The sequence below is a fragment of the Drosophila ananassae genome, chromosome 2R, assembly GCF_017639315.1.
Source record: "Drosophila ananassae strain 14024-0371.13 chromosome 2R, ASM1763931v2, whole genome shotgun sequence".
Lineage (NCBI taxonomy): Eukaryota > Metazoa > Arthropoda > Insecta > Diptera > Drosophilidae > Drosophila > Drosophila ananassae.
In genome coordinates this window covers 4,027,137-4,085,778 of record NC_057928.1, presented here as the reverse complement: position 1 = coordinate 4,085,778, position 58,642 = coordinate 4,027,137, and the positions used below count along the sequence as shown (strand labels likewise).

The following is a 58,642-nucleotide window of genomic DNA, read 5'->3' as shown; positions in this document are numbered from 1 at the left end:
GTATAATTCTCAGAACATAACTCGATCGGTACCGTTGATAATTACTGAGTGCATTTTCGAAATATGTTATTTTTCCTGCGGCAGCCGTTATCATCGGTTTGCTCTCAAGGAGATATTTTGTTCTCTTCTAGAAGAGAATGATTGCCTGTTCTTTTTTTTGCGGTTTCGAATCGGCCACTACCAGTATTGTTGCGTACATTTTATATTGGACATCAAAGAAATTTAAAAAAAATTTCCCTTTTCCCCTTTTATAATATCAAGTAATAAGAAACAAATGAGTCGTTCAATAATAAAAATTATTTTATTTACAAGAAATATAATCACAATATTTAGTTCATTCAGAGTTCATCCGGAAATTTTTAAATCAGAGTTTATGTTTGTAATGTATCATCTAGTTCTTCGTCCTTTACTACCGATTGTGCAGTGGCTCGCTTTGATACTTTTGTCACAACATCGTTTAATGAGTCTCTTGCTCCAGACTCCAAAATTTCAGAAATTTTTAATAATGTTATGTTGTCGGTTCTTAATCTTAAAATGGAAATTAGTGCCAATTCTGAATTCGATTTTACATAACCATTTTTTTCCTTAGTTCCATTTACTAACATGGGTATTAAATATTTCAAAACTTCAAGATTAATTTGATCTGCAGTCAAGTTCTTCGAAAGATGAATACAGCTTTTTGCTACTAATTGTTTTACATCATTACTATTGTGATTCATTGCTCTCGCTAAAGCAACTATAATATTAACTGGATTTTCAGAACATGCTTTAAGACTATGTTCTAATAAATAAGCTGCTGCTCTAATAGCATTACAAGCAATTGGCACTTTTTCTGATGCAATATTCACCAAAATATTTGAAGTTATTTTTGGATAAAGCGTTGAAGTAAGTATGTGGTTAGGGCATTCTTTAAGGGCTACAAACAAAATAACCGTATGGCCATGTTTTACTAGTAAATCATTTACGCTATCTGCTAAAATTGAATTATTCAGAAAATCTTCTATTTGCAAAGTTGGTAAATATTTCAACATGGCTCCTAAGCAACCTCCGACCGCATTGCGAGTGACGTCCTCGGGATGCCCAATCATACTAAACAAAGTAGCAAAAATTTGTTTTTTTATTGGTTCGGACATTTTATCTCCAGAAGGGCTCACAATACTACGAAGGGCGTGCAACATTGTTTCCCTAACTGAAGAGTCATCTGAGTTTTTAATTCCATTATGGATTTCATTAAATAAGGGATCAGCTCTTGCGTGTATTGCTACCAATTCAGACAAAGCTTTTCCAGCTTTCATTCGTACATTTCTGTTTTGATCATTCAAAGCTTTCAGAAAAGTGGTCTGAAGTTGAGGTAAAAACTGTTTTAAAATAACCCCTACTTTATGAAGCAAAATTGCTAATGTTTCCAATACAGCGGCTTTAACTGCTGCGTTAAAGCGATCTCCCAATATTCGAATCAATGGACCAGTTATATGAACAACAGAAGGCTGTAGAGATTGCGAATTGGTTAAAAAAATAACTTCGCCAAGACCTTGAGCGGCATTTTCTTTTTCTTCTGGCAACCCATTTAATATAGCTTCTCTAAAAATTGGCAACAAAGGCGTGATTCCTTTGGGCAGACAAAAACCTGGAAGCTCTGTTTCTTTTAATTCGCTAGCTGCAAATCTTACTGCTTGTCTAACATCAGTGACATGAGAAATTTGTTGAGTCGTACTGAGTCCTTTAACTACAGCATTAAGACCTTCCCACGACTTTTGTAAAATATCTCTGTCTTCCTCAACCATTAATTTAAGTAAGCATCTAAAAAGTTGAGGAATATACTGTGAATAATCTCCGGGTGAATGTATACAAAACGCAGATAGCAAACTTGCTGTAGACTTTCGAGTACATAGATCGGATGAATTTGATGATATTAACAGAGTATCCATTATGGTACGAATTCCAGTTTCATCAGATACTGATAATATGACAGTTTGACAATAATCAATTTCTTGCTGCTCATTAGGAGTTCCATAAGATTCCGATAGCGCTTCTAATAATGCAGATAAAATTTTTGGCAAAAACTTTGTTAATGCATCTCCAGCAACAGATACAAGGATAGATAAAGCCTTTGTATTAACGGGGGGACACGTTAACTGGGGTACAAGATACGGTAACACTACCCTTGATTTTATTGACATTACTTGTCTTAGGCCATCTAACGTATTTTCTGCAACCAAGGGGTCTGGATCCGATAGTCCCTCTAGCATATAAGGCAAAATATCATCTAATGCTCTGGATCCTACCGTATTATGTAAAGATTCAAATGTTTTTGCAGCTGCTTCTCTCACTTCAGGTAAGGGGTCTTGTAAAGCTTTTCGAACAGTAGGAACTAAGCTATGAACAAATGTGAGAACCATTTCTTTAGATGTAGAAGCCATTATTTCAGATAAGCCAATACAGACTCCTTGGCGTTGATCTGGGTGATCTGAGTTTAATCCATTTTCAAGAATAGGAATGATTTCTGGCAAAACTCGTTCTCCGAGTTTTCTAACTAAATCCCCTAATGTGCGAGCTGCAACCTGTCTTTTGTCATAACTTGTACTTGCTAAACACCCTAAAAGTAAGCCAAAAAGGGTTGGAAGAATTTCACGCAGGGTTCTGGGAGTATTTGTTACGACTACTTTCCACACATGTAATGCAGCTTGACGAACCATTAACGAAACATCACTTCGGCCCATGTAAAGCCCAGACAATACTCTATTTCTGCGTTCATCTCCCAAAAAGCGAATAATAGCTGTATGAGAATGTTCAGTGCCGAAATTATCGTCTTCACTAGCTGTTTCTGTTGTCATTTTTCCAGAAACTCCAGATATACGATATAATAAATCTCCTAAGAGCTGAACTGAACTATATCGTATTCGCCAATTATCATCAAACAATCCTTTTTCAAGCTCAGGAAGAAGAAGCGCTACAGCAGTTTCTGCATACAAATGAACAATCCTTTGTCCTGCTTTTAGTGCAGTATCTCGAACATATTCACTTTCATCTGCCAATGCTTTTAAAATTGGATTGATTATTTGTCCAATATAAGGTGTAAATTCGTCTGGAAAAGCCCCTGGCATATATATAAACATCATTATGTATCCATCCTTTACATGCGGAGCAATGTCTACTCTTTCTGCTGTCGAAATAATTTCGGGCATCAGTTTATGCATTTTTTCTACGCCAAGCCCACCGACCACTTCAGAAAGTCCTTGAGCTGCTCCACTACGGTCCACACTACTTGACTCGGACGTTAAAGTTTCCATTAACCATGGCAATAAATTTTCAAACGAGCTTTCCCCCATACCTTTTACCATGGCACCAAGGGCACGAGCAGATACAGCCCGCACTTCAGGAACCGGATCTAATAAAGATGCTTTAAGGCCAGGAATTATACTTGGTAAATATGGGGACAAGTCCTTTGGATCCGTCAGCGAATACATATTTCCTATTATCTGAGCGGCCATTTTTCTTGTTTCTGTTGACCGATCCATAAAAGCTCGTTGAACCACTGGCATAATAAGGGCCAGTGAGGCGGCATCAATAAAATGAACAAATTTTGTTTTTAATAGGCTTTGTAGACAATAAGATGTATTTTTGGAGGGATCTTCTAGTGCATCCAATAATATAGGAACAATTTCTTGGATTTCAGGATTTTTTATGACAGAACCTATAACTTTAAGAGCTTCTGCGCCAGATTCTTGTACCTTTGTGTGAGAGTCACCAAGAACTTCTATGAGCTTTGGAACTATACTTGGTAAACATGACGAAAGTTGTTTTGGTGCACAGAATGCCATTGCTCCTAGTAACTCAACTGAAGCTGTTTTTGTTCTCCATGAATCTTCATCAAGAGCTTCTAAAAGTGACGGAAGTACAAGTTTAACGCCGTGTGCCGATAACTTTCCCATAACTACTTTAGCAGTGTCATCAGCTGCTTGTCTCACATATTGGGAGGAATCTCCGAAACATTGTAACAAATGTGGCAGCACGTGAACTATATACGGTTCAAATAAACGACCAAGTGTATTACATAATACTTCAAATGCAAACAATGCTCCTTCTCGAGATCTGTAATTTTTTTTTTCTTGAATATAAGTAGTTAATTTAGACATTATATCTAATTGTTTTAGGGATAATATGCCTAGTCCTTTAACAATTCCAGCTATGCCATAAGCAGCTCCACGTCTCTCACCATATTTCTCGGATTTCGCCAATGAATGCAAGAGTTTTTTAATCATTGCAGGGGCTTCATCTTTCACAGAAGGCATAAGATGAGGTAAGCAGTTTGATACAGCTTCTTGGACTTGTTGGGAAGGAGTAGATAGCGCTGTTAATAACCTTTTAACAATTGGTTCAATTCTTTGATCATCTTTTTGTAAATGTCGAGCTAAAGAACCCATAAGGATAACGACTGCTTGACGAATGTTATCAAAACTTTGGGATTTTGGAGCTTTGTCAAGAAAATCTTCAAAAACAGGTAAAAGGTTCACTATGGTCTTATTACCATGTATATCAACTATTTTCAATGCAGCTGCTAACATTTCTTTATGGACAACATCTTCACGATCGCCAAGTCCCTGTGACACCATAAAATGCATTATAACATTAATGTCATCAATGGATACGATGGGTGCGATTTGCGAAAAGGTTATAGCGACACCTCTTCGTGGTTTCCATTGATCTTTAGCTGGTTCAATTTCACGATCGAATTGATCTAATACCGGTGGTATTAGTGCTAATTTATCATTGTAAATTGTGAATAATTTTGTTATTACGATTTTAGTTAAATTTTCATCGTTTAATATTAGTGGCATTAAAGATTCTGCAGCAGCTTTTTGAATACATAGTTCTGAGTGCGTAATATCACCAATAATATCTTCAACTGTTGGAAGAGGTAAGTTTGACTGATCCCATATAACGGTAGCAAGTTCCCGGTTCACTTCAGATATGTCAAATTTCGCTATCCAAAACCTTTTTATTACATGCTGTTGAAGTAGACTATGCAATCGCACAAAATTGATAATACATTTTTTCATTATTTTTATTGCTTTTAAAGCAATATTTCTAAAAGAGTCTTTAGAAAATTGTAAAGCATCTAAAAATATATTAACAATGTCACTATCCGAGTTTGTCCAGGAGTCGGAGTTTTCTAAAGTCTTGGAAACTGCTAAAATGGCAGAGGCTAATGGAATCTCTATCCTACTATTTTTTTTGAATAGATACATCAAAATTTCAAACATACCCAATCTTGGTAAAAATGTTGGATCACAAATACTAATATGCTCAATTTGAGTGTGAGTGTCTATTAATTGTATACATTTTAAAATAAGTTCATTATATAAGTCACTATTCAAATATGATAAGGCTCTTCGAAGAAACTCAAACGCATAGGAAAATGAGGGCGCATCCAAAATATTAATCTTTACGTGGTTTTCAAGATCAAATATTATGCTTTCAATTGATTTCTGAATATTCGAATTAGTTATTTCATCACTTGTTATGGATTTTAGATTTTGCAGCTCAATAGTAGTTAGCGCAATCCTTCGACCAAGTTCGGGATTAAATGGAAAACACAAAGTATGAAAGAATACATATAGATCTGTAAGAACATCCTGGCATAGTGGACTAATGCTTGCTTGCAAAATATCATTTAATAAAGTGTGTAAATGAATAGAAATATTTTTTCCATTTCCAGTACATGCAGCTTTTAGCAAGCTTATTCTGGCAATCAAATTTTCATGCATTTGCTGAACACGATTTTTTATTCTTAATTCTTTCTCTGTTTGGTTTCTTATTTGTTCTTCTTGCTTTTGAGTAAGTTTAACTGTTTTCGACTTCCCTTCTTTTTCCCGTTTTTCGTCAATTTCTCGACGAAGCGCAATTTCTTCTAACTGTTCTTTGTAGCTGTAAACTTTATTTTCTCTTTTCAATCGAACTGTTTCATATTGTGAGTCGATATGAGGTATTACACTTTTATCAAATAATTCACCAGAGGGTGTCATAAAAGTTAAATATTCTTCTTTGGAAATAAGATAATTTTCAGAAAGGCTTAGGTAGCTTTTTATATGCATTACAATTAATGGAACTATACAATTAGGACTTATACGGACCAATGTTGATATGACATTTTCAAAGGGAGCACATGCTTTAAACTTATTTATGTATTCATTAACAATAAAATCTTTTTGGGTCAATATAAAGTTCTCCGGTACTAGCTTAAAATTACGTTGGATGGTTGTTTCCCAAAAATATGGATCGTTGGATGTAATCGCTGGATGGTGTGATACTAGCAAGAGCTCCAGTGCTACTTCAACAGATTCTTCATATGTTATATTCTCCACATGGGCTAACACTTTTAAAGCATCAACAAACGCTTGTACTGGAGTCGAAAATTGATCCGTGCAAAGGTCGCCTTCGCTTTGAATGTTGCATATATTAATACGTTTTTGCAATTCGCATAATGCCAATCTTTCGTATTGGGTTCCTTTAGAATTCCTCATAATTTCTTTCACTTCTTCAACCGTACAACTTCGAACTTTTGATGAATTGCTGCACAAATTATAAACTAAGGTTCGAAATAAAGGTTCTAAACTACCTTTTAAATTATCTGGGTAATATAAAAGTAATAGTTTTGCCATTAATGATAAATTACATAATGTCTCAATTGGAGCTAGAGTAGCAAACTTTTCATTAAAGAAGTTTTGTTTGTTCAAATCAAATACTGTTGCCCAAAAACAGCTGTAATTTTCTGACGGTTTTTCCAATATAAGAATAATACATGTGACACATACGACTTCGGAGAAGTGGCTTAATTGCAAAGAATTCTGCAGTGCTTTACTATATAGTGAAATAAGATCTGGTACAATGTTGTAATGATTAGTTATTGTAGCGTTTTTGATTGATATTAAAAACCATTCAATATAGCTTTGTTTAACTGTTTGACTGATGTTTTTCTGATGTATTCCAGATTTAAAAATATTTAAAATAACACTCGGTAACTCATTCCTGAAGTTTTGAGTCCATAAACCAAACATTTCAAGTGTGCAGCATAGTACTTTTTCTTGTGTCTCACTTTCAAGGGCTTTCCAAAAAAAGTTTACTGCTTCATGTAACATTTCAGGCAGTTGTCCTTGGTCTATTTTATTAAAGCTTAAACAGCCTGCTCCCTAAAAAAAAAGTATACATAAGATTACTTTAGTTTTTAAAAGTACAGAAAAACAGAGTATATACAGAAATTATAGTCTTCTCATTGTAATAAATTCTTTTAGAACAAAAAATGAATTGTTGTGCCAGTCAGACTATACCATATAAAGTCGGCCGATCTTTATGTAATTTTGTATATCGGATCAACTGAAAAAAAATATATAATACTTAAAAAGATCTCAACTTAAAAACGAACAAAATTTGATATTTCCGATCAATCAGTTATATTACTGCTATAGGATTTAGTCGTCCGGTCAGGGTCGTTCCGACTTCTTAGCTGCGTACAACCGAAAGAAGGATGTGTAAAAAGATTGAAAGTCGATTGCTTTAAAATTGATACTGTCGTTCGCGTAGAAACAAACAGACGGACATGCTTATATGAACTAAGGAGGTAACTTCGATCAAGGATATGTGTTCATTGAAGCAAAGAAGGGCACAGAGTGACAATATGGGAGATACACAAAAAAACAAGAAAGGAAAGCTAAATTAGGGCGGAGCCGAAGTTTATATACCCTTGCAGTTAGGGTTGCAGCTTATATTATTATATATATATATCGGATCGTATATAGCTGGACGACCATATATAGCGATTATGAGAATTTAACCATCGAATCAATTTTCTAATAATAATGTTAGAAACAGCCCCAAATATCTTAAAAAATAGGAACGTTGTGCCATTTTCGATCATTCAGTTATATGGCAGCTACAGGATATAGTCGGCCGATTTTTATAAAATTTGGCAGATCGGAATAGATTGCCCTAAATGAAAATCCCATCCGTAGAAAGTCCCATCATTCTAGCTTAAAAAACAAAAGTCAGTATGTCAATTCCGATCGCTCTATGACAGCTTTAGAAAATAGTCGGCCGATCCTTATGAAATTTTTTACATTAGATATTTTGGCCAAATACGATATGCAAACTTAAAAAACATCAAAGATATGGCATTTCCGATCAATCAATTATAGGGCAGCTATAGGATATAGTCGACCGATCCCGGCCGACTTATGTATATACTATCTGCACGGAAAAAAAGATGTGTGCAAAGTTTCAACTCGATGGCTTTGAAAATGAGACTAGTTTGCGTAAAAGACAGACAGACGGACATATTCATATCGTCTCAGGAGGTGATCCTGATCAAGAATATATATACTTTAAAGGGTCGGAGATATATCCTTCACTGTGTTGCACACTTTTGACCACAATTATAATACCCTCTGCAAGGGTATAAAAATAAACTGCGGATCGATTTTGATAATTATTTTTTACACTGTTAAAATTGATCAATGGTAGATTTTTGAAATCAACATTTTCATTTCATATGGACATTGTAATTGGTATTTGTTTTTCATTGTTAGTGTTTAAGTGGAATGACTGTCAATTTTTCATTTCAATTGTTTTAGTTCACACAATAGCCCATAATTTACTGAATATGTCCTAAAAATATCAAAGTGACCCGTCAATTAGATTTTTAGATATCTTAGCCAGTTAAAAAAAGTAGATTGAGAGTTAAGAACACCTTGCCGGCCGTATAAATACATTTTTTCGCAGCGCCATGTAACGGAATATTACATTGAAAAAACCTTTCATTCCTTTATTTTTTCGAAACCAATTTTTTTCAACACGGCATGAACTTTATTACAGGAACTGCTTTATAGGGTCAGAGATTATTCCTTCAATGCTTAAGAAACACATATTGCTTCTCTGACGAAGCTTTAGGAACTGTCAAGGCATTCCATGCCACAGAGAGTGATTGTGAAAATGCTTTCACTAAAGAAGAGAGAACTAAATTATTAAAAGAGAACTAAATTATTCAGTAGTACATAACTAGACATATCTTAAATATATTCTTAATCAGGACGAGTTGATCAATTTTTAACGAGTTTGACTGACCAACTACAGAATGAAGCACTCGGAAAAATAGCATGTTGTCTGTCTGTCTGTTTCTATACATTTTACTGTAATTCTCCAAAGCCTACTGCCACCAATGCATCGTTGAAAGTCGGACGCACCACCTCTAAGCTCTTTAAAATTTGGAAAAAGTGCACAGTCGGCTAAGACCGAAGTTAACTTTTCTTTCTAAATTTTTCTTCTTATTCGGAATTTTCTTTTTATTACTAACCAAATTAAAATTAAACTAAGCAACAAAAATTGTTTCCACTAGAAAAGTGTTGAGGTGATGCAGATCGATTTAACAATACAGTTTTAATAGTCATCAATCCAATCTATCATATGATTTTAGCACCAAAAAATTTATTTTTTACTACTGTGGGTCATTAATTCACTATTTAGAGAAAAATGATACTTTCACATTTTTATTAGATTTGATTTAAATTTAAAGAAGATAAAATTGAATAAATTTACCTTCCGAACAAATATATTACATAAAAAATATAATATATAATATAAGCCCAATAAATTAATACGTTGAAACGGGTATAAAAATATATATATATTATGTGATATTTTACCTGTAAAATGTTCAGCCTATACTCAACCACACTTATTTTTCCATCAGATCCATTTAAAACAGAAAAAATATTTTCCAATAATCCTTTTATTATAAGCCAATCTGAACACTTCAATGACATTAGTTTTAGTGATTCCAACGACTCGCGACGTGCAATATCGCTGACACTATATAAATTTTTTATAAGGACATTTCCCATTTTCTCAGCATAACGACTACAATCAAAATTGACCATGTCAAAAATTAGTCCTATACTTTCAAGTACATTTTCTGGACTTCGTAAAATGGATCTTTGCAATGGGGGTAATATAATGGTATCAAATTCTGTTTGAGTGAATGATTCTAATAATGGGCGGCATGCTTTAATAAAGCACTTATCCGGTTTGTTTTTGCTTGATATCATGCTCTTTACAAAATATTCCGTAATCTTTGTTTTATAGGATTTAAGCATTGTTGGCTGGTTGCATTTAGAGTCGAATTGAACCATTAGTATTAAAATGAGAGTGGTATTAGACGTAGCTTCCATTTCAAATATTGCGTGCAAGGTTTCTTCAAATATTGTTTTATTTTCCCATATTTCAAATAAAATTTTTGCTGCTGCATCTGCCATTCTTTGGTAAGTTGATAACACCGTTATCTGATAAAATAATGACTGATATTCAATTATTCTTTTTCTTTCTGTTTTATAGATATTAGAATTGTTATTCGCTTCTTTTTGTAATAAAGAAATCCATCCCAGTGCAATAACGGATGATTTACAAGATCTTTGTGGAGAGACTGATGCAAACTCTTTAAATAAAAGAGCTTTAAAAACATGTAACATATGTTCTATTGTTAAGTCGTGATGATTTCTGGCCAAGTCAACAATAAGTTCGCGAACAGATCGTTGAGATGAAACATCCTTGTACTTTGTTAATGTAGTTGCAATGACTTTACATATTCCTTTTATTATTGTCGAATTAATTCCTAAAAGTAATTATAAAAGTTTAGTTAGGCTAATTAAAGATCATACCCTAGTTTTTCTTAGCCTATATTATAATGTTTTTAATGAAATTTATTTTAATTACAAAACTGAATTTCTGACATAAATTTAAAATTTACCTCGAAAAAAAATACATATAAAACCGTATCCCTACTCCTTGCGCAGTGCCATATTTGGGTGAGATTATATTATATATATTGGGTAATGTTAATATACTCTATTTTCCTATCTTGTTCCTTGCAAACGTCGTTGCAATTGTTTAACTTTTTGCACTTATATTTTAATACCTGAAGCTCTCTTGTAGGTCTCTCAATCTCATTTCTTTATCAACTCTTTCTAATACTGCTTTTGGTACATTGGTGGGAAATCCATTAGTTAAAAGCTAAATATATTACTATGAATTTCCTCGTTTTCTTCTCGTTAAAATCGTGAAAAAAGCCTTGATTTCAGCCTACAATGGCAGCATTTTCTACTGGCTATGTGAAAGTGTTGCACAAGCTATATGTGCATGGCCTCACAGCATCAGTATCGGATGCCCTTTCTCGAAGAGTTGACCTCCACTATAGTGGATGTCGTGATGTCCCGGAAGAAATGCGATCTTTCATTCTTTCAAGGAATGTGATGGAGATAGCTATAGTGATGTTAGTGATGGTAAGTTGATTAATAAAAGTCTACTATTGTAAGAGGGAAGGTTTCATCTTTCATCCCAATAAAGAGCGAAAATTAGGAAGTCAATCCTCTAAGAGCGAAAATTAGGAAGTTATTTCTGTTCAGATTCTATGAGATCTCTGTGTATTGACTTTAGTTATATAAGGATAAAATTATTTTGACCACCTTTTAATTAAACCAAGTACACTCATTTCTTTATTACCCATATGGATACCCATGGTGGATAAATGGTCGGAAAATTAATACATATAAATATAATTCATCCGTTCATCCGCAAGTATTTATTGTATTAAAGATGTGTGCAAAATTTTATTTAGATCCGAGCATTACTTTTTGAGCTACGTTACGCACCGACTTGAAAAAGTTGTTTTGAGAAAAACGCGTCTAAAGTTTTAAAAGCAATGGAAAGTATATGGAGAGAAAGAAACTAGAAAATCGGTATCTCAGCAAGTTCCTAAGATAATGTTCTATTATATAAAATAATTTCTGAAAAAAAATTTTTTTTGAAGCCTTAAACCATCCTGCCCCCTTAAGTTATTTACTAAACACCAATATTGAAATTTATCCAAATCGGACTGAAGTCTAGATTGGGCGCTAGCAAATCTTTACTGAAGACAACGCTTAACATCATCAGCGTACATAAGTACAAATTAATCAGTTAAGGGAAGGGGCAGCAATGCAAAAAGTAAGGGTCCAATATGGCTTCCTTGGGGTACATCAGATGTGACGCGCACTAATCGCGAGGTAACAGCGAGGTAACATCTTTAAAGAAGACGTGGAGGCATTAATTTTTCAAAAAGCTTTGGAATTGCTGACAATTTAGAATGCAGAGGAATAATGGAATAATGAAATGAAAGATTAGGAAAGATTCCTTCCACATAAGGTTAAAGATCAAAGTCTCCAGTGATAGATTAATGAGTTTGTAGAGCGGTTTGCACAGTGCCTCATCTCAGTTCTTCAGAACATAGGAGGAAAATATACATGTTTACGCTTAGTTTTTACAAAGTTATAAAAATGCTTCGGATCCTGAGTAATCTGACGGTTAAATCCATCAGCAGCGAATATATCAACGTTCATGACTTCTTACCAAGGCCTTATTTCCAAGGCATGTAAGCGTCGAAAAATATATTCAATGTGTAATAAATGTAAATGTAAGGCAATGTTTATATCTTTACCTGCCAGTAGATTGGACCAGTCAAAATCCAAAATGAATTTGTTCAGTTTCGTAAAATCAGCCTTAGGAACGAAACGAACTTAATGAGATTTAAGTGGAGACTAAAGGTCCAATTAAAGTATTGGTTTCGATTAAAACCTCAAAAGTGGGAATGATATGGATCCTTCGGATTATAAAGGGGCAATGTTATGGAAAGCGGAATTCCATCCGGATTTGAAACGAAACACAAGTCCAACAGCCGACCTAAAGAATTTTTAACGTGGTTATTCCCACGGAAGTCATGGTGAGTGTTAAGCAATAAAGTCGGTGAATTGTCAACATTAGACCACTTGAGTTCTGGGATGTTAATGTCACCAACTGGTCACAATCAGAAAGAAGATTTAAAATGAATCGAATGGCGGAAAAATGTTGCTAGTATGTAGGCGGTTCGGACGAAGGTGGTATGTAGCAACAGGTAACTTATAAAGATTGACTGGACAAAATGATTTTAATGCAAAGAAATTCAATGTCACCAAACTCTTGTGATTGTACCTCTTTCGAAACGAATTTAGAGTCTACAGAAATTAATACTACTCCTCTCCTTCGCAGAGTTCTATCACATCCAAAAGTGGTGTACATACTAGGAAAAACTTCGGAGCTTAAGATCTCCGGCTTTAACCAAGTTTCTGTAAATACAATAATGTGAGATTCAAAGAAAGAACTATCAGAATTCAGTTTGGGAAGTTTACTACGTAACCCTCTACTATTCTGAGAGGTAAGTGTTAGTGAAGACATTAGTTTTTTGAAACTGAGCAAGATGAGGTGGAAGGTTGGTCAGTGGCCGTAACCTGTGGGAGTTTTACACCCACAGGTTTGGTAATTTTTTTTTTCACCGTACTTGGCTGATGTTCTTGGACGAAAATATTCTCTGGCCAAAAGCTCTATTAACAAATCGTCTTGAACATCGTCACAGGCACAAGTATTTTGAAAGATGACGTGTGCCTGGTGTATGAGTATTTAAAATTTGTAATATCCACTACCTTTATGTCGGCTTTTGTTTTGGCTTTGATGTAAGCCGAGATATCAATCTCAGAAGTATCATGGGTAAGCCGGAAAACAAATATATGTTTCGATGGTGGGATCACCTGTAAGGGTAGTTACTAAAACTGCAGCATTGATATGAACCGGGGGTCCGGACGGTTGATTACCCTGTTGGGTGATTTTTAGGGGGGTTTGAACTAATGGGTCTGGTGGTATCACTTGGAGCGGTGCCACTGAGGACATATCGGACAATTGCTCGTATATACTGAGAAATTTGGAAGCGGCTTCATAATTGTCGGCTGTGTAGGCTGAAGATTATGTGCCACAAGCCCATCACTAACAGCGGATTTCTTAAACTTTGAAGACTCATTTAGTAGGTGAAGACTACTAATATGTCAATCAAGCGCACAGAGTTGGCCATCGATTTTGCAAAAAGCGCTAACCAACTATTTAAATCAGACAACAACAACCGTCATAGCAAAAGTAGAGACCAGACCTATGTGAAATGATTTTTTTTTTTTGATTGAGCCCATGTAAAATATCGTGGAACATCAGAATACAGCAGTGTTTTTGCAAAGTTGCAATTCATACTGGAATGCTAGTCGAAGAAATGCCCCTGATGTAAATGCTCGATGAACTTTTTGGCGTTGTTGGTCAATTCCTTCAAGTCGATTAACTATGAATCTGCGTGATTCTCTTCGTTGCAGTTGTCTTTCTTGATTACGTTCATCTCGTGGCTCTTGCGATTCTGATTCACGCAACTGCGTCATGCTCACACGCGCATTTGCATTATCTTCTTCGATTTGTTCGCCTGGTCTTCGTGCTCTTATATCTCGCGCGGTTGTGGATTTGACCGTTCGACGACTCAAATTGGCCCCTTTGCCTTTTCTTGGCATTGCGACAGTAATACGTACAACCATCACTGCTAAGATTGTACACAATACAAAATGGCTAAAAAATGTATAGTGAGTAAGATAGGGGACCGGAATGACAGCGGGGATAACAACTGACTCGACTGATATTGTAGTTGATAAATTATCGAGCGGCGAAGGCGGGAGACCAAATTTCAAATTGAACAAGAATGGAAAGCTAACTTCGGGCGGAGCCGAAGTTGATATACCCTTGCAGTTCAGTCGCAGTCCGCTAGGTGGCGCCACGCATCTTATATTATTAGATATATAGCAGAACGTATATAGTCGGCCGATCTTTATGAAATTTAGCATATCGAATTATTTTGCCCAAACAGTGATCTGTACCAAGTCACATCTTTCTAACTTAAAAAACACCAAATTTATGCCAATTTCGATCGTTCTATGACAGCTATAGGATATAGTCGGCCGATCCTTATGAAATTTTGTACATAAGATATTTTGGTCAAATATAACATGTGTGGAAAGTCCCAACCCTCTAACTTAAAAAACACCAAAGTTATGGCATTTCCGATCAATCAGTTATATGGCAGCTATAGGATATAGTCGACCGATCCCGGCCGTTCCGACTTATATACTACCTGCAAAGGATTCTTTCCTTTCTGGGTGTGTGCAAAGTTTCAACTCGATAGCTCCAAAACTGAGAGACTAGTTTGCGTAGAAACCGACAGACAGACAGACAGACGGACAGACGGACATGCTCATATCGACTCAGGAGGTGATCCTGATCAAGAATATATATACTTTATAGGAGATGTCTCCTTCACTGCGTTGCACACTTTTGACCAAAATTATAATACCCTCTGCAAGGGTATAAAAATAGATGTTGTCCGATCCTCAGCCCTACCGAATATGCCCACAAAATTTAACGAAAATCGGTCGAGCCATTTCGGAGGAGTAGAGCTACTAACACCGTGATAATAGAATTTTATATATCAGATTAAATTTTTTTTATTTATGAATAAAAAGAAATGTAAGAAAGCACCGGATAATTATTTAATAAGAATCCTATTAAAAACGCAGTAAGCACAAAAAACACGTCCGTTCGCTTTAAGAAAAAGAGATAGATTTTTAAAAATCTTTATTATTTATTGCTATTATTACAAAATTATCATAGATAATCGTATCTTTAAAAAAAAATATAACATTTAAAAAAGGGAAAATGAAAAAAGAATAATTTAAAAAAAATTACAAAAAAAAACTATTAAAACTATATTAAAAAAATATTATTTATTCCTTACTTATTTTATCTTGTAAAATGTTAACAAAATCAATGTTTTTTCCGTTCATCTGAATAGGTTTGGCTGGAAAATTTTTAGTTTTCAATTAAACTTGGCGGTGTAGTGACATATTTTTTTTTTTTTTTTTTTTTATTAAACTTTGCTTTTATTTATTGGATCTTCTCTTAATTTTGAGACTAACAATAAGTTTTCAAATCTTAACATTAACATTTAACTAACAGTAGACTAAGACTGCATTCTGGTTGCACGTTCCTCAAGACGGTCGCTGGGTGGGTAGGTCATTCCGACGAAGTCGTGATTGGATACTCAACCTTGTTAGACCTCTCGCCAGGTGGTTAGGGTGCGACAATAGCTTGCTAAAGTACTTTTCCTTCTGTTCTGCGATTACATCTTTGACTGGAAGAATGTTTAAGTCGCGATGTATGTTTTCGTTGCGAACGTACCAAGGTGCCCCGGTGATTGTTCTCAAGATCTTCGACTGAGCTCGCTGGACTATGTCAATATTGCTATTGCTGGCATTCCCCCATAACTGGGAGCCGTACATCCATATAGGTTTAAGTACCGAGTTATACAGCAGGACTTTATATTCAAGGCAAAGGGGAGACCGAGCGTTGATAAGCCAATGAAGGCTGCTGGCTTTTAGCTTTAGGTGGGTTCTTTTAGCTTCTATGTGCCGACGCCATGTGAGTCTTCTATCGAGGTGTACTCCTAGATATGTTACCTCGTTTGCTTGCGGGAGTAGGGTGTTGTTTAGCGTAAGGGGCGGGCAGTTTTGCCTATTCAAGGTGAACGTAACGTGCTTGCATTTTTGTTCGTTTACTTTAATTCGCCAGTCTGATAGCCATTTTTCAACATCCACCAGATGAAGAGCTAGCTGCGCAGTTGCTTGCATCGGGCATTTTGAGCGGCTAAGAATAGCTGTATCATCAGCAAACGTAGATGTTGTTAATCGTGTGCTTGTCGGGATGTCTGCTGTGTAGAGAACATATAATGTTGGTCCGAGTACGCTTCCTTGAGGAACTCCAGCTCCAACAGTGAATTCGTCAGATATATCAGTGTTGCACCTCACAGCAAATTTTCTGTCGTAGAGGTAAGACTCTAAAAGCTTGTGGGTATTACAAGGGAGCATTGTCTTGATTTTGTACATTAGACCTTCTAGCCAGACTCTATCAAATGCTTGAGAGACATCTAGAAATATTGCGGTACAGTACTCGCGTTTTTCGAATGCATTCCGAATTTCCGCTGTTATCCGGTTGACCTGCTCAATTGTACCGTGCTTTTCACGAAACCCAAACTGATGTGACGGGATTCCTTCCTGGATCCTTAGGTATGTGTTTATTCGAGTCAGAATGCATTTCTCAAAGAGTTTAGATAAGCATGAAAGTAGGCTTATAGGTCTATACGACGTGGGAATTGTGTGGTCTTTTCCCGGCTTTGCTATCATTATTATAATTGACTTTTTCCATCTCGCTGGAAAGTGGCCAAGTTTTGCGATGGCATTGAAGAGCTGGGTGATAGTGCAGACGGCGCAATATGGAAGCTCAATGATCATTTTGGGAGTTATGAGGTCGCAGCCTGGTGATTTTTTCGGATTTAGTTGGTTTTTGATGATATTAGCGATTTCGTTTGGGCGAAACTTGATTGGTTCATGTTGAAGCTGAGGCTCATATGGTAAAGTCGGCAGAGTAAAGGCACTAGTGGCCGGATTTGGTTGGAAGATATTTTTGAGGTGATTGGCAAACGTGCTGGCTCTGTCTGCATCGCTGCGCGCCCAGCCGCCTGTGGGATTTCTAATAGGCATCACTGTTTCTTTCGGTGAGCTTAGAGTTGGGTGAGCTCTCCATAGTGAGTGTTTTGTACTAGAAGTTGACAATTGCTCTATATAGCGGCGGTGGACATAAGCTTCTTCTTGCTGTAGGGCTTTAGTAAGTTGACGTGAGGCATGTCTAAAGCTTTGCTTAGTAGATGGCGATCTGTGGAATTGCCACTCGCGACGTGAACGCCGCTTTTCGAGGACGAGCTGTTCGATTTGTAGATTTGTCTTTTTATTGCTTTGTGTATTTATAGTTTGCGATGTTGAGGCTCGAGCTGCAGAGACGAGTACAGACTCAAGTGAATTAACAAAGCTGTCTACGTTGGCTTCATCGTGGAGATGAGGACTTAGCTCAATGTGTGAGCTGATATATTTTCTGTACTTAACCCAATTGGTTTTCTGTGAGGTCAATTTTAATGGTTTTTCCAATGTTCCTGGATGTCGCAGTAGAATAAACAGGACAGGCGAGTGATCAGATGAAAGATCCGATAGGCAATTGGCGCTTATCAGATTTTTAGGGATGTTTTTGGTAATCGCAAAGTCTATTAAATCTGGTAGTTTCCTTGGGTCTGCCGGCCAGTATGTTGGTGTGCCAGAAGAAACATAGTCGAGCTTGTTCTTGGCTTTGATAATTGCATTATAGAGCTGCTTCCCTTTTGGAGTCACGAGACGGGATCCCCAGTGTGTGTGCTTGGCATTGTAGTCTCCTGCTGCTATGAAGTGGTCTCCAAGTGTGTTGAAAAACTGCATAAACTCATCTTCAGCTATATTGAAGCGAGGGGGGCAGTATACGGCGGCTAGTGTAAGTTGGTTGCCAGTATTTAGTTGTATATTTATAGATGTGGCCTGTAGGTAGTTTTTAGCAAATTTGTTTTGATAATGGTGCTTTATGCGGCTTCTGATTAGAATTCCAGTCCCACCATGTGCTTTACCATCTGGATGATTTGTTCCGTAGAATGAATATCCTCGTAGTTGAAAATTGTATTTGTTTGTGAGGTGTGTTTCCGAAAGCAGCATTACATCGATGTGATTGTCGAGTAGGAATTGAGCTAACTCAAGTTTATGTTGCGAAACGCCGTTAGCGTTCCACGTAGATATCCGTAGGAAAGCCATTATTTGGATTGTTGTGAAACCAGCATTTGAATCAATAGATTTTGGTTTCGCATTAAATCTTGCATAGTTGTGCGCATAAACGACATAAATTCCGTCAGGCTTTGTTGTAGGCTGCATATCATAGCTTCAAAGTTGCTTTTTGGCTGCTCTGTTGGTTGATGTTGCTGAGCCGTGTTCGGTTCTTGATATGCTGATTGCAGAAATGAGCTTCTTGAGGCAGGTGTCGCCGGTCCTGATTTTAAGGCGCTTGCGTATGTCACATTTTTGTCAACGTTAATGGGTCCTAGTGAGGATCTGGCTGCAGTCGAGAAGAAGACTTCAGGGTTTGATCTGGACGCCGTGAACTGTCCATTTTGGGTGCGGGCAGCTATTCCTTTCTGGTGGATGCGACTTTTCAGCTCCTTATAGACTGGGCATCCTCTATAATTAGCAGTGTGATTGCCACCGCAGTTGCCGCACTTTTTCGAGTTGCTGTCATCTTTGCTCGCTGGGCAGTGTGCGGAGTCATGAAGCTCTCCGCAAACTACACACACCGGGCGCAGTTTACAGTATGACCTTGTATGGCCATATTCCTGGCAGTTCGCACATTGTACCGGGCCATTGCGTTTGTGCGGTTCCTCAACTGTAATTCTGCGGTGCAGCAGGTACTGAAGATTGTATATTGGGTGCACTTCGTATTTCTTCAGGAGCTTGGTTTCTGGTTCAAGCTCAACCTTAAAGAGTGGCTGCGGCTTTCTATCCCTGTTAAGGATATTAAAGACTGTCTTGGCGCTAAAACCCTTCTCCTGTAGCGCCTTTTTTATCTCTGCAGGCGTTACTTCGGGCTCTATGCCCTTAAGTACGACTTGCAGGCCCTTGCTGCTTTTTAGCTGGTACGTGTAAAAGTTCTTTTTATTCTCGGTAAGATATTTTGATAATACTCTATAGTTATCTTCAGACTTCATTTGAACTTTTGTTTCTTGAATGTTGCCCTTTACAAGGGGTATTATGTGGAAGTTATCCTTACCAATAAGCTCAATAATTTTGTTGACAAGAACATTGGAACTTTTTTCGCGTATATAGATAGGCGGAGGTTTTGGCTTCCTTTTCCCAACTTCAGTGGATTCGACCGCCTCAACCTCATCGGCGTCTGCCAAGATTTTAAATCGGTTTGAGTTAATGGGCGTTTCTTTTGCTACTAGGCTAGCATTGCCACGGGTTATTTTGCGTTTGGAATTCAGGGGGCTCAGCTTCCTTTTGATTTGGATATAGCGGTCCATGCCAGTCTGCACAGCCGGCTTAATATAGTCATTGTTTTTGTTTTTGTTTTGGTTTTCGGGCAGCGCGGACGTATTACTATTTGCGCTGCTAGCTGATGACGTCGTTAAACGCGCTGTCGATACAGTTGCGGTTGTTGTTGTTGTTACTGTTGACGTTGTCAAAGAAATTGAGGTGCTAGTTACTGCACTCTTTGGCTGCAGAGACATCGATGGTATCGAGGGGGAGCAGGAACGCGCTCTCTCGCTCTCTACGTTTAAGAATTCGGTCAAGTTGGGGGTAATTGACCGAGCTTGATCGGAGCTTGCATGGTTTTCGGTTGCTTTAAAAGAGAAGTACGCGTTGTTTCTTTGTACTGAGAGCCGTCTCTCGTCTAGCTCACGTTGACGTTGTGTGCGAACGTCGTTTGAACTCATTGCAGTCGAGGTTGATTTAGTTTGAGTTTTAAGTGTTGTGTTTTATATTAATTAATTAATTAATTAATCAATATAAACATTAGCGATTTCATCGCAAAAAGCGTCTTTTCGCGTTATTGTAGATTTCTTAGAGCAGTCACTGCACTTTTATGATTTTATTGAATATTTTTTCCCGGAGCACAATAAAAAACACGTCTGCATGCGACGACTGCAATCGAACTCTCGAACAATCGAACATATTTTTGATGCCAATTTTTATTTTCATATATTTTCTTTAAATTAATTGAAAAATGGCACGCGGAGAACAACTATCCGAGTATAAAAGAGGCCAAATTGAAGCCTACCGTGAAAGTGGTCTTAGGCCATGGCAAAATCGCTCAAAAAATTGGACGAAGCCAAAATTTTGTGAGTAATTTTTTTAGAAACAAACCAGAACATGGCAAAAATATGAAAGGTGGAGTCAAACACACCACCTCTGCATCAGACTGGTCGCATATTGTGCCAGCTGCGTCCGATTCGCATCTTTCAGCACCCAAAATTAAAAAAATTTGGGTTATAAAGCCAGTGTGTCAACAGTTAAAAAGAGTGATTTCGTCGGCTGATCATCTAAAACGAATAAAACTTAAAAAAACAACCGTTAAATATTTTTTTTTAGTGCAGACTAAAACTACAGTTCCTAGAAACTGAACGAAGGAAAAAAAAGAAGTGATAATAGGATTTTTGGGACACCTTTTTGCAAACAAAATTTAAATTGTGAAATTTGTTAAAAAATTTTTTTTTTAAATAGTTGTTAGCAACGAAAAAATCCTTCGTTCAAGCTCTAGAGAATCGTATCTCGAAGGCCTGGGCAAAATTTGTTCAAGATCGGTTAAGTAGATTCCGAGAAATCATGACAACCGACTTCAAAAACACAGTTATGAGAAAAACGCGTTTAAATTTGCGCTTTGCCTATACCTGACCTCGAGCGTCCACCTTTTTAAGGCAGTATCTCCGAAGCTTTCACTGGAAAATTAAGGAGAATATTCTCGAGATTCTGTAGAAATTTATAAGACAATAAAAAAAAAAAAAATCGATTTTTTTGAAGCTTCCAAGCCCATCTTTATTTATTGAATGTAACAATTATCTGTTATTTTAAATTAATTTTATATAAAAGTAAGGCTAAATTTTTATAATAGAGATTCAAATCTGATAACTAAATCATATATGTAGCTGTCATAGGAAATACATGATTATGTGTTTTATTACACTTCAATTAAATCTTATGCTTTTAAAACTCTTCCCCCATCCAATCCCCAAGCATTATTTATAATGCCGTTAAATTATGCACGTAAAGCTTCACGACTGCTCTTTGCGCACAAGGACATAAGCTGGACGAGCAAATGGCAGAATGTGGTTTTATCTGACGAAAAAAATTTAATTTGGACGGCCGTGATGGATACAATTATTATTATTTCGATATTCGAAAGGAAGAGCATTTCCTGAGCCGTCGCCATAGCTGTAAGGGAGGCGTAATGGTTTGGGGGTCGGTATCAGTCTTTGGCACTTGCGACCTGCAATTTATTATTTCCCAAATGAACGTGGAAACCTACAAATCTACATATAACACAGGCTGCGTTTCCTCATTATTTAGGTTGAACCTATTCAGATAAACGAAAAATAATTGATTTTGTTAACCTTTCAGAAGAAAAAATAATTAAGGAATAAATATGTTTTTGAAAAACCTTCTTTATATTTTAATTTTAATATGATTTAAGAATTAAAGTCGGAGTAAATCGGAAAACTGGTTTAGGAAATATAGATATATGTATTTCTATCTCTGAGATCATGAACCTATTCAGTTGAGCAATTCAGTTTTTGGTTTTTAAATTTGGAAGCTTTGTGAAAAGCGAAAAGCATAACCTACAAAACGATGCTATTTATGACAAGTTTGGTTATTGCGTTAAACACAATAAAACACACGAAAAATTATACATGTGTAAAAATGGAGTAAATAACGCCAAAAATTGCTTCGTTTTACTTTGTAAAAGGTAAATCTGCTAGAGAAACATTCCTTGAGATTAATGGTGTGTTAGGGGGTGGTATTCTATCACTTCGAACCACGAAGAAATGGTTTCGACAATTCAAAGCCAGTGAAATCGACACCATGGATAAGCCAGCCGGTGGAAGACCTTTGACTACGAATACCGATCAAATCATGGAAAACATCGAGCTAAACCGGCATGTGACATCTCGTGCCATTTCCGAGGAGATAGGAGTTAGTCACCAAACCGTTTTAAACCATCTGCAAAAGGCTGGATACAGAAAAAAGCTGAATGTTTGGGTGCCGCACGATTTGACGCAAAAAACCTGTTTGAAAATGATAAACAGAAGATAACTTCGGACGAAGCTAAAATTTTTGTCATCCTGATCAAGAATATATAAACCTTAAAAAGTCTCCGAAGATTCCTTAAAAGTATTATTATTAAAATATTTCCACATAATATTTTCCACTTAAAATAACTTTCAAAGTATAGGTTTCGGTCACTTTGAAGACGACGTTGATACTAAGTTGGAGCAAGCGCGCAAGCTAAATATAATCGAACCCACAGAGTCCCGGTACCGAGAAAAGTACCCTTTTGGGTTTCCCAACTGATCTTTTTATCTGGATTTCAAGCTACTTTTTTGGGAGAACACAAAGTGTCTTGTCTGGAGTCTTCAATAAGGAGTGCGTCGAGATCACATAGAATCTTTACAAAAAAAACTTCCTGACTTTCGCTCTTAGGGGACTTAATTGGGATGCAAATCATAGTAGACTTTTATTAAGCAACCTACCATCATTAAGGACGTAGGACGATAAAAGTATTTATTATGTTAATTTTATAATTCATTATCTATAAATGTTTTATTGAGGTATTAACTTTTAATCATTGGTTATTACGAACAGTAGTAATCGATTAGTAGTCGATTGCGATACCGATAGTCATAGTTAGTATTTTGCGTAACAGTTTGGTATTGTACACTGAGAAAAAGATATGGAACTCTAGAAAGTTAAATATGACGCGCTCGTGTTGAGTTGGTCGTCAAAAATTTGGATTCCACGGAACAAGCCTGAGCGCGTAAAATACCGACAGGAATGAGAGTGGATTTACAGTCCAGTAGACTGACGACTTTGGCGAATAGCGTTATTGTCTTTGCATTCGGCGATCACTTGTAAAGCGTTATTCTCGTCCGCTTACCCATTTGCATTGAGCGCGGAGCAAGAAATCCCTCTGACGCCGAATGATCTGCTCAAGAGAGCAACTTTCCCGCCAGATACCCCAGACTTAAATGAAAACCCTATTAAGGAAAGCGCTCAACGTCTTCAACCCTTCAACCGCATAGCAAAGATGTTAAAAAACTGTGGGTTTTGGAGTACTTGTTCACGCTGACACGGAGAGAGACGTATTGCCGCAGAGGGAAGCCGATTGGTCAAGGAGACATCGTCTGCGTTTGTGACCCAGCTTTACCACGTCGAGATTGGCAGAAAAGCACCTTTGCTGGAGTGGATGGTGACATCAGACGGGACAGTGATCGAACCATGCATGGGGATCGGACCCGATGGATAATGCGACCCGCTTCAAAGTTGTCGGTTTTGGATTTAAGTGAAGATGTTCTTTACGGAGGTGAGGATGTCGCCGGTCGATTGCAATACCGTTAGTTCTAGTTAGTACATGGTATCACAGTTTGGTATTGGGCCCTGATGAAATGACTTTGCATTTGATACTTTGAGCATTCGTCGTATTGTGAAATAATACTACTTTTATAAACTCTTTTTTTTTTAAAGATCATATCGTGAACCAAAGTTCCGTGAACCAAAGTCCTGTGAATCAAACCAAACGATTGCATTCAATGGCTTTCCACAAATCGTTAAAAAAAAAAAGTCCTCAAAGCTTTCAATTTCAAGTATAAACAACACTGGTAAAATGTAATAATCTGAAATTAATGAAATCTCCAATCTACAACATATAGAAACATTGGAATTGTATAGATATAAATTTGAAAATTTCAAGTTTCAGTTTGTGATCAAAAAATATGGTAAAAAGAAAGGAAAGCTAACTTCGGGCGGAGACGAAGTTGATATACCCTTGCAGTTAAGGTTGTGCCATTTCCGATCGTTCAGTTATATGGCGGCTATAGGCTATAGTCTGCCAATCCTTATGAAATTTATCAGATTTTAACGGATTAGATTGCCCAAAAAGGAATTCGTAGAAAGTCCCATCATTCTAGCTAAAAAAAACACCACAGTTATGAAATTTCCGATCAATCAGTTTTATGGCAGCTATAGGATTTAGCCGACCGATCCTGGCTGTTCCGACTTATATATTGCCTGCAAACAAAAGAAGGATGTGAGCAAAGCTTCAACTCGATAACTTTAGAACTGATAGACTAGTTTACGTAGAAACAGACAGACGGACATGCTCATATCGACTCAGGAGGTCATCCTGATCAAGAATATATATACTTTTTAGGGTCGCTGTCGGGGTCTCTTTCGCTGCGTTGCACACTTTTGATAAAAATTATAATACCCTCTGCAATGGTAACAATATAAAATAAATATGTCTTTGTATATCCAAGGAAATTTTTTGTATACGCAATCAGAGGCCCTTCTGAATACAATATATAGTAAAATTTTTTTATAGGTGCACCGCGAAAACTGAGCAAGTTATATACCTATGTATCATATACCTATGTATATGAACATATATTTTTGTTCTAGACTTTCTTTTAGAGAAACAGTAGTGAAAGCAGTAATGAAATAATTTGATTTTGTCGGCTTGTTTTAAATGTGGTTTAGATTACTCCAAGATGTGTCCCACTTATTGAAAGGCTTTTCAACGTTTCGTTGGGGAAAAAACAGTAAGTTCCACGAGGATGTAAGGATTGTACAAGGATGTAAGGATTGTAAAATCGGAGGTAGCATTTTTACACAAAAACTAGCCCATTCTTGCCCGTAAAAATGGTAAAAAAAAAAATTTTTTTTTAAAAAGCGTTCGTTCATCCGCAAGTATTTATTGTATAAAAAATGTGTGAAAAATTTTATTTAGATCCAAGCATTACTTTTTGAGTTACGTTAAGCACCGACTTTAAAAAGTTGTTTTGATAAAAACGCGTCTAAAGTTTTAAAAGCAATTGAAAGTACATACATATATGGAGAGAAAGAAACTAGAAAATCGGTATCTCAGCGAGCTTTAGTCCGATCGACATGAAACTTTCACAGGATATTCCTAAGATAATGTTCTATTATATAAAAAAAATTTTGAAAATTTTTTTTTTTAAGTTTCAAACCATCCTCCCCTTTTAAACCCATGGTTCAATGATTAATATTAAGCCTATTAATCGAAAGGTCGTGGGTTCGATTCCCAGTAGAAAAATCTATGTATATGTATTATGAGTTGATTTTTGTTTAATTTAATTTTTTTTTTTAAATATCGTAGACAGCTTGGAGACTTTCATGTCGGTCCAATATACAAAATCCCTGTGAAGGGTGAGTAATTACTAAATATAGTTTGCAATATTAATAGTGTAATGTTACTTAACATATTAATTTAGTTTACTTTTGGTACACTATAAATTAACAGAAATTAGCAAATTAGGAGATTATAAGGGGAATTTTTTCTTTCATTTTGGGTCATGAATGAGAGCTGATTATGCTTTCTTTTCGGGGCTAATTCAGCTCTGAAATCAGGACTGATTTCGAGAAAATTTTTACTCCTGAATCCTGTTTGGAGAGTACATATGTACATACATACATATGTATGTATGTATGTATGTCGATAGTCAACGATTATAGACATTTTTGGAGTACCTTAAATTTTCTAGTCAGATTATTCAAACTTCTTGTTATTAATGTTTAAAAGCAAGAATCTATTGCGGCTTTGGAGTTAACTTTTTATGTATATACATATATATGTACATATTTGCGTGCATGTGTGCACATGTAAGACTTACCCGGATTTTGTAAAACCGCAGACACATTCTGGAAGAGAATGCGCCTTTCCTCAACAGAAACATTCAATGCCCTGCCAGGTAAATCCCGCAAAGCATTTGATAACTAAAAATAATCCAAAAATATTATTTGTTATTTATGTTTAGTTATCAATTTTAACCTGTTCATTCGCCATATTGAGTGCAACGTGAAAATATGTCAAAATGCTATCTAAAGAGGTTAATTGTAGAGGTTGTAATCGATAACAGTAAGCCAATATATAGAATATTTTGGAACAATAAAATGAAGTTAAAATGTAAAATATCCATGTGGGATGGTTGTTACCGTATGGGAAATCCCAGGAATAGTCCACAGCAAATTAATTTTAATATTTTTTTGTCTTTTGTTTTTGTCAAAAATGTAAGAAAAGATATCCCATTTTTTCAATTCTTAAATTTTCAATGACTGTAATTAAACAGAAAATTATAAATATTTTTGGTGTTCTTATTATTAATTTATTCTATACAATTTTTAAGTGTTTTTAAGTTAAACTATAAGAAAATAGAAAATAAGGGTGAATCGTCAAGCCATGTGTTATAGCGGGCGTCACATAATGTATTTTATTTGTATCTGTTTATAGGTTTATAACACTTTTAATATGGTTTATACCACCTTTTTCAAGACTCCTTTTCTCTTTAAAATTCATGTATTTAATATTTATATGATATTATTAATACATATAATACTACATATTATATGTATTCAGAATTAAAATTCTACAATTTCTATTGTTTTGCGTTATGCTATATTTAGCGTATATTAATAACTCATCGATCCCTTTGAATTAAGTAATTTGACAAAAACTACATAAAAAAAATTTCTTGTAGAAAATCTCACTTATATAGATTTAGCTTTAGAAATCCAAATTTATTTAAGTTGTTTGGCGGCTTTAAGATATAATTCACCAATCCTGCTCTAACTTATATTATGCGTGCAAAAAAAGATCTTCGCAGAGCTAAAAATCGATAGCCCAAAATCTGAGGGAAAAGTAAAAAACAAACTGAAAAAGAAACATTTTTATTTTGTGTCAAAAAGTGGTCCTTTTAAGAATAAATGTATTTCATAGGGTCTAAGATGTCTCATACGCAGCGATGTCTCAAACCAGCGAAAATGACCAACAGAGTGACTCTGATAAATTCAGAGTGAAATTAGGGCAGATATTTCACGCAGTATAGGTAGTAAGCTGGGCAGTGTCCCAGCTGGTGTGCCAGGCCGCAAGCATCCTCTACCGATTATCCAGCTTTAGCATCTTGACAGGAACAGCTCCTCTCGGAGACGGCACTGTTCGTCGTGGTCTTTTTTTTTTAAAGGGTTCATCTATGAGATGCTATGAGAAGGGTGATAGAATAGCCACTCCCTACCCAGATAGCTGCTAATCTGTTAATAGGCTGTAGCTTGTCATTAACACAGCCTTGTCGTTTTGCGCCGAAGCGCAGCTCATAAGCAGTCTTGTGTTCTGCTCCGAGCCTCTCGTGCTTAATAGAATCCGGTTTGTGCCCCAGATTGAGGCCATCGCCTAGTTTTGTGTATATTTCAGGTGCTCTCCGAAGAAGAGATGGCATCAATAATCACCACAAGGTATTTAAAAACTCGATGGGCGTCATAGCCATGCCTCCAGCACCGCATTCGATTTTTGGGGGGCTATATTGATCCTTGCTACCTGAAGCCACTCTCCGACTATTCCGATAACTCTGTTAGCGTCCCTTTCAGTCTTTTGGTGCTTATCTGCAGCCACTTGTGATCCTTGTGAAACGAACCGATCCGTAATCGAAACTGTGTTGGTTGAATGGCAGCCCACTTAAATACTTTCCCTGTTGTATCCAGTAGACAGATTGGCCTGAATGGCTCCTCTATTGATTTTCCTGGTTTGAGGAGCTGTTCGAATGTGCCCTTTTTTTTGCAGGTAAGCCTTTCGCTATTGCTTGATGGGACGTAGCCTGGGACGCGTAAAGTTCCTTACCTGGAGCGTCTTGGCTCGGTAGCCTCGTGGGTTTTGGCTTCTCTTCCTTATAAACGAGCAATGTATCGCCTCATGGTCGTTAGTGTTGAAGCGGTTTCGTATGCGCCAGACGCTAGCGAGGGAGCCTGTCTCGATTCTGCAAAATGTAAGACTCATTCAGTATCAGAAGATCGTTCAGCCAATCTTGTGCCCACGCAGTAAAGTTTCTGGCTACAAGGACATCAGTACGAAATTGAATATCGCTCTCCAGGTGGTTCATAGTGCGTTCGAATGCACTGTTGATTAGGCTCGGTCCAATGTGGCAGCTGTAGTGTTTGCAGTTGTTTATGGTCAATGATCATTTTGTTGAAATAAATACAGAAACACTTGTCTTCAGTTTAAGTGTAATATGATAAGCCACCTGAGCGCACAAGGCTTCTTATGCCGCCAGCTACAGCCAAATATAAACGTATGAATGACATAAACATGTGCATGCTTAACACCCCTTCACTTATAAGTAGCCAACATATATAAGCAAAAAAATATATAACTCGACGCCCTGCCGCTGCCCTCTGCAGCAACGCAGCCTTTTTATGGAAGGTTTAGTAAAAGTAAAATTTTACCAAAAGAACACTTACGAAAAACCCAGAGCAGCGACACGACATGTCGTCCTCTTAAAATAAAGGAATTAATAAACAAATTCAAAAGAGGATATTTTCTTTATACGACGATCCTGCCAGGAGGACATACTCATTACATGGCGATCGTGATGGGACTCTTCGGATTACATTAAAGGATCAAATGACTAAAGGATAAAAAAATCAACCAAAAACAAAACCAGAAGAGGCTAGAAAAACAAAATAAACAAAAGAATAACACACATTAAGACACATACAAAAACAACCAGATAAGCCAATTAGAATATTGATAATTTGTTTAGCTGCAGCGGCATTTAATCTTATCTTTTGTCCCCCCAGATCCGCATGCACCTTGTTGTCATTTGTAGCGCATGCGCTTTTGGGAGCTTTGGAAGAGCTTCTGGGCCAAAGCTGTTCCTCTTTTTGCATATTTTTGAGTTGTTATTTGACGGCCGCTATTTTGTTATATTGCACGGAATTAGCTCTCAATATGAAAAAACTGGTAGCGCTACATTTTGGTGACCCCGACGTGATCGCGCCCGAAGTTCAGACAGTTTAATATCTCCATAAACTGAAAAAACTGCGTGAAACAAAAAACAAAAGAAAAAACATTTCTTGGTTTTCGATTCGCATCACTCGCGTTGGAAATTTACGGGAGTCTGGATGTGGAACTATGGGATCTGCTGCCGCAAGCCGGGAAAGGATGCTGCGGAGGAGAGCAGAGGTGAGCTGCCAGGAGATGGATGCGCTGCAGTGGAGAAGCGTTTGCATGAGCGGTTCATCACGCTTCAAAAAGATTTGGAGGAGCTTAATTTCAGCGAGATCGGGAGTGAGCTGTATTGGAGATTCTCGCAGTTGGCGACTGATGTGCAGGTGGACATTCAGGTGAAGGTTGCCAAGCGCTCCATGAGAATGGCTGCCCACTCCACACTTCTCGACGGTGCCGGTGTCTCACCCATGCCATACAAGCCAACCCCCTCCTTGCCGCCGTTGCCGGTGCCAACATTCAGCGGCGGCTATGCTGACTTCTACGCCTTTTTTTAAGACCACGATTGACAGCCATCCTCACCTAACAGAAATGGAAAAGCTCCGGTGGCTCATTTCATGCCTAAGGGAGTCAGCCTTGGAGACGGTGAGAGCGCTGGAAATTACTGACGCGAACTACAATCGTTTTATTAATCGGCGTTTAATTTTCCAGTCTCACATCAACGAGATCCTGCAGCTTCGTGTGGTCGAACCACGGTCTGTTGCTATTTTGCGGGAGCTATCGGATCGGTTCAATGGGCATATGCGGGCTCTCATGAGTTCCGGATCAGCTGCCGAGATCCAAGGATGCTTGGTCATCCAGATTGTCCCTTAGAAGTTGGATCCTGCCACAAAAGCCAAGTGGGAGACATTCTCGCTGGAAACAACGACAGCCTGCGGTCTTGGGAGTCCATGGCACGATTCTTGGAGCAAAGGTGCCGGACTCTTGAATGCTAACCAAATGGGCGGAGATCGATCTTCGAATAGCCGATCTTCGTACATGATTATTAACGCCCGTCCAGGTCTATGCGCCCTGTGTAGTGTTTTGGCGCACGCGCTTCGGAATCCAAAATTAAAACATTGTCTGCTCTACTGATTTTTATAAGATTATTTTAAACGATATATTTCTATGAGAAGATTATCTTAAACAATATATAATATTAGTTATTTGTAGACTTGATAGCTTTTGTAGTCGTCTGTGTGGTTGCCTCCGCAGTTGCTGTATTTTTGGGATGCTGATGGGGTCATCCTTGTTTGCAGGACTAGACTAGTTGGGTAATCTCTCCACTGATTTCTCCCACTGTCACTAAAGTGACATTTTTGAAATGTTAGAAACCAGAAACTCTTTTATCCGGCTCTTATACTTGAATCTTAACAGTAAATTGCATCCATTTAGTTTAGTCAAAGTTCAACATATTATCAAAAATCAATTAAGGGGTTATATACCTTTTTTTTTTGAAGAAAAAAAGATATTTGGATATATTTTTATGTATGTAGCAATTATTTCATTTCACGAAAGTTTTTATTTTTTGATAGTACACTTTATTAATAATGTTTGTGCAAAATTTCGTGGAAAAATATCAAATAGTTTTTAAGGGGTGGCTGTTTCCCTTAAAGGCCTTTTTTTGGCAGAGCCTTGCGGTGATTGTTCCCCAGGTCGAACCAGTCAACTGAAACCATAAAAGTAAATAAATTTCATTAGTTTAGTATGATTCTTTGTGCTTGAACGATCGTTTTTATTAATTTTTTTTGTACACACGGGAACGTTTTATGTGATATATACCCAGTGGTATTGTTATACAAAAATGCTCCAAATGCGCGCCTTGGTACTGTCCTCGTTGCTTATTTATGAGGGTCATCTGGAGTCTACAATAGACGTTTGATTCTGAAGCAGCTGTAGGAGGAAGTCCTTATTACCCTTAACCTTTGTAATAGTTTTGGCCATATCCTCTGCGTACGTGGAATCGAATACACTGAACAATAACTAAATCCAATAATATTAAACGGTGATCTGCGTTGCCGAGAGTAATGCATTAGGTTATTTCCTTCCTCAAGGTCTGCATACAGATGTTTAAAATGGTTCGGAATTAAACTGCATGCAATTGGGTTAACAATTGATAGTACCTGCAAATCATTCCAGTATGGATCCAAGTCGTAGTATACTATCATTGTCCATTCTGAAATTACCATTCTCGTGGCTCCCAGACGTTTTTTCTGAACTCCATTACATTAATTGGCGTTACCATGGCCAGTGGAAATAGCACCATTAGTTCTAAAAATACAGGTATGGATGAGCGGCTTCCCTTTTTGCGTTGTACAGGGGGGTTATCTGATTGTTCGGCCTCGAGAGTGACATCCAATGGGCGCTTGTTGCTGATCTCTTCTGAAAACAGTGAAGATAGTCGACTCATTGGTATCTTGAATACTCCGTTTTGATGTCCACTACTGGAACGAGGTTGTCCGGTCTAACTCATTACGGGCACATTTTCTTTTTTTATAAGGACTAGAAATCTCTCTTTAATATTTGTGCCGATTCTAGAGCTCTCCACACGATCATTGCTTCCATCTTTTTATTAAGGGTTTTCCGCACGGGATAATGTTGGTATCAGGAGGTTCTCCAATAAGAAAGTGTCGTGGCGTTAAAGCTGATACTTTAGTTGGGTCTGATGACGTGGGAGTGATAGGACGTGAATTAAGGAAAACAAAACAGTGCTATATAAGCTTTGTTAGGTCGTTCGCCTCAAATCTTATAATGAATCCATTTGGGGTCGCACTAATTAACTCCCGAGTTAAAGATCGGGCGAGCCAGCGTGACTCTTTCGACTGGTAGATTTTCCATTATTTGACTAATTTATTTGGGCTTGACTCTGGTACACCGCACGCAGTTTTTTAATATGCTTCTTGCCATTGTTTTTTCATTGATGATCCAATATTGTTGACCGCAATGCATGTTGGTCTCATGTAGCTCTCTTAGGATAATTTTTCCATTTTTCAATTGTTCATAAAATTGGTTACAATAATGCGATTCAAGTCAAATATGCGCCGTTTTGTTCGATGACTCGTTCCCAACGAGATGCCAACTTCATAATGCCCCTCTCATATAAGTTCGCTTCCCTATTGGCCAAAAACTCGGAGAGCCAATTTTCACAGGACTCTCTTGTGGCCAACTTCACACTACCAAGCGCGTTCGCCATGGACAGAAACAGGAGGTAATCACTTGGTGCGAGATCCGGACTATACGGTGGATGCAAAAGAACCTCCCATCCGAGCTCCCGGAGCTTCTGGCGCGTCACTAAAGATGTGTGTGACCTGGCGTTTTCCTGGTGGAAGACAACTCGGCCTCTGTTGATCAAAGATGGCCTCTTCTGCATGAGTGCAGTTTTCCTGGCCGTCAATCCAGGCTTGGCCACCGTCTGGGTCGCTTTACCGCTTTTCGACCACGACCGTTTGCGTCTTACGTTATCGTATGTGACCCACTTTCTATCGCCCGGCACCATACTCTTCAAAAACGGGTCGATTTTGTTGCGATTCAGAAGCGATTCGCATGCGTCGATACGGTCAAAGATGTTTTTTTGCGTCAATTCGTGTGGCACCCATACATCGAATTTTTTTTAATCCAAGCTTTTTTAAATGGTTTATAACGGTTTGATGACTCAGCTGTTGACCGATGCTACGGCTGCTACAATGCCGGTCTCTTTCGACCAATTCAGCGATTTTATCGCAATTTTCGACGACAGGCCTTCCGGAGCGTGGCGCATCTTCGACCACCTCTACACCAGAACGAAAACGTTAAAACCATCGTTGTGCGGTGAAAATGGACACTGTATCGGGTCCATAAACTGTACAAATTTTATTGGCGGCTTAAGATGCATTTTTGCCTTTATCGTAGTAGTACTGTAAAATATGCCGTATTTTCTCTTTATTTTGCTCCATGATTGCGACGCTTTAACTCACGAACGACTTAAAAGAAAAGACAATCAATCAAACACGTGTTAGCGCGTGAAATGAGCTTTCCAAAAAGGTATAGTATGACCTGATGCGACGAATAAAACAAGAACTACGCGCTAATATGACGCCTTTGAGACTGTCCCGTTACTTCTTAAATTTTGGCTATTGGATTTGCCACAAAATTATGTGGAAGTGGTAAATAAAAGCAGTTGCATTGATCCACCCTAACACGACGGATGAATCAGTCCAAAAGAACCCAGCAACCTTGTCTAAAGACAAGTGTAACTCTTGTCTGAGTCTGTGCGAAAGTTGGTAGTACGTATATGGCTACGCCGAAGGCCTTTTTTGAGGCGTTCACAAATCTGTGTGATTCTTGCGTGACTGGAACCTTTCCATTAAATATATATCATGGAATTTGGAATTTATGTAGAGTTCGTAGGACAGGACGATAGTTTACCAATCTGACTGCAGTTCTAAGGGCAGATCATCATCCCAAGCCATTTTCAATGCCCAGAGGTGTTCCATGAATATCTTTGCCAATTAAACTAATTGGTTCAAAGATTTGTGACCACTTAGCAGACAGCGTTTTTGAACGTTTTTGAACGTTCGTACCCAAAGTTGGCCTTTATTGGGAATCCAAGGGCAGCCGAGGGTTTTAACACTGTATTGGTCCAAGGTCTCATCCAATTTCACGTCGTTCACGGTGTCTTCTTTAGGTATTCCTTGCAGTAGTTCTCCATTCCACAGACCGACAATTCTCCATTTTTTTTCGTCCATGCAAAATTTAATTTGCTCCACAACAATAACTAAATCCAATAATATTAAACGGTGATCTGCGTTGCCGAGAGTAATGCATTAGGTTATTTCCTTCCTCAAGGTCTGCATACAGATGTTTAAAATGGTTCGGAATTAAACTGCATGCAATTGGGTTAACAATTGATAGTACCTGCAAATCATTCCAGTATGGATCCAAGTCGTAGTATACTATCATTGTCCATTCTGAAATTACCATTCTCGTGGCTCCCAGACGTTTTTTCTGAACTCCATTACATTAATTGGCGTTACCATGGCCAGTGGAAATAGCACCATTAGTTCTAAAAATACAGGTATGGATGAGCGGCTTCCCTTTTTGCGTTGTACAGGGGGGTTATCTGATTGTTCGGCCTCGAGAGTGACATCCAATGGGCGCTTGTTGCTGATCTCTTCTGAAAACAGTGAAGATAGTCGACTCATTGGTATCTTGAATACTCCGTTTTGATGTCCACTACTGGAACGAGGTTGTCCGGTCTAACTCATTACGGGCACATTTTCTTTTTTTATAAGGACTAGAAATCTCTCTTTAATATTTGTGCCGATTCTAGAGCTCTCCACACGATCATTGCTTCCATCTTTTTATTAAGGGTTTTCCGCACGGGATAATGTTGGTATCAGGAGGTTCTCCAATAAGAAAGTGTCGTGGCGTTAAAGCTGATACTTTAGTTGGGTCTGATGACGTGGGAGTGATAGGACGTGAATTAAGGAAAACAAAACAGTGCTATATAAGCTTTGTTAGGTCGTTCGCCTCAAATCTTATAATGAATCCATTTGGGGTCGCACTAATTAACTCCCGAGTTAAAGATCGGGCGAGCCAGCGTGACTCTTTCGACTGGTAGATTTTCCATTATTTGACTAATTTATTTGGGCTTGACTCTGGTACACCGCACGCAGTTTTTTAATATGCTTCTTGCCATTGTTTTTTCATTGATGATCCAATATTGTTGACCGCAATGCATGTTGGTCTCATGTAGCTCTCTTAGGATAATTTTTCCATTTTTCAATTGTTCATAAAATTGGTTACAATAATGCGATTCAAGTCAAATATGCGCCGTTTTGTTCGATGACTCGTTCCCAACGAGATGCCAACTTCATAATGCCCCTCTCATATAAGTTCGCTTCCCTATTGGCCAAAAACTCGGAGAGCCAATTTTCACAGGACTCTCTTGTGGCCAACTTCACACTACCAAGCGCGTTCGCCATGGACAGAAACAGGAGGTAATCACTTGGTGCGAGATCCGGACTATACGGTGGATGCAAAAGAACCTCCCATCCGAGCTCCCGGAGCTTCTGGCGCGTCACTAAAGATGTGTGTGACCTGGCGTTTTCCTGGTGGAAGACAACTCGGCCTCTGTTGATCAAAGATGGCCTCTTCTGCATGAGTGCAGTTTTCCTGGCCGTCAATCCAGGCTTGGCCACCGTCTGGGTCGCTTTACCGCTTTTCGACCACGACCGTTTGCGTCTTACGTTATCGTATGTGACCCACTTTCTATCGCCCGGCACCATACTCTTCAAAAACGGGTCGATTTTGTTGCGATTCAGAAGCGATTCGCATGCGTCGATACGGTCAAAGATGTTTTTTTGCGTCAATTCGTGTGGCACCCATACATCGAATTTTTTTTAATCCAAGCTTTTTTAAATGGTTTATAACGGTTTGATGACTCAGCTGTTGACCGATGCTACGGCTGCTACAATGCCGGTCTCTTTCGACCAATTCAGCGATTTTATCGCAATTTTCGACGACAGGCCTTCCGGAGCGTGGCGCATCTTCGACCACCTCTACACCAGAACGAAAACGTTAAAACCATCGTTGTGCGGTGAAAATGGACACTGTATCGGGTCCATAAACTGTACAAATTTTATTGGCGGCTTAAGATGCATTTTTGCCTTTATCGTAGTAGTACTGTAAAATATGCCGTATTTTCTCTTTATTTTGCTCCATGATTGCGACGCTTTAACTCACGAACGACTTAAAAGAAAAGACAATCAATCAAACACGTGTTAGCGCGTGAAATGAGCTTTCCAAAAAGGTATAGTATGACCTGATGCGACGAATAAAACAAGAACTACGCGCTAATATGACGCCTTTGAGACTGTCCCGTTACTTCTTAAATTTTGGCTATTGGATTTGCCACAAAATTATGTGGAAGTGGTAAATAAAAGCAGTTGCATTGATCCACCCTAACACGACGGATGAATCAGTCCAAAAGAACCCAGCAACCTTGTCTAAAGACAAGTGTAACTCTTGTCTGAGTCTGTGCGAAAGTTGGTAGTACGTATATGGCTACGCCGAAGGCCTTTTTTGAGGCGTTCACAAATCTGTGTGATTCTTGCGTGACTGGAACCTTTCCATTAAATATATATCATGGAATTTGGAATTTATGTAGAGTTCGTAGGACAGGACGATAGTTTACCAATCTGACTGCAGTTCTAAGGGCAGATCATCATCCCAAGCCATTTTCAATGCCCAGAGGTGTTCCATGAATATCTTTGCCAATTAAACTAATTGGTTCAAAGATTTGTGACCACTTAGCAGACAGCGTTTTTGAACGTTTTTGAACGTTCGTACCCAAAGTTGGCCTTTATTGGGAATCCAAGGGCAGCCGAGGGTTTTAACACTGTATTGGTCCAAGGTCTCATCCAATTTCACGTCGTTCACGGTGTCTTCTTTAGGTATTCCTTGCAGTAGTTCTCCATTCCACAGACCGACAATTCTCCATTTTTTTTCGTCCATGCAAAATTTAATTTGCTCCATCACCTTTATGCTCCCCTGAACCGAAGTCCAGAAAAAACATAGGTTCCACCACCCAGTCTCCGCGGTACACCTAAGAGAAGAAAATCATAAAATTTTACCATATATTGAATTATGTAGGCCATGTAATTTCGTTACAATCTCATTTACAATCTTACATTTTTGTGTTTTTATAATTTTTCTGAACGGTGAGGTCTGTATCTAGCATGTCGTTTAAGGATTTTCCATTTGATGTTTTGCATCGAACTCCACTCGTAATTTGATGCTGCTGCTAAACGATTTTAAAACACAGTGATGTGGTATGAAATAGTGGGTTTTGGGCACATGTGTTGCTGGAACAAACTTCATATACCCTTTCCGAACATCACCGATTAATCGTCGCCTTAGTGCCAAGAACTTTTTAATGGCAATATATTTCGACTCCCCCAGGGCTGAAGGGTGTTCGGCCAAAGGCAGTTTCACAATAAATCTTCCGATCTGCTCTTTTCTGATTTTCTACAAACATGCTGAGGCTGATTGAGTTTTTTATTTAATTCCATTCTAAAATCCATCCCGGTTTCATGTTTTGTAGCTTGACTCCATCTCTTCCAATTTTCAGTAGATTTGGAAGAAGCAGCGAGTGCTCGGTGCCGATTAGTAAAGCTATCCCTCCAGGCTTATCGAACTGGGGTTCTGCTAATGGACAGTAATTGGGTATTTGCAATGCGCAATAAATAAGTAGTTGAGCTGGTTGGTCAGCAATAATGTGCGGAAGAACAAAGGCTTCTGTGCTCTGGCTGAAATCCTCATGATGAGAATTAACGATTACAGTTACTGTTGCTGTGCTCATTCTTGGTTGTCCTCCAATGACTTTGATACGAAGCTTCGTATTGCGACGTTTTAGTGACAACATTAGTCTTAACATACTAGTCGCTCAGTAATCAAATTGATCTGTGATCCTGAGTCTAGCAGGGCCCGAAATTTAGCTACTTGTTCATTAGCTGCCCGGACCACTATCTTTGCTGTCGCAAGAAGGTTGTAACTCTGCACTGCTGCACCGACAGCTGGGAAATGAAGGGGAGCTCTGATAGCTCCCGCAAAGTAGCAGCACACCCTGACTCGACCACACGAAGCTGCAGGATCCCATTAATGTGAGATTGGAACATTAAGCGCCGATTACTAAAACGCCCTTAAAAAGGGCTCTGAAATCCGGCAAGTCAGCATAGCCGCTGCAGAATGTTGGCATCGACAACGGTGGAATGGGTGAGTTACTAGCACCTGAATGTCCTGAATGACCGAAAGCTACATCAAGTATGTATTCTGAGGACCTCCGGGTCTGTTGCGAGAAATATGCAGCCACTTTCGAAAGCAACCATGACAAGCTAATGCAAGGCATTGTAAGAAAAGAGGCTCAAGAACAAGTAGAAAATCAAGTTCGAGAAAATCAAATCAATGGAAAGGGGAGTTGAAGGGATCAGTAGCAGGGGAACACTGAGGATCCGACGGAGGAACAAAGATTAATCATCAAAATCCAATCATTCTAAATAGTCAAGGCCTATTTATAGTAGGCATTAGACAATTTGTTGTGTTTATTAAAAAATGAGATAAATGTTTATGTAAACAAAGTGCAGTGGAAGATCAACCAATAAAGCGAAAAGCAACGAAACAGTTTTACCTTTTCATCATTTGTACCTCATTTGTACATGAAAAATAAATTAAAATATTACAGACATTAAAATAATATTTAAGTTAATCGAATTGGAATTCCATTATAAAATACACTTTGATAAGCTCACAACATTTTTATAGACGCAGAGCTGAAAAAATTTTGTTGTACCTTATCTGTGACCGAGTAATTCTTCCCAACCTCTAACAAAGCGACTCGCACAGACAAGTACTCACTCGATATATCGATATATCAGACATTTTAGATCAGGGATGCCCAGTCCCATTGCTCTCGTTCCTTTGTTGTTGGATTGCTCTGTCCTATGGGTAGAGCAAAGTCATATATGTGTGCTGCTCCCAGCATAGGCAAAGGCAGATAGTGCAAGGCCTAGTGCAAGAAATCACTGAAATCATTATAATGTAGTCAGTTTACATATTACTAAAAAGCTAAAATAATTTTTGGATGGGAATTTTATTAAAACAGTTTGCCAAAATATGTTATTTAAATTTTTATTTCTTTCCCCATTCAAAATGCTTAAATAATTTTTTTCCGTGATACGACACGAAATAAAAAAAATTCTCGCACAGAAGTATTTGTGACTTTGTGCATCGGTATTGGAGTACGCTCTGTCATAAGCAGTACTTGTTCTCCGCTGTTTTAGATCACATATTCTTTTCAATTTAGTATTTTTTAAATAAATTGGAAGAATGCTCTTTTACTTTATGTTGAATAAATTTTTAAAAAAGTATAACAATTTATTCAAAATATAATACTAGTTGAATATTTAGACTAGTTAACCTAATACTATGAAGAACCGATTCGACTATTTTGTCCATCTGTTTGTAATATAATTGAAGGAATTGTCTTCGGCCCTGTAAGATATATAAGGCAAATTGCCATTATTTAATAGAATATAGTATAATAACGTACAATATAATTAAAGTGCAATATCATATGAAATAAGCAAAACGCTAAACGTATAATGTTCGACTGGACGACTGCGGACGTGCACTGCTGACTGCTGATCACCGACTTCTCGTTCTTACTGCTGAAAACTCACTGCCCCCTCTCTCGACGGCTGACTGCTGATTGTTCACTCAGACTGCTGGTTCCAACTGTTCACTGCTGACTCCGATTCGCACTTAATACTCGCTCACGCTGCATAACCGCATCTCCCATCTTACAGGTATATGCATATATTTTTGTCAGGACGGGTAGATAAAAAAAAGCATATCCGTCTGTTTGTCTGTTTCTATGCATTTTACGCGTAGTATTTAAAAGCTTCAGAGCTAAGATTAACAATAGAGCTCTGAAATGCCTGCTGGCTGATCAAGATTTTTCACATCGATCACATATGTATATCATATAGCTGCTGGCTGATCGGTACGATCGGCGGTACGGATATATATTATCTTGCAATGTTCGTGAAGGACTTTACAACGCTTAAAAGGCGAGAAAAATTCGATGAAGTGTCGATGTCGCGGGCTATCGATGGATTAGTATTTTGTATTGTAATTTTAGTATTGTGCCCTCATGAAGAGATTGGGCTCACTAGATAGATATATATGGCGTGCTCGTGATGAGTTTGTCCTGAAAAGCCATAGAGTGTGAGATGTTATACTACGGTAAGAGATCTTTTAAGTCTCCCACTAGAATAAAACATACATGTTTTCGATTGAATGGTGGCTCGTGTATGTTGTAGGCAACTCCCACACAAGTGACAACAAAAGCTTTTCTGGCGATATTGCGCGACTTGCTTATGTGCTTACGAAGCGGCTATATAACTGGATTCTGCGCTGTGTTAGGGGAGTGCCCCGTGAATTGATGTCCCCCGTGATGTTCCCCGTGAATTGATGAGAGGATGTATCACCGTCTTCTCACCGTGCATGAAGTCAGCCATGAAGGCTTCAGGAGACCCCCACAGCAAGGCGGCAATTGGAATAGCTACAAACGGGTCCGACAGGCAGTTGGACCAAGGAAGGCGTCCGAGTGGATGAAGGAGCATCGTCATCCGTTGATGTTCCGGCGGCGTCAAAAAGGAATTTAAGATGTGTCGACGAGGATCGAGATCGACTACTGTTCCGGGCATTGCCGGTGACGCTGTACGAAGGTTGGAAGCAGGTGGATACGTACGAAGGATGAATGTTCTTTGGTAACGATAGTCGACAACGAGTTGGTTGAAGAGCTAGGCGAAAGGGAGTTCGTTGTCACTTGAATATTCAATGGTTCGGAGGTAGGGCCCCCAGAAAGCATACTTACGTGGTACGTCTGCAGATTAGTGAAGCAGACATGTGCTGAAAAACGTGTACGCCATTTCGAATTTGAGTTTGCCGATGCAGAGCCTGCATCAAAGAAATGTGAGGAGCTTAAACACGGACGCCAGATGAGGACGTGCACGTAAGCTTCGTGTGCGCAAAGACGAAGTGTGCACCGATTCAATAATGGGCCACGGTGTGCCTATTGCAGAGATTGTGCTATGGACAGACGCGAAGACAGTGCTGCGTTGGATTGGCAGCACGCACAGGCACTAGAGTAGCCGAGATTCTTGAGTCAACGAAGGTGGTTTAATGGATATGGCTACCGTCCGCCGAAAAAGCGGATGCAGACGATGAAGAGGAGATGCCGAGTAAGTTTGTGCTCGTTGGGGCAAGAGACACGTTTATATCGTTACAGAGATTATCAAAAGATTGTTGAGGCCTGGGTACTAAGGTTCACGCGACGATGCCGTGGACAACGAGATGAGCTTGAGAACTATAGCCTGACTGTAGTTAAAAATTTGTTGGTTCGCAGAACGCAACGTGAGGCGTTCCCTGATGAGATTCTGGCCGCAGAAAATGGCCTGGAATTCCCAAACGGAAGCGACATATGTGCCCTGTTGCCATACCTAGATGGCAATGGAGTCTTGCGAGTGAACGGCAGAACGACTGTCTCTAGGAGACGCCCATGTAAGGATGAAGACGTGAGATGACGGAGACCCGGGACCAGGATTCGGTCCGGAATTTTTTTGTCGGAATTTAAAAAATTTTTTTCTTCCAGCTCTATACAAAAAAAGCCACTATGGAACTTGCTACGCGAGGAAACCTCTAAAAACAACCAAAAAAATCAGGAAAAAAATTCCATTTAAAAAAAATTATTGTTGAGCGATCAGCTTTTTGATAGCGACCGAATTAAAGACGAGATTCAATTGTTTATATTTAATTTATTGAGCTAATTCCGCACAATAAAACAAATAGCGGCCCGTCAATAACAACTCTTCAACTACAACAAGAAGAAGAACAGCTTTGGCGCAGAAGCTCTTCCAAAGCTCCCAAAAGCGCATGCGCTACAAAAATGACAACAAAGTGCATGCGAATCTGGGAGTCAAAAGAGAAGATTAAATGCCGCTGCAGATGAACAAATTATCAATATTCTAATTAGCCTATCTGGTGGCTGCTTAGCCCAACATCCTCCCCCCTATTGAAGGGTGGGCCTTCAATAACAATTTTAGAAGGGCAGCAGACACGTCTTTTTCATTAAGAAGATTTAGAACTCACAGGGCGAACAAGGCACACCAACTTCTTCCAAACTCTTGACCATGCATTGCTCCCCCCAATAGACCAATGCGGGAGTCGAGTTCTCCTAACGAGTGCAGGGGGTCCGGAACGTTGATTCTTCTCCTCTTCTCCTTCTGCATAGGGCAATCCAGCATCCCGCGATAGTCCATTGCGTCCAGAAACTACCCATCCAAATAGTGTATTTTGGACAACTGGGAGGCAGTGACCTAATTGGATTTGGCCAACTGACAATAGGTTGAAGAACAGGCTGGCTCCAATTAGCAGGTCCACACCTTGCGGTCTGTGGAAGTTGGGATCAGCCAGCGCTACGCCGTGAGGAATCTTCCATTTCGAAATATCAATTTTAAGGCTGGGCTGACAGTCCGCAATATGAGACACTATAACCGCCTCTAGGTTCGCACAATATGTGGTTAGTCGAGACTTCACACACACATTAACGGAAGATCCATCCGTAGCAAACTCAGTGCCGCCGAGACCGGCGACCGCTACACAGCTTTTGGTGCGACGAAGCTGAAGTTGACTTGCCAGCCGCGATGAGATAAGGTGAACTTGTGAACCAGAGTCCAATAACACCCTGCAAGGCAGGAAGGCACCTGATCGACCACGGATGAGGATATTGGCGGTTGGCAGAAGCACTTCAGTAGGGCGATCCTGCGTCAAGACCGTGTTGATTGACTGGGAAGGTGGGGTAGCAACGGCAACACCAACGGCGGAACCCAAGCTTCGTAGTGGTGGGGAATTGTTTGAGCTGGGCAGCTGCCCGCAATGGTGCAACAAAGCATGATGTCGGCGATTGCACTTTGGGCAACGGGCAGCTGAACATCCGCGTGCAAAATGACCATCCTCCAAACATACAAAGCAGCGGGTCAGCCGTCGCACTTCGTCGTACCGTTGACTAAGTGGCAAGGCAATGAAGCTTGGACATGTAGGAAGCGGGTGCGCCAAAACACCACACAGGGCGCATAGAGCTGGACGGGCGTTGATAATCATGCATGACGATCGGTTATTCGAAGATCTCCCTCGGCCCACTTGGTTAGATGGTGGATACGCAGCCAAAGAAAAGTCGACGCATTCAAGAGTCCGGCACCTTTGCTCCAAGAATCGTGCCATGGACTCCCAAGACGGAAGGCTGTCGTTGTTTCCGGCGAGAGTGTCTTCCCACTTGGCTCTTGTGGCCGGATCCAACTTCTGAAGGACAATCTGGATGAGCAAGCATCCTTGGATCTCGGCAGCTGATCCGGAACTCATGAGGGCCCGCATATGCCCATTGAACCGATCCGACAGCTCCCGCAACGTAGCAACAGAACCTGGCTCGACCACACGAAGCTGCAGGATCTCGTTGATGTGAGACTGGAAAATTAATCGCCTATTACTAAACCGATTGCGCAATAGGTCAAGAGCCACATCGTAGTTCGCGTCAGTAATTTCCAGCGCTCTCACCGTCTCCAAGGCTGACTCGCGCAGGCATGAAATGAGCCACCGGAGCTTTTCCATATTTGTTAGATGCGGATGGCTGTCAATCGTGGCCTTGAACAGGGCGAAGAAATCCGGCCAGTCAACATAGCCGCCGCTAAATGTTGGCATCGGCAACGCTGGTAAGGAGGGGGCTGGCTTGTATGGCATGGGTGAGACACCGGCACCGTCGAGAAGTGTGGAGTGGGCAGCAATTCTAATGGAGTGCTTGGCAACCTCCACCTGAATGTCCACCTGCACATCAGTCGCCAGCTGCGAGAATCTCCAATAAAGGTCACTCCCGATCTCGCTGAAGTTAAGCTCCTCCAACTCTTCTTGAAGCGCGGTGAACCGCTCACGCAAACGCTTCTCCACTGACTCCAGCGCCACAATGGTGCCTTATGATGCAGCGCCTCCATCTCCTGGCAGGTCACCTCTGCTCTTCTCCGCAGCATCCTTTCCCGGCTTGCAGCAGCAGATCCAATAGTTCCACATCCAAACTCCATCCCGCAAATCTCCAGCGCGTGTGAATCAAATCGAAAACCAAGAGATGTTTGTTATTTTTTTTTGTTTATGAGGTTTTCGTACCGCAGTTTTTTCAGTTTCTCGGGCAATTAAACTGATTGAACTTCGGGCGCGATCACGTCGGGGTCACCAATGTTGAGCGATCAGCTTTTTGATAGCGACCGAATTAAAGACGAGATTCAATTGTTTATATTTAATTTATTGAGCTAATTCCGCACAATAAAACAAATAGCGGCCCGTCAATAACAACTCTTCAACTACAACAAGAAGAAGAACAGCTTTGGCGCAGAAGCTCTTCCAAAGCTCCCAAAAGCGCATGCGCTACAAAAATGACAACAAAGTGCATGCGAATCTGGGAGTCAAAAGAGAAGATTAAATGCCGCTGCAGATGAACAAATTATCAATATTCTAATTAGCCTATCTGGTGGCTGCTTAGCCCAACAATTATAGTAATAATTATTGTATTCTCGCGTAGCAAGTTCCATAGTGGCTTTTTTTGTATAGAGCTGGAGGAAAAAAATTTTTTAAATTCCATAGATATTTTTGTGCATAATTAATGCCCCTTAACCGAAAACAATCAAAAAAGTAACTTAAACAAAGATTTTGTTAAATTTTGTCGCACAGTCTTATGGAACCCCTGCCAGAGGATCGTCAGGAGGCCTGTGGTTGGCCGTTTAACAGCGTGGGTCTCGATTACTCTGGACCATTGCTAGTGACCGTATCTCGGCGCCAGGAGAAGCGGTGGATGGCCTTGTTTACATGCCTGACGACTAGGGCGATTAGTTTGAATTGACGCTCGACCTGTCCACGGATTCCTGCATAATTGTGATCAGGAATTTCATCTGGGCCAGTATATAGACTGCGGATGATGAAATTATCTTCCCGCTGGATACCCCCGGCCTGAATGGGGTTTTTCACGGAAGTATGCATGCCGCGGGTCGATTATAGATAGTTCAGTATTTGGTATTGGAGTTTTGGTGTTTTAATCACTCACTGTTGTGTAAGCAATTTAGCTGTGGTTCTAACGACAAAGTGAAGGAACATACAGATGTGTAATGATAAATTTGCAGTTTATTACCGCTCAAATTCAACTTTTGTATGAAGCAGTAGAATCACGTACAAAAGGCCAACTTTTTGAGCCAGTACGAAGTCTGGAGGAATCTATACAAAAATGTTTTGGATTTATATTCCAACACTTTAACACAATTCCATTCAAAAAATATAGAATTCTCTCTCAAATATTTTTAAGTGAGCGAGGGATAGCCAGCTCGGTAACTCAAGCCCACAAGTGAAACCACGCAGGGACACCCCGGGAAAATCAGAAGAATCCTGATCCAGGCGCTGGGGCGTATGCACAGCGTATCACCTGGAGTTAAAGAAGACGCGACGCCAAAACCTCTGGTCTACCATAGATCCTGCGGAGCGTAGGCACGCAGGTGTTTGGAGGCGAGTGGCGAACGCGACCGGGGGCGTGTCCTGTCGGGTAGGTAGACCCTTCATGCCCTGATCCGGCCGCTAAGCAGCGAGAAGCATATCCTGCCCGGCGTATGCCTGGGAGGTGAGCCGATCGGTCTGTTAACACGGATTAGGTGCCGGCCACGGCGAAAGGGCATTCCCAGTGAGCCAAAGATACCGAAGGTCCACGGCACCCGCAAAGGAGAAGCAGCGACAGAAGAGCAGCAACAGAAGCGGCGACGACGAGGGAGCAACGGCAACGACGAGGGAGCAGCAGCGACGTCGGAAGAGCAGCAACGACGAGGGAGCAGCAACGTCAGAGGAGCAGCGGCGACGGACGAGCAGCGGCAGCAGAAGAGCAGCGAAGAAGACAACAACAACAACACAGACCCGCAACCAGAGTCCGTGAGTCCAAACGAAGGGAACCGTGAGCCGTTTCGGTGCCAAGCACCAAGACCACACGACCTGCCGGGCGCAAGCTTTGGGAGGGCGTGTGTATTGGCACCAACCCGGTGCGGGGATCGGGGATCGACGGGAGGACGAGCGGTCGGTCGGCTGAACCAAGCAGCCGGTGAGATTCACCCTTTTGTAAATTTAACATTGTTGAGCGATCAGAGTTTTGATAGCGACCGAATTAAAGACGAGATTCGATAGTTTATATTCAATTTATTAAGCTAATTCCGCACAATAAAACAAATAGCGGCCCGTTAATAACAACTCCCAAAAAAAAAACAAGAAGAAGAACCGCTTTGGCGCAGAAGCTCTTCCAAAGCTCCCAAAAGCGCATGCGCTACAAAATGACAACAAAGTGCATGCGAATCTGGGAGACAAAAGAGAAGATTAAATGCCGCTGCAGATAAACAAATTATCAATATTCTAATTAGCCTATCTGGTGGCTGCTTAGCCCAACATCCTCCCCCCTATTGAAGGGCGTGCCTTCAATAACAATTTTGGAAGGGCAGCAGACACATCTTTTAAGGGATATTCCACAGGTTGCGTAGTTTCATTAAGAAGATTAAGAACTCACAGGGCGAAAAAGGCACACCAATTTCTTCCAAACCCTTGACCATGCATTGCTCCCCCCAATAGACCAATGCGGGAGTCGAGTTCTCCTAACGAGTGCAGGGGGTCCGGAACGTTGATTCTTCTCCTCTTCTCCTTCTACATAGGGCAATCCAGCATCCCGCGATAGTCCATTGCGTCCAGAAACCACCCATCCAAATAGTGTATTTTGGACAACTGGGAGGCAGTGACCTAATTGGATTTGGCCAACTGACAATAGGTTGAAGAACAGGCTGGCTCCAATTAGCAGGTCCACACCTTGCGGTCTGTGGAAGTTGGGATCAGCCAGCGCTACGCCGTGAGGAATCTTCCATTTCGAAATATCAATTTTAAGGCTGGGCTGACAGTCCGCAATATGAGATACTATAACCGCCTCTAGGTTCGCACAATATGTGGTTAGTCGAGACTTCACACACACATTAACGGAGGATCCATCCGTAGCAAACTCAGTGCCGCCGAGACCTGCTACCGCTACACAGCTTTTGGTGCGAGGAAGCTGAAGTTGACTTGCCAGCCGCGATGAAATAAGGTGAACTTGTGAACCAGAGTCCAATAACACTCTGCAAGGCAGAAAGGCACCTGATCGACCACGGATGAGGATATTGGCGGTTGGCAGTAGCACTTCAGTAGGGCGATCCTGCGTCAAGATCGTGTTGATTGACTGGGAAGGTGGGGCAGCAACGGCAACACCAGCGGCGGAAACCAAACCTCGTAGCGGTGGGGAATTGTTAGAGCTGGGCAGCAGCCCGCAATGGTGCAACAAAGCATGATGTCGGCGATTGCACTTTGGACATCGGGCAGCTGAACATCCGCGTGCAAAATGACCATCCTCCAAACATACAAAGCAGCGGGTCAGCCGTCGCACTTCGTCGTACCGTTGACTAAGTGGCAAGGCAAGGAAGCTTGGACATGTAGGAAGCGCGTGCGCCAAAACACCACACAGGGCGCATAGAGCTGGACGAGCGTTGATAATCATGCACGACGATCGGTTATTCGTAGATCTCCCTCGGCCCACTTGGTTAGCTGGTGGATACGCAGCCAAAGAAAAGTCGACGCATTCAAGAGTCCGGCACCTTTGCTCCAAGAATCGTGCCATGGACTCCCAAGACGGAAGGCTGTCGTTGTTTCCGGCCAGAGTGTCTTCCCACTTGGCTTTTGTGACAGGATCCAACTTCTGTAGGACAATCTTGATGAGCAAGCATCCTTGGATCTCGGCAGCTGATCCGGAACTCATGAGAGCACGCATATGCCCATTGTTCAAGCATTGAACACGATAAAAATCCCAAACATAGAATGTAGGAGATCGGACCCATGTGAATAAGTGATTAACAGCATGGTTTGAAAGACGATCTCCTGCAGTCTAACCAAATATTTATGTGGTGCACTTGAAGCACTTAAGAAAGGGTCACATACCATGTCAGCGTGCAGTCCGTTGATAAGTAGTTTTAAATAGATTTAAGATTTTCATGTATCTTTCTTGTAAGAGAAGTGTGTGAAATAAAAACAGTTTTAAAACAGAACTCATTGGAGTATCACGAGTATTTACGGGGCTCCTCTTAACACCCATTGAACCGATCCGACAGCTCCCGCAACGTAGCAACAGATCCGGGCTCGACCACACGAAGCTGCAGGATCTCGTTGATGTGAGACTGGAAAATTAATCGCCGATTACTAAACCGATTGCGCAAAAGGTCAAGAGCCACATCGTAGTTCGCGTCAGTAATTTCCAGCGCTCTCACTGTCTCCAAGGCTGACTCGCGCAGGCATGAAATGAGCCACCGGAGCTTTTCCACTTTTGTTAGGTGAGGATGGCTGTCAATCGTCGTCTTAAAAAGGGCAAAGAAATCCGGCCAGTCAACATAGCCGCCGCTAAATGTTGGCATCGGCAACGGTGGTAAGGATGGGGCTGGCTTGTATGGCATGGGTGAGACACCGGCACCGTCGAGAAGTGTGGAGTGGGCAGCGATTCTCATGGAGTGCTTGGCAACCTCCACCTGAATGTCCACCTGCACATCAGTTGCCAGCAGCGAGAATTTCCAATAAAGCTCACTCCCGATCTCGCTGAAGTTAAGCTCCTCCAACTCTTCTTGAAGCGCGGTGAACCGCTCACGCAAACGCTTCTCCACTGACTCCAGCGCCATAATGGTGCCATCCTCATTCCGCGCTGCAGCCTTCACCTTATGATGCAGCGCCTCCATCTCCTGGCACGTCACCTCTGCTCTTCTCCGCAGCATCCTTTCCCGGCTTGCGGCAGCAGATCCAGTAGTTCCACATCCAGACTCCATCCCGCAAATCTCCAGTGCGAGTGATGCAAATCGACAACCAAGAGATGTTTTTTTTTTTTTTATTTTTGTGTTTTTCGTACCGCAGTTTTTTCAGTTTCTCGGGAAATTAAACTGATTGATCTTCGGGCGCGATCACGTCGGGGTCACCAATGTTGAGCGATCAGAGTTTTGATAGCGACCGAATTAAAGACGAGATTCGATAGTTTATATTCAATTTATTAAGCTAATTCCGCACAATAAAACAAATAGCGGCCCGTCAATAACAACTCCCAAAAAAAAAAACAAGAAGAAGAACCGCTTTGGCGCAGAAGCTCTTCCAAAGCTCCCAAAAGCGCATGCGCTACAAAATGACAACAAAGTGCATGCGAATCTGGGAGACAAAAGAGAAGATTAAATGCCGCTGCAGATAAACAAATTATCAATATTCTAATTAGCCTATCTGGTGGCTGCTTAGCCCAACAAACATAATAAAGGGGATTTGTATTAAACGAAGCATACTGTGTTATTTCTGGGCTCGGGCAATCACTTCGAATCTATAAATGCAGTGGAACGCACCCCCAAACTTTGTGAGCTAGTCGCGGCATTTGTTGCGATCAAACAATAGCAAAAACAGTATATAAAATAACTTGAATGGTCTCAGTTTTTATTTCGCGATATACAACAAAGCCTTATTTATAAGTGAAGAATTTATAAACTAATGAGTCTTTCATATACGCCTCTTTCATATTTACGAGTCTTTCATATTTTTTTTGGGAAAAGCTAGCAATGTTATTTATTTCTTCTAATCTCAAGCTCAAATAAACAATACTAATAATACCAATACCATGAATCACTATGAACCAAATTGCGGATAGCTTGACAGAATGATAAAACCAAGACTCATCAGAGTATAAAAGCGATAGTGAATAAGTTAAAAAAATAATAAAATGGCACGGAAATTCGAAGTGTATTTGCATTTTTATGTTGTATTTTACTAAAATACTTATGATTTAAAAAATGTATACAGTATTTCACCGCTTCTCAATTATGACTTTTGATTTTTGTTTTAATTCCAGTGTTTCTAACTTTTTGATAATAAACGGATATGTCGAAACATATAGTTCTCATGAAGTTATTGTAAGTACTAATTCCATGATGGACAGCGGCTAACCTTCATAAAATTAAAATTGCCATCTTAACCTCTTGAACTTCACTCTAAAACGTAAGTATAGTTTCCGAACTATTCTGCTTGAGTAGATAGCTATACAAGAAAATGTTAACAATACTGATTTAAAATGCCAATGTACACATTTTCGTTAAGAATATGTATCAAACTTCATACTTTGTCTATGTTTAAGCTTAAAAATGCTATATTTTTGGCAATTCCTCAAACTTAGTTTATTACAACCATTTAAATTTTAAGACCACTTATACTTATAAGTTTTTACATATTTATGTATGAACGTTTGTACGTTAGAATTTTCTTTTTTGACACATTTTACGCATATATTTATCTACATATTTGATTCGGACACAGTGTTCTTTTAAACATTCAATATCCAATTTTATTGCTAAGACAATATTGAGCGGTCTTTTAATATATGTATATGTTTTCTACACACATATAAACATATAAGGGGTTCATATGAAGTAGATTAAGATTCGTTAATGTTGCCTTACATCCAATTTTGTATATTATATAAACTTTAGGCTAAATGTATTCCTTGTCGATTATGTCCGCAGTTCATCAGCAATTTATTGGAACAAAGCTGTTATACACCTCACGGTTTCTGGTACGTTACCCATATTCTTATATTTTCAAAAGCCTCTTTAAATTTGCAAAACTAACTACATATGTACCTTATAACCCGGCTGTAGATAATATGTTAATAAACACGTACATACATATGTGTGTGCATATATGTATCTATACACATCCAAATATGCACATACATACAGTAAGACAAATTTACAATTTTATTTTTATACCCTTGCAGGGTTCTATAATGTGGCTCAGATGTTTGTAACGTAAAGAACTAGTAATTTGAAACACCAAAATGAATGCGTGCATAACTATGTAAAAAAAATAAAACACATACATAAATATAAATATTTTCCAGATCATCACTTTGACTCGAATGGCTTATAATTATGTCTACTTGCTCTAGCTGTGTTTGCTGCCTTTTTACATACACTTTTTTTTACGAAACAGCTGGATTTTTGTGCATTTATTATTCCCTATAAGAATTTTACATTATTAAAATTTGACTTAAATAAACATCGGTCCTTTGTATGAACGCTTATTCACATTTGGCTACCTAGGCAGTTTTAGGTACAAATTGGACGTATGTATGTACATGTGCGAGAGCAAGTATGTATGTATATATACATATACACATACATACATCGATCGAATTTATCGAACGAGTGGTGAATCTATTGGATTTCACCAATCTTCGTGGGTCCGTAGAAGTAAATATGAGTTTAAATAACTTCACAGAATTTTAATTTTCCAACATTCTTGACCCTATAAGGTTCATATGTATATGTATTCTTGATCAGGACGAGTTGACAATAAATAAAGCATGTCGGTCTGTCTGTTTCTATGTATTTTACGCGGAGGTTATATATATAAAATGTTTGTTTCCTTTAAATTAAGGAATAAATGTAAAAAAATAACACAAAATATCGTTTTAGCTCAGCATTGGCTGGGGCCGATACGATAGCTTTTCTTTGTAGTTTGTAGTTGATTTGTTGAAATTTGTTTTCTCGGCTCATTAAAGATAGAACTTTGAGGTATATAAATTGTTTGAGATACACCATGGAGTAATCCAAATAAAAGCACCGCTCCTAGCTATCAGTTTTTAGCCAAACTGCGGTTTGGAAAAGCCTAAAAAAAATATGAAAGCATCTTAATTTGTATTTCTGTGACTAAGGCGTGAACTAATAGATTTGAATAAAACATTTTTAACACAACCTTTTATTAAGACTGACAACACGTTTCGGATTTCTGTATTTGTTTTTTATAAGAAAAACAAACGGCAATAGCCACATATGTCCTGCACATGTCCCATTAAACGCAGCGTATTACAAGGCGATCGTTCCATTCGTTTTTATGCCCTTGCAGAGGGTATTATAATTTTTGTCAAAAGTGTGCAACGCAGTGAGGGAGATATCTCCGGCCCTATGAAGTATATATATTCTTGATCAGGATCACCTCCTGAGTCGATATAAGCATGTCCGTCTGTCTGTCGGTTTCTACGCAAACTAGTCTCAGTTTTAAAGCTATCGAGTTGAAACTTTGCATACATTCTTTTCCTTGCAGGTAGTACATAAGTCGGAACGGCCGAGATCGGTCGGCTATATCCTATAGCTGCCATATAACTGATTGATCGGAAATGCCATAACTTTGGTGTTTTTTAAGTCAGAGTTGGGACTTTCCACACATATTATATTTCACCAAAATATCTTATGTACAAAATTTCATAAGGATCGGCCGACTATATCCTATAGCTGTCATAGAACGATCGGAATTGGCATAACTTTGTTGTTTTTTAAGTTAGAAAGATGGGACTTGGTACTGATTCTATTTTGGACAAAATAATCCGATTTGCCAAATTTCATAAGGATCGGCCGACTATATACGATCCGCTATATATCTAATAATATAAGATGCGTGGCGCCACCTAGCTGACTGCGACTCAACTGCAAGGGTATATCAACATCGGCTCCGCCCGAAGATAGTTTTCCTTTCTTGTTTAGATATCATGATAGCCAGTTGTAAAAAGTAATTTTGATGCTTAGTTTCTCGCTGCTCATCATAGAAAATTCCTTCTCCGCACTATATTTTTTTGACGACCACATCTTACCTTCTCCGGCCGTATTCAAAATAACTTTTACTTTTTCAATAAAACTTTTAGAATCGATTTATAGAAGAAAAATGTTATCAACTCTGCGTGACCATCCTAAAAACTGTTTTTGCTGCCATTCCAACTAAACAATTGGTCTGATTGGATATTCCAGTTTATCTAGTCTTATATGTCATTTTTTTTCAAAATTTTTGAGTAAAATTGTAGAAATATAAATATTTGGAATCGGAGATCTCCAAACAATGCTGGACCACTTATATTTCGAATTAAGGGGGCAGGATGGTTTGAGACTTAAAAAAAATTTTTTTTTCAGAAATTTTTTATATAATAGAACATTATCTTAAGAATATCCTGTGAAAGTTTCATGTCGATCGGACTAAAACTTGCTTAGATACCGATTTTCTAGTTTTTTTCTGTCCATATACTTTCCATTGCTTTTAAAACTTTAGACGCGTTTTGCTCAAAACAACTTTTTCAAGTCGGTGCGTAACGTAACTCAAAAAGTAATGCTCGGATCTAAATAAAATTTTGTACACATCTTTAATACAATAAATACTTGCGGATGAACGAACGCTTTTTTTTTTTTTAATTTTTTTTACTTTTTTTAGGGGCAAAAATGGGCGGATTTTTATGTAAAAATGGCACTTTTGACTTTGAAACCGCGCCAAAAATCCAAAATTGCATATTTTTCAAAATGGTTTCGTTCATCCGCACAAGAAACAAATATTTTAAGTAAATCAATTCAATTTTTTGATTTTAGATAACACTGTAAGGCCAGACTTTACGCACCGCAAGAGACCAATTTTTTGAAGCGACTCCGGCCGACTGCCGTCACGGAATAAATACTAATTATTTCTTAATAAAAAATATTCTTAAATACTCTACAAATATAGCCATTTATCGTGTAAAAAATTTGGATCATTTCGTTCACTCAGAAATGAGAAAAAAAATCGCAAAAATGTGCTTTTTTTCAGCCCCTGAAACCATCCTGCCCCCTTAAAGAAAAGCTAGCTTAACGAAATTTTTTTAATATTACTTACAAGTTGACTTTAATAATTGTTTAATTTAAATATAGGGGCACAATCACATGTAAGGGATCCCACCCTTAGGGTGGGAGATTCACCCTAAGGGTTTATTTAGTTACCCCAAACTATTTCTTAAGCTAATTTACATCTGAAAAACAAATTTAAGCCGAATCTATACCTTGAAAGGTTATTAAATGTCTAATAAGCTAATAATTAGAATAATTTCAGGACACAGTTATATTTTCCCCCCATTCGAAATTCTATAACTATAACTATCTATCTATAACTGTTTCTATGTTCAAAACGTATCTAGTTTATGTACCGATGCACCGATACCGATAGTTTTTTTTTTAATTTCCAATCCAACAACAAAATGCCTTCGCACTAGGCCGAAAAGTTATTGTAATTTTCCTTGCCTATGCTGGGAGCAGCACACGTATATGACTTTGCTCTACCCATAGGACAGAGCAATCCAACAACAAAGGAACGAGAGCAATGGGACTGAGCATTCCTGATTTAGACCCATTCCTTCTAGTCTAATAAAAATGGAAAAATACGCTCTAAAAACATGGGTTACTGTGGTGTTACCCCTTTACTTATTGATACTAATTTCTAAAAATATATATACTGGAATTTTTCTTTTTTTTGCTTATTACTACACATTATTGCACATCCCTGAAAAGTGAATTATGTATATTTAATAAATAAGAAATATTTTTTCTTGAAATTATATAAAATGTTTATAATAAATTTCAGCATTCCTTAATTTATTTCAGACAACTTAATAATATTGATTTTTCTGGAACGAAGATAAAAAACAAGCCGCCATTCTCCAGCAACCATTTTTATCACGAACAAAGTTTTACGGCAGAGGAGCATCTAAAGGTCGGAGCAATAAAAAATATGACACTTCCAAGTGCAGCTCGTGTGTATACAGATGTAAATGCACATAAGCCTGATGAATACTGGGACTACGAAAATTATGTTGTCGATTGGGGAAATCAGGACGATTATCAATTGGTCCGTAAATTGGGGCGTGGAAAATATTCTGAGGTATTTGAGGCAATTAATATAACAACCACAGAAAAATGCGTCGTTAAAATTCTGAAACCTGTCAAAAAGAAGAAGATAAAGCGCGAAATCAAAATTTTGGAAAATTTACGTGGTGGAACTAACATAATTACACTTTTAGCCGTTGTAAAGGATCCTGTGTCTCGAACTCCGGCACTAATTTTTGAGCACGTGAATAATACGGACTTTAAACAGCTTTATCAAACATTAACAGACTATGAGATTCGCTATTATTTGTTTGAGCTTTTAAAGGCACTTGATTACTGCCACAGCATGGGGATTATGCATCGTGATGTAAAACCTCATAATGTAATGATTGACCATGAAAATCGCAAATTACGCCTTATTGATTGGGGCCTAGCCGAATTTTATCACCCTGGCCAAGAATATAATGTTCGTGTAGCATCACGATATTTTAAAGGACCCGAGTTACTGGTGGACTACCAAATGTATGATTATTCACTCGATATGTGGTCGCTAGGTTGTATGTTGGCTTCAATGATATTTAGAAAGGAGCCGTTCTTTCATGGTCACGACAACTACGATCAACTGGTACGCATTGCTAAGGTGCTGGGCACTGAGGAACTTTATGCCTATTTAGATAAATATAACATTGATTTAGATCCTCGATTTCATGACATTCTACAACGGCATTCTAGAAAGCGATGGGAACGATTTGTTCATTCCGACAACCAACATTTAGTTTCTCCAGAAGCCCTAGACTTTCTTGATAAACTATTACGTTATGATCATGTTGACCGACTTACTGCTCGCGAAGCTATGGCTCATCCATATTTTTTACCTATTGTCAATGGACAAATGAATCCTAACAATCAGCAATAGGATGCATACTGGGTTATCGAGATGGGGTTAGCAGCCATTTAATACTTACGATAATAATTATGAAAAATAAAAAAACTGAAAATAAAATAAATTGAGATATGGTCTTAAATTACTTATAAAATAAAATGTTTACAAGGGAATCCCATTAAATTGGAAAAAACTTTGGAATATATTCACAAATATTTTAAAAATGTGTCAAACTAAATTTACTACCGATCAGGGGAAATTTATGCTAGAAAATTTATTCCTGTTTTTATAAAAACAAGGGCTTATTTTTGACCGTAAAGTACAGAATCAAAAATTAACCAAATGTGTAAATTAGTTGCATTAAATATGAAGTTTTATTCTTATAGGGCTTTTTATTCCTGCTAATTTTAAAACGAGTAGTAGAGATATAAACTAAAAGTTAATGCAAAATTTTACATCAACAAATTTTTTTAATCGAGTTGTAAGCATATTTTATATTTAAACGATTACAATGACACGATGCTTGATACAATATTTTATACAATTTTATTTAACAACCCTCGCTGAGGTATTATAATTTTGGAAAGAGATTAAGATACAGGGGTATTTCTACTACCACCACCTACCAGGGAAACTGAATCCACCAAAATCTATTATTGATCATTGGAAATTCTCGTGCTCTTCAGGTTAAGGTAGGGTGTCTTGATTACATGTTAAAGAATGAATATTCCAATAATTTGCCAATTTCGGAGTGACTACAATAAGTATGGGGGAACACTTATTTGTAAAAAAATCGGACTGGATTGTCCCGAGCGTGGCTAAATTAAGAAACATTTTTTCCAAGACAAGAAACCTGATCCCAATCCGTTCCGGCATAATTGTGTGAAAGAGCCGCGGCACTAAGCCAAATCCCATAAAGCGCGTGCATGAAGGTGTGGCGCCTCCAGTGGCGAACGCATAGACCCTTATCTATGGGAGCACCCGGAACGGCGAACGACGGAAGGACAAGTGCTGACGGAGGAGACAAGGAAGTGTGCGGAGGAGCAGTATCGGAGGCAGTGAAGGGGAATCAGGTCGAATCTACGTATTCGGTTTAATATACCCAAAAATTATGTTGCGGACTGAACAAGCAAAAGAATACTGACTAAATTCAAGTGACTTAAATCTAGGTCATCCCCTGCCCCAAATAAAATCTTTATTTAATAACAGTTCAGTAAAGTTGTTTTTCGCCGCTAACCTACATGTATTCACCTTTCGTACAGCTCGAATCTCGTTAAAGAATTGAGGAAGATTAAGGTTGTAATCAAAACCAATACTTCTATTGACATAAAGTATCCATTAAAAATGTCGGTTAATTTCGTTTCTTCCCCTAGGCTGATTTTACGTACGTAAGATATAAATATAACATATAACATAAGCCTTACATAAATTTTGTTTAAACATTATTTTGGAAATCTCTGTCAACTTCAACAAATTCGTCTTGGTATACAAGGCACCTATTAAATTTAAAGAACATCACGAATAGACTTTTAAATAAACATAAAATATCTGGCTGTACTATTAGTAATTCAAAATATCTAATAGCTCGGTTTAAATTCCGATCGGATGTTTGATGCAGTTTACTAAACACTAAGCGTAAACATGTATCTTTTCCTGCTCTTCTTAAGGTTGAAAACTAATCAAATCTGGTGAATTTCTGGTTCAAAGAGATTTTGAGCGTAAGAATGAGAGTAAGATTCTCTCAGGGGCCCGTCGCAAGAAATTTTTTCGTCTATTTTCGTTGTATCAAATGAGAAGTCCATATGTTGTATGGTTAGTGGTAGTAGTAAGCGAATTAACCCAGAAGACATGTATTTTTTGCAAAAGGCTTTTATAAACAGTTCCAAAAATAAATAAAACTGGAAGACAAAAAGCTTAGGTTTTCTTTTTACCTGTGCATGGAAAATACCATCCGAACACACTGCAAATAAGTAAATTCCACCATTAACTTAATCTTAACCGTGTTCTTATGTCAGCTTTAAAACTAGAAACTATAGATGATCATTCCAATTATAAAAACAAAATGATTTCAGGTTTAATTTGTTCTTACAAACTAATAATTCATAAATTCTCTCCGCATATCGGCTTTTCTGACAGCGCAGCTGCGAGACAATTAAAGAATAAGAATATTGGATTAACAAAAGGAAGCTCAAAGAATAAAAGCTCTCCACACCTTCTACTCAGAGGTCTCCATAGCCACCTACAAAAAATACCTAATCCTAAACAGCCTAGGCTATCTCATATAAAAAGATGGTACCGCGACCTTAACAAGTAAGGTATCCATAGCTATGCTACTAGAAACTCATTTCCATGGATACTATCCAGATGCAGACGTTTCGCTCGATGCAAGCGAAACCCACCCACTTTCAGTTAAGCATTGGTCAGAAAAACTTATACAGGGCTGTACGATACACAGTTTTGAACTTTACAAATCAGCTGGTCCCGATGACCGGCATACCTGCATTATACCTGCACAAATCCAATCAAAATTCAATCGCTTTGAACTGGCTCTCAAATATCTTTATAACATCTTAGTATCTCGAAAAACTAACACAGCAGTGGCACATTTTACAGATTGTCTTCATACGAACAGTTAATCCATCGCATACGACTCAAAAAGACACGGCTTTTTATGCACGTATCTCTTTATGTAATAATGTTCACAGGAAAATACCCATAATATAAAAATATATTTACAAACACTGCCCTTGCCACACCAAAATTGAAAATCCAAAGGCACTCTTTCAGCCGAGTAGGGAGTTGGGGGTGGTGCTAGACTGGAAACAGAACAGAAGAAAAATCTAAGAAGGGTGCAGAAGCCGTCTCGTGTGAAAGGCAATACGGCAAATACATGCATACACATGTATTTATACTGCCAAAGTCAGACATATACAGCTTTTTAATCGGCCCTCAAAAAGAAATCTTACATAAAAAAGTTAGGAAA

General features: G+C 39.0%; 2 protein-coding genes across 11 annotated transcripts; one reads left to right on the top strand and one right to left on the bottom strand.

Moving 5' to 3' along the window:
* Positions 1 to 282: 282 nt before the first annotated feature.
* Positions 283 to 26,542, bottom strand: LOC26514071 (eIF-2-alpha kinase activator GCN1). 3 transcript variants are annotated; one of them, XM_014910082.3, is made up of 4 exons: positions 26,434 to 26,542; positions 26,276 to 26,378; positions 9,696 to 10,660; positions 283 to 7,190 (listed from the first exon to the last, which is right to left on the bottom strand). In XM_014910082.3, exons 1-4 carry the CDS (start codon positions 26,446 to 26,448, stop codon positions 372 to 374), a joined length of 7,902 nt encoding a protein of 2,633 aa, XP_014765568.1. In that variant the 5' UTR covers positions 26,449 to 26,542; the 3' UTR covers positions 283 to 371. The 3 variants fall into 3 exon arrangements, with proteins under 3 accessions (XP_014765568.1, XP_014765567.1, XP_014765569.1); XM_014910081.3 differs by lacking the exon at positions 9,696 to 10,660 and having other exon boundaries at positions 6,719 to 7,190; positions 26,434 to 26,541; XM_014910083.3 differs by lacking the exons at positions 283 to 7,190; positions 9,696 to 10,660 and adding an exon at positions 21,384 to 21,945 and having other exon boundaries at positions 26,434 to 26,541.
* Positions 26,543 to 49,949: 23,407 nt separating this feature from the next.
* LOC6493877 (casein kinase II subunit alpha) lies at positions 49,950 to 55,783 on the top strand. Of its 8 annotated transcripts, none has more exons than XR_006507138.1 (3): positions 49,950 to 50,106; positions 50,595 to 50,677; positions 53,514 to 54,528. XR_006507138.1 is itself a non-coding variant. In XM_044714991.1 (3 exons), the coding sequence occupies exon 3, from the start codon at positions 54,682 to 54,684 to the stop codon at positions 55,690 to 55,692; it is 1,011 nt and encodes a 336-aa protein (XP_044570926.1). In that variant the 5' UTR covers positions 49,972 to 50,106; positions 50,628 to 50,677; positions 54,535 to 54,681; the 3' UTR covers positions 55,693 to 55,783. The 8 variants fall into 8 exon arrangements, 3 of the variants coding, with proteins under 3 accessions (XP_001958601.1, XP_044570926.1, XP_014764611.1); XR_006507139.1 differs by lacking the exon at positions 53,514 to 54,528 and adding an exon at positions 51,005 to 52,200; XR_006507137.1 differs by having other exon boundaries at positions 49,952 to 50,106; positions 50,628 to 50,677.
* The last annotated feature ends 2,859 nt before the right edge of the window (positions 55,784 to 58,642 follow it).

Bases quoted from the DNA above. Each gene is read 5' to 3' on its own strand.
- LOC6493877 (XM_001958565.4), top strand. From the start codon at position 54,682: ATGACACTTCCAAGTGCAGCTCGTGTGTATACAGATGTAAATGCACAT.
- LOC26514071 (XM_014910082.3), bottom strand. The intron at 10,661-26,275 runs GTAAGTCTTACA...AATTACTTTTAG, and splicing joins TGCGGTTTTACAAAATCCGG to GAATTAATTCGACAATAATA. The intron at 7,191-9,695 runs GTAAAATATCAC...CTTTTTTTTTAG, and splicing joins ATAGGCTGAACATTTTACAG to GGAGCAGGCTGTTTAAGCTT.